At 39.3% G+C, this 70985-nt stretch overlaps 7 protein-coding genes across 9 annotated transcripts; 3 read left to right on the plus strand and 4 right to left on the minus strand.

Annotated features, from left to right (window-relative positions):
* Positions 1-1960: 1960 nt before the first annotated feature.
* On the plus strand, positions 1961-6048 carry LOC117626593 (non-specific phospholipase C2-like). Its single transcript, XM_034358341.1, is given in 5 exon segments — positions 1961-2685; positions 3252-3856; positions 5310-5486; positions 5605-5867; positions 5869-6048. Coding segments are annotated over 5 exon segments (1539 nt in total). The 5' UTR covers positions 1961-2221; the 3' UTR covers positions 5899-6048.
* Positions 6049-6468: 420 nt separating this feature from the next.
* On the minus strand, positions 6469-11908 carry LOC117626665 (hydroxyproline O-arabinosyltransferase RDN1-like). 2 transcript variants are annotated; one of them, XR_004585605.1, is made up of 9 exons: positions 11745-11908; positions 10757-11366; positions 8954-9021; positions 8659-8860; positions 7914-8011; positions 7752-7821; positions 7579-7663; positions 7266-7379; positions 6469-6852 (listed from the first exon to the last, which is right to left on the minus strand). XR_004585605.1 is itself a non-coding variant. In XM_034358457.1 (9 exons), the coding sequence occupies exons 2-9, from the start codon at positions 11150-11152 to the stop codon at positions 6781-6783; spliced, it is 1092 nt and encodes a 363-aa protein (XP_034214348.1). In that variant the 5' UTR covers positions 11153-11366; positions 11745-11908; the 3' UTR covers positions 6469-6780. The 2 variants fall into 2 exon arrangements, 1 of the variants encoding a protein (XP_034214348.1); XM_034358457.1 differs by having other exon boundaries at positions 7579-7650.
* A 6187-nt stretch (positions 11909-18095) lies between these two features.
* LOC117626650 (ABC transporter G family member 23) lies at positions 18096-20075 on the minus strand. The gene has a single exon (XM_034358437.1). The coding sequence runs from the start codon at positions 20073-20075 to the stop codon at positions 18096-18098; it is 1980 nt and encodes a 659-aa protein (XP_034214328.1).
* Positions 20076-22328: 2253 nt separating this feature from the next.
* Positions 22329-24287, plus strand: LOC117624867. Its single transcript, XM_034356360.1, has one exon. It carries the CDS (start codon positions 22365-22367, stop codon positions 24051-24053), a length of 1689 nt encoding a protein of 562 aa, XP_034212251.1. The 5' UTR covers positions 22329-22364; the 3' UTR covers positions 24054-24287.
* Positions 24288-24368: 81 nt separating this feature from the next.
* Positions 24369-30170, minus strand: LOC117624868 (nudix hydrolase 26, chloroplastic). Of its 2 annotated transcripts, XM_034356362.1 has the most exons (7): positions 29787-30170; positions 29632-29682; positions 28479-28571; positions 25774-25868; positions 25311-25425; positions 25113-25212; positions 24369-24585 (listed from the first exon to the last, which is right to left on the minus strand). In XM_034356362.1, the coding sequence occupies exons 1-6, from the start codon at positions 30069-30071 to the stop codon at positions 25147-25149; spliced, it is 705 nt and encodes a 234-aa protein (XP_034212253.1). In that variant the 5' UTR covers positions 30072-30170; the 3' UTR covers positions 24369-24585; positions 25113-25146. The 2 variants fall into 2 exon arrangements, with proteins under 2 accessions (XP_034212253.1, XP_034212252.1); XM_034356361.1 differs by lacking the exon at positions 24369-24585 and having other exon boundaries at positions 24915-25212.
* A 27368-nt stretch (positions 30171-57538) lies between these two features.
* Positions 57539-60344, plus strand: LOC117625585 (protein FAR1-RELATED SEQUENCE 5-like). The gene is made up of 2 exons (XM_034357123.1): positions 57539-57671; positions 57775-60344. Exons 1-2 carry the CDS (start codon positions 57539-57541, stop codon positions 60342-60344), a joined length of 2703 nt encoding a protein of 900 aa, XP_034213014.1.
* Positions 60345-62390: 2046 nt separating this feature from the next.
* Positions 62391-64140, minus strand: LOC117625586 (protein MAINTENANCE OF MERISTEMS-like). The gene is made up of 4 exons (XM_034357124.1): positions 63871-64140; positions 63103-63765; positions 62855-63019; positions 62391-62780 (listed from the first exon to the last, which is right to left on the minus strand). Exons 1-4 carry the CDS (start codon positions 64123-64125, stop codon positions 62391-62393), a joined length of 1473 nt encoding a protein of 490 aa, XP_034213015.1. The 5' UTR covers positions 64126-64140.
* Between the last annotated feature and the right edge of the window lie 6845 nt (positions 64141-70985).

Genomic DNA, 70985 nt, shown 5'->3' on the forward strand with positions numbered 1-70985 from the left:
TTAATCAATTTTTTATGTATCTATTTTTTTAACCAAAAGTGTCACTAACTAAAAGAGATTCTGATCATATTGAACAGTAAATTAGAGGCCGGCAGATATGCACTTTGTGACCGTGCACATTTGAACCTGCCAATCCTATTGAACTGCACATAAGAAATTTAGAGGGTCTGTACTTTTCATTGCTTTGAAAGAAAAAGGGTAAATCTTAGGCACATGAATGATTTTTTTGGGGTTTGGGGCCTGTAGCTTAAGTTGCTAAATATATTTGAATTCCTCCTCTTTCAATATAACCTGAATTCAAAGATGATTTCCTTTTCCTTGCAAGGGGCTTGTAATTGAGTGGTTAATAGCATTGACCTATACATCTGGGTCCTGTTTGGTTCACAGAATGAATTTGAGAGTAAATCATTTTGCATGTCATTTTCTAATGAATGGGAAATGGAAGTCATTTTCCATGTTTGGTAATGCTAGGAAAGTAATCGAGAGATATTACTTTATTTCATTTCTCATGTTTGTTTTGAATATGAATGGAAAACAAAGTTTGTATAATTTTCCAATTATACCCATATTAAATCAAATTAAAAAATGCATTTATGGTGTTTTTACCAATCAGGAATTGGAATTCTCATTAAAAATTGAATTCCACATTCCTACGTTTACTTCACATCAAGGAATTGAAAAGTAAGCACACAAAATTAAGAATTGAATTCCTGATTTTGGAGGAATTCAATTTTTAGGTAGGAGGAGGTATTCTAATTCCTAGAGAACTAACTCATTTATGAATTTATTTTTTTTACTTATTATATCCTCACACAATTTTAAAATTTTAAAATTTTCCATCTACTTTAACCCAACAACAAAGACATTTTAGTAATTAGCACCACTCTTATCCCAATTCCATATGGTTTAGTAAACAACTTCAATAGGAATCCAGAATCTAACTCCCCTCAATCCATATAGTTTAGTAAACAACTTCAATAGGAATCCGGAATCTAATTTTCGTTAATCCAACTCCTCCTCAATTCAATTTCTCCTACTCCAATTATGGATTAGTAAATATGCCATTAATGATATATTGTAATTATAAATTCTTAATGGGGACAAAATGGTAATGAAAAATAATATTTAATGTTGGTTCATTTTCCCAAACGTTACCATGAGGAGAGAAAATAAAACCAAAGGGGAGGAGGGTTTCACTTCCCCCCTACTTTCCCATGTGCAACGCAATCATTTTCTATGTCTGAACTTACCAAACATGAGAAAGCAATTAATTTCTCATTCCCAAGCCTCATTTTTCATGAACCAAACGAAGGTCTTCTCCTTTAATATCGTTTATATATAATAAATAAATAAAAGATTTCCTTTTCCATAATTGTATTAAATGGATATGTTTGACCAGAACAAAAATATTAAATGGCGTGGCCCAAAGTAGAAATGAAAGCAGACCACAAGTCATTGTTTTCCTAGATTTTTAAAGAAGGATTTATGACTCCTCTCAGCAATTCATGTGAACAAAATGTTTTTCCTATCAAAAGGAAAAGGATAAATTAAATTTATGTTAACAAAATGTTGTTCACTTTTATTTCTTGTGTCTTGCATCATAGCTAACAAATTATCTTTTACTAATTTTCTAAAAACAAATTACTAACAATACTTTTTCCCTCATCATGTGGTACTCAAATATGGTATAAACAAATACGCAATCATGTGATATTCAAATACTACAAACTCAAAAAAAAAAAAAAAAAAAAAAAATTTCTTTCTAACATTACTTTTTTTCTTTTCTTATATGCAAATACCAATCATAACCATAACCATATCCATTAATGAAGATTTATAAATTGGAAATCTCACACTGACCCTGGCACCAGGGAAAAAAGGAAGAAAAGGGAATAAAATCTGTATATCTAGACGGCAGAAATAAAGAAGTTCTTATCAAAGCCCCCTTGAAAATGCAAAAGCTTGTGGTCTCATCTCATATCCTGCTGGCTAATTACTTAAATGCACCGCCCCACGGCACTGACCACCTCACTAGGTGCTCACGGGCTAACTTCTACTTTGGAAACTGAAAATTTGCCTATAAATTAGAACCCACATAACCCAAAACCTCTCTCACTCTATCTCTATCTTTCTATCTCTTTCTGCGCCATGCAACAGTAAAATTGGTCACCAGAAATCTACAGAGTCCTTCAGTCCAATCTAATCCCATTCCGTTAATCCAATGGGTACTAGCACCACCATTTCAGTCCTGTTTGTGATGCTCATAGCCCTTCACAGTCCAATCCATGCCAATCCCATCAAAACCATTGTTGTAATTGTGATGGAGAACAGGTCATTTGACCACATGCTGGGTTGGATGAAGAGAATCAATCCAGAAATCAACGGTGTGGATGGCTCTGAGGCCAACCCTTTGTCCTCAACTGATCCAAACTCCAAGCGCTTCTTCTTCAAGAATGAGTCTCACTATGTGGACCCTGATCCTGGCCACTCATTTCAGGCCATCAGAGAGCAAATCTTCGGCTCAGATAACACCTCAGCTGACCCGCCTCCCATGAATGGCTTTGCCCAGCAGGCTTTCTCCATGGACAACACCACCAACATGTCTCAAGATGTTATGAATGGCTTCAACCCGGATATGGTTGCTGTCTATAAAACTCTTGTCTCTGAATTTGCAGTCTGTGACAGGTACTAATTCTTTTTGCTTTTTCATTAAACTTAATCTTAACTGATTAATTAAGAAATGCATAATTTTTATTATTAAAAATAAATTAAAAAAACGATAGATTGCATTCATAATTCAAGCCAACCAAATAGGGTTAATACAAATACGGAAGTTTTGTTGTTTATGAATGAATTTTTCTTAAAAATATATTAAAATTAAGGGAGAGAAAGGTTTTGGGAAATGAATGCGAGAGAGAAGGAATGCTTAGCTTCAAAGTATCATTTTGTTTGTACTCCCAAATTATTCATAGCTGTTAAAAAAACAGGAGATTCTTGCTTCCTCTTTTGTATTTTTATTCCATTTTCTTTCTAAAAGCTTTCAAGATTATTCTGAATTTTAATCTCTTACCTCTTCCTTTGCTGCTGCCAACCTGCCATGCAATAATTGCGCTTGACACTTGTATGGGTTGTTAGATTACGACTTCTGACACTGTTTTTTTACTCTTTTTTACTGTTTTACTTTTTTACCCCTACTTTTTTTTTTTTACTCTCCCAAACAAAAAACATTAAGAATTTTGTGTATGCGTTAGGTGGTTTGCCTCGGTGCCATCCTCAACACAGCCGAATCGCCTCTACGTGCATTCAGGGACATCAGCTGGGGCAACAAGCAACATCCCAGCCCTTCTAGCCAAGGGCTACCCGCAAAGAACCATCTTCGAAAATGTCCACGACGCAGGAATATCCTTCGGAATATACTACCAAAACATTCCGGCCACACTCTTCTATAGGAACTTGAGGAAGCTCAAGTACATAAGCAAGTTCCACATGTATGACACCTTCAAGAGCCATGCAAAGCAAGGGAAGCTGCCAGGCTACACTGTCGTAGAACAGAGGTACTTTGACGTCAAGATTGCCCCCGCAAATGATGATCATCCCTCGCACGACGTGTTCCAAGGGCAGATGTTTGTCAAGGAGGTGTACGAGACACTGAGGGCGAGCCCTCAGTGGAACGACACCTTGTTGATCATCACTTATGATGAACATGGAGGGTTCTATGATCATGTAGCTACGCCGGTACATGGAGTCCCTAGCCCCGATGGGATCGTGGGGCCGGAGCCTTTCTTGTTTCAGTTCGACCGGTTGGGAGTTAGGGTTCCGACCATCATGGTCTCACCCTGGATTGAGAAGGGTACTGGTGAGTACGAATGCTAGCTCCTTGATTTCAAACTTTCAGCTAATTACAATTATATGATTGAATCTGCTTAAATTTTCTAATGCTAATATGAAGCTTAGGGTTTAAAGTTTTGGATTAAGCATTTAGAATTTGTATTAGCACAATATCAACTCATAGAATAGTTCAAAATGCACTTTGATAACCCGTTTATCCCACCTTATAAACTAGATGGGTATGAAAAGTCAACAATGTCATTTTAATCTTAAGAGGGTAATTTGGTAATTACACACTTTGCGCATGATGTGATTTAAGAAATGTTATTTCACTCACAAAGTTACGTGATCATGTTAAAATCTTAAGTTGTCTCTTATGATGTTAGATTTTTGTCGTGTTATACAATTTCATACATAATGCATTATTTGTACTCAAAACTATTTAGGATTATGTTAGGTTGATAAACTTGGTTAAATAGAACGACATAAGCTGCTGATTTCACACTACCTAATATGCCACACCCTGAATTTGTCGGCATTGCTGTCCCATAACCATATGTCGAAGGGAATCTAGATAGAAATATCATTGATGGCTGGCTTGCTTCCACCTATACGCAAGCCACAAAGAATTTGCTTCCTATTTCACACTGCTTTTGGGAAAAGAGGACCTACTCGTATGGATTCTTTCGTTAATGCTTGTCAAGCATACCAACAAAACAATAAAGAGATTGGCTGTCTTCGTTTCTTATCTCAACCAACAAGTAGTTTGGTTGATGATTTAGCCATATGATGGGAGAAGAACTTACATGTATCGGGAATGCCATCGTGGCAGTATCCCAAGCCTATCATGCATGTATCATATCGGATAGTTAAAATACGTGGCAATGTGTAATTGGCTTAGGATAACGCCACAGTGATATCCCCGTTATAGGTAAGTTTTTCTCCATATGATGAAATTAAAATGTGGGGTGTGATCAATGTTTGAGATTTTCTATTTTTGTTTTTAACTAAAATTCTGCATAAAGTGATAGGAGTTTGTTGAAATTGTTAATTGGGGATAAGTTATAGGCAAGCACACCACACAAAAGCTAGCAGATAAAGTCCTACTAACTGACATAAAACTCTTGAGGAAAGTAAAGTATGCCAAGTTGTAGGAAAAAGTATACCTTTAAAATGAACCAACTAATAAAATCTCTTGAACTGTTTAATACCTCAAGTGTTTGAAGCATTGTTGCAGGAACCTAATAGATTGCCTTATTTTGCTGGTTAGTGCAGAGATAAAAATAGCTAAACTTCTCTCTGTTTACATTGTCGTTCAAATTCAGTCAATATTTTCTTAGCAACAAATGCTCATTAGCTTTGATTTCTAGCAAGAATAGAATAAGATGAAACCTGCATGGCTAACTGTATAGAACTTTCTAAAAACCTATGGTTAATAGCATATTTTCTCCATTGACAATGACAATGAATCGATTATGCAGTCCTTCATGGACCCAACGGATCACCATTTCCAACTTCGGAATTTGAACACTCATCCATTCCAGCAACAGTTAGGAAGATCTTCAACCTATCTGCACCCTTAACAAAGAGGGATGAATGGGCTGGTACCTTTGAAGGCATTGTTCAAACACGGACAGAACCCAGAACTGATTGCCCAGGTTAGTCACATTCCACTCTCTAATCAACTGGAAAAGATTATATGTAATATTAATGCATTAGGATGGCAAATGCATAGCGTGTCTTATGTTTGTCTCAATTGCTTGCAATTTTGAGCAGAGCAACTTCCAACGCCAGTCAAGATAAGAACAAGTGAGCCTAAAGAAGATGCTAAGCTTACTGAATTTCAGCAGGAGATGACGCAACTCGCGGCAGTTCTAAAAGGAGATAACATATTTACAAGCTACCCAAAACAGACAGGGAAGGAGATGACCGTCAAGGATGGTAAGGAATACGCAGATGATGCAGTTAAACGATTCTTCGAGGCGGGGCTTTATGCTAAGAGAATGGGAGTTAGTGAGGAACAGATTGTCCAGATGAGGCCCTCCCTTACTACAAGACCATCACCCATAGTTAACCAGACACCATAAATAGATGAAATGAAAACTGGTAGTAGATCCTCAGGTGCATATGTAAAAGAGCAGTCATCTTTTTCTATATCTATACAAATCCAAGGAAAGAAATTAAATTATCTAATGAAAGTTTAGCATTTCATGATGTTTATATTCTTCATTTTGCGGGCTTGTGTATCAATTTATTTTTCCCATCTCAACTTGGGAAAGTTTTTACATGCGTATTTGATTAAACAAAGGCTAAAAGACAAGTTCTTAAACCGTGTTTTCGTATCAGGGCAGGAAAAAATAAATAAAATTCCAGTCTTAAGTACAGTTTAATCCCCTTCTTAACCACTCAAGTTAGGAACAGAAGTCTGATCACATAGATTACGAGAATTTGAAGTAATCAATTTGAATACAAAACTCTGAAGTAATCAGGACTTTAAGCTTTTCGTTAAGGGAACAGTAGCTGATACTATCTTAAGCTTCCTGTTGTAGGGAAACTATCAGCACTTTATAGACTAAGAAAGGGGCATAAAGCTTTCACAATAAACACCTTAAACTGTTACTCACAATTACGAACATCTCGGAAAAGTAAACTGCCCTTCTTAATTACTAATTTCTGATTAGCAAGGGCTCCAAAATCTTATTGTTGAAAACTTTCAATTAAGTGTAAGTAATTCCAACATGTGAACGTATACAAAAGAATTTAGTAGCCTTCATGGCTGTATGTAAAAGTGCACCAACAACAAAAGATCCTTTTTGACTCATCAAGACATTCCTTTTCTACCTATAACATTCTTTTGCTATGTTAAATTCCGTATCGACAGAACTCCCTGACAGGCTTTAAAATACCAGTAAGCAAGAGAAGAATTGATGGGCTTATATCTTACTTTTCATCTCACCCACTAGTTAATGTGTTCCACCCAGGAATGTTTGCTGTAGCCTCATTAACCATTTTCACGAGCCTTATCTGCAAACAAGATCAGTGCAACATCTATCAATTGGAGAGAGAGGATCAGTGTAACATCAATTAACTGGAGAGAGAGTGTCTGTTTTACATAATTTGCCTTCACATCCAAGACAAACTAAGTATTGGATGATTGGATGATGAATGACTCGTACAGACACTATCTCATGGCATTATGGCTCTCTCTGTTTATTTTTTCTAATTCCATTGGCCTCAATTACTGAGACCAATTTATAATCACGACAAATAAGACGAAAGCAAAGCTGATTCAACCTTCTTGTTCTGATATCACTGTTCAAAACCATGCTTATGGGTAGGGAAAAAAAATTAAAGCAGCCTTAGACACAGATGAGCCAATTAAGGGAGCCAATGAAACAGAATCAACATGCCTCAAAACATATTAGTGATAGACTTACCACACTTTCAGGAACTCCTGGAGGGGGCAAGGAGAGGTTTCTTGGTGGAGGACCATTAAGATATGATCTCTTGTCAAAACGCCATTCTCCAATCTTGCCATAAGTCAGTTCTCCCTAAATGTTAGAAAAGAAAAGCCATTCAGAGTAATTAAAAGAATTCATGCAGAAGAGAAGAGATCACTATATTAATTCAACGAATTCATGCAGAAAGAGAGATCATGAAACAAGTGCAGTCAAACTGCCTTTCATAACAAATTTTAAAAATAAAAAAATAAAAAAATAAAAAAAAAGGCAGAGAGAGAGAGAGAGAGACCTTTAAATTATAGTCGCATCCATAAGTATAATGGATGATGAACGTCTTTCCCACTTCCAAATCCCATGGAGGCTGCACGCTTAAACTGAAGCATATTAGATCTTTTTATGTCTTGAGGCAAAAGTGGAAAACCACAAAAATAATAATGCCATGAATAAAACTCAAATTCAAACCTGCAGCATGAAGTCTTTACGAAGAATATGCCGCACTCCATGCAATGCAGATGCTACAGCATATGCGTACCTTATTTCAGCAGAGAAATGACACCAACATCAAATATAAAATAATCAACCTATTGGACGGAGATTAACTAGCAATTGAAGCTTATTACTCACATCTCAAGCACCCATCCAAAGGCCTTATCAGTCTCTGGGTCATCTTTCATTCTCAAAGAAACATTCACCCATGTGGGAGCAATTTCCTCCAGCAAGGACTGTCGTAGATAACTTAGTCAGTACACATTTTAAAAGTATGATTTTTTAGTGAAAGAATAACCGTCAGCCTCATGGACAACACAACTATAATTATGATGCAAGGATGATATGTATAAAGCATACATATAAATCATACATACATACATACATACATACATACATATATATATATATATATATATATATATATACACACACATGTATGGACATGACCCACAAGTACTGATGTATATATAGGCACTAATGCATACATATATAAGTATGGAGATGCAGCACACATAGTAATGTATAATTAAGAATCTGTGTTTCATCATTTATAATCACCTCAATTCATAAACTACATTAGCAATACAATATTTTACCTTCTTTATGATTCAAAGAAGAATTGCCAATTTGATTAATATCAGTCACAGGACTGTTTTCTCAGGATGAATTTTCCTAATTATTTTCTCATTTCAAATTATGGTTTGTGGCAATAAGTAAAATGGTCAGCCTGATGACAAGACAAATATAGCTACAATGAAGATATGAATAAAGCACACCTACATACACAACCTCGTGCATTCACAATCACACTATGAAAACATATGTTCCACCATTCATAATCACATTAATACAAAGTTACATTAGTAATAAATTATTTTACCTTCTTTATGATTACAGGAGAATTGCCAATGGGATCAATATCAGTCACAGGACCTTTTTCCTCAGGATAAAATTTCCTAATTATTTTCTCATTTTCAGCTGGTATAATGTAGAAAAATGGATACCCTGCTGGACTGTTTCCATGTGCCAAGTTTGGCAAGGGATTTACAAATATGTGGTCAGGTTCGGCCATTAGAATGTATCTGCATTGATCATGATAGAGACCAGCTTTCTGATTTCATCAATGAAGAGAGGAAAGTTTTGCAAGAAGTTAAAAAGGAACAACAAAAGCTTACTCTTCCTCGATTGTTGCTTTCTCTAGCCATTGCACAAAAGCCCATGGTCTATTTAGGACAATATAGCCCTGGATACACATTAAATTCAAGTCAGAATAATTTATATTAGCAAAAAGGGAAGCCTATATGCTGGGGTTTGATGTTCAAGTAATCTCCAGTAACATACATCTCCTATGCAATTAGATTTAGGACGCCAATTCATCTTTTTGCATGAGAAACTTTCATTTCAATTAGAATCCGGTTAAGCTAATTAATGTGATGTAGGACAGCAACAACAGATAGGAAGAATAAGGAACTCACTCCGGCCTTTGGCATCGCACCAAAGGTGTCCAGTAGAACAATAAAAAAAGTGCCGGCATCGCACCAGCCTTTGGCATCACACCATGAAGGTGCCTTCGAATCACTCCAAGTCAACCTGTGCTTCACAAAGTTCTGTGACTTCCAGATGGTGTGTGAAGCACAGGTTGACTTGGAGAGATCCCAAGGCACCTTCGTCGTGACATCGAAGCCCAGTGCGATGACGGAATTTTTCTAATTTCTCTACTGGACACCTTTGGTGCGATGCCACAGGCCAGAGTGAGTTCTTTATTTTCCCTATCTGTTCTTGCTGTCCTACATCATAATGTTAAAAACCTCAGAATTCTTTAGTAAATAAAAATGACTACGATATGAATAACAAGGAGTATTTGAACTAAACTATAAAAAAAAAGACAAAAATGAGTTCTTTATTTTTCCTATCTGTTCTTGCTGTCCTTACATCATAATGTTATCAACCTCAGAATTCTTTAGTAAATAAAAATGACTACAATATGAATAACAAAGAGCATTTGAACTAAACTATACAAAAAAATAAAAAAAAATAAAAAAGTTATTGTTATAACTTTTGTCCATTATTCGTCAAACAAATATGGATAACAAGCAGATTAATTTCATTCTCCATTCTAATAAATAGGAGCCCTATGTCATAAAATGGTATGTAGACAAGCTTCATATCACATATATGTATCTTCTATGACTGACAATATGTGGGGACATTTCAAGCATATGATTGCTTCAACATCAACTTCTGCCAAACTAAATTTGTTTATTGTGTTAAAAATAGTTGACATTTGATATTTTCCTTTGCATATAAATCTGTTCCTCTGATACTGTGTAGTAAAACTGTTTGATGATAAGCAATAGAAAAGAAAATTCTATGTTATTAGCAACCCATAAATCTATGACTACGCTTTAGTTAAATGGGGGAAACAAGTTAAGTACAAGTGTTGGCACAGCAACATAAGTACAGTTTTACAAAACAATGTCAATCCAACCTGATGTTACAACTTTCATCAGTTCCTTCCTCTTTTTTCTCTTCATATTGATGACACCTTCTGTAAGGATGAATCTGTCTAGTATATTTCTGGACTTTTATTCAAATGACAATTGACTTACCATTTATGTAATTGAAAAGCCTCATAATTGTGATTTTATTTTCAAATGGGGTGATAGAGGGAATTCATGTTTTATGAGATGTTACTTGCATTCTTTCTCTCCATGATGAACATTAGTTAAACCTTTTTTAATTTGATATCTGCAGATTCATTTCTTAAATACACTTTTGATGAAACAATCTATAACAACAATCCCTTAAAAATTACATCAATCATTGTCATAGAAAGAGAATTGAAGAAGAGAGAACTAGCTCATGAGATCAATTGAAAAAATACTGAAACAGCATAAGTGAAGAAGCAAATTCCAACCTACATAAATCTAAAAGGAAGCAGAGATAACTGAAACAACAGTGTCAAAAAAAACTCTCACCCGATCCAAGTCCCCTGGAAGAGGATCAACCACAACTGTTGGAATCTCCTCCATCAAATTGTCAGCAGTTCCAGAATGCAAAACTCGTGTGAACTTTCCCATATCTGATCCAGGCATGTCTTTTACCTTCTTGTACCAGTAATACATAATCCGACACTGCCATTGGCTATAGGGAGCATCAGTTGCTGTAAGAGCAACATGATATTTCGAATTCTTCGCGTTCTCATGCCTCTGAATCACGGGCTCTATCAACCGATCTGCCCCCCAAAGGCCCAAGTATGAAGCCTTGTTGTGTATTACCACAGTTAACAAATTATAAGATGCAAAGAAAAACCCAAGTGCCAAAAGCACCAAAAGTATTGGTGATGCACGCCCCATGCCTTTTCTCCCAATCATCTTTATGTGTCACTCAATTAGGAATACGGATTGTAAATCCTCAAAATTCAACAGAAGTCATTTCTGCTACCTACAAAAATCTTTTGAATACCAACCAATTTGGCCAAGCAAAATCCTCCACCACTTCACAGCTCAATTACAAGTATAGCAAAGCCACACTTACTCTAAACCCATTACAGCTCAATCAGAACCCAGAAAAGAGCAATGGACTATTCTGCATTACCATTACAAGAGAGAAACTAATAAGTCAAGGTATGGTTTGATGTTAGAAGAGCCAAAGCCACATTGCCAATAAGCAATAAAATGAATTAATTCCAAAACTACAAAAAATAAAATAAAAAATCAACAAACTAAATCAAACAATTCAGAACTACACAATCCCATTAGTTCAACCAAAAATAAAAGGAAAAAGTCATACTTGAGCCAGAATTCCGAAGATTATTAACTTGACAAACAGATCTAAAGTAAAAATAATAAAATGGACACACTTAAAACAGAGAGATAGAAGCACATAAAGGAAGATAACTGAAGAAAGTATATAACTGAAGAAACAACTTAAAAGAGAAATGAATGCAGAAGAAAAGAGATTAACCTGTACAAACTGGGCACTTTCTAACTGAAAACACCCTCCTCCTCCGAGTCTGTTGGAGTTGGAGCGAGAGAAGAAGATAGAGTTGGGAGGTTTTTTTCAACGCCTGCTATAGAAAGGTTTTTCTTCTTTTTGTTTTTCGGACAGAACACTTTGGGACGTTTGAAAACTCGGATACTCACCGACTGAATCTTGCATAAAAGAGTATTTGAAAAGTCGGATACTGTACGTGTGGTTGAGTTTAAAAAAACAAAAATTGTATGTATAAAACACCATGACGAGTCAATCAGACCAAAAAACAAAAAGAACGTTTTTACCGCAATACTCGGTGGTGAACAAAAATTAAATGAATAAAATGACGTAATTGTGAGTCAAGTCAATTGGTCAAGGTAATGTGTCGTTCCTTTACACTCTTTTTATGTATTAGAATAGTTAGAAGTGCTATGACAATCTTTCTAAAGAAAATGGACATTATTTATATTTTAAGCTTTACACATGACCCGTTTCAAAGAAGGAATTATAAAATACTATGATAATATAGTCACGTGATATATTTTGTACACGTATTATAATATAGGTGGACTATAGTCACTAGGAGTTAGTGCAAGTGCACTTAACCACAAGGGCAGGTTGAAGGCCAGTTATCATCACTCGTTTCAAAGAGCTAGAAAATCCTTTTTTTTTTCTTTTTCTTTTTTGTACTCGGCTTACATTTTATAAAGTAAAATGTACACATTAAGGCATAAATGGAGAGATCCTTACATTAAGCCTAATTTACATATCAATGAAATATGAATAGTGGATCCTAATGCAAATGATTGCGACAATTGTGGGAAATATTAAACAATGAGTACGTATGAGTAGTATTGTTGGAGTAGGATTTCTTTCAAGAAGAAATACCTCCACAAGTTCTTGACTGAAGTTCTCACGCTTCCTTGGTTGAAATAGAACTCCAGATTACGTTCCCGAGGTCGAACGGTGGAAATGGGGTGAGTACCTGCAAAAGTCACTCCAACGTCAAGTCAGTGTTTGTGCGGCGTATTCTTAGTGTTCAATTGAATTTCTCGTCCTTTTACTGGAGCTCCGCACTTTTCTAGTGGGAGAGAAGTTCGATTATCCCACGTCTTCTAGTTGTGGCATATGGGTTAAGCCATGATATGTAAGATTTAGTCCCCACAGTGCCCCCCTTTTTTTCTCTCTACACGCTTCGCGGGTGGAGAGGGAAAAAATGATCTAAGTGGGACTTTGGAGCAGGATTTCTTCGCATGTCGTCATGGTGGGCTCATGGCTGAGCCCAAACAAGCCATACGTTTCCCTTCTTGGGTTTGCTGGTCAAACCCAGAAATATGATTCCCATTGGCTTATCACCAACCTATGCACGTTGCTTTCACACCTTGCATGTGAAATGTCCAAACATGAATTCTCATGCACGTTGTGGACTATTATCCCCATGTGGAGTATCCAAGTGCGGACAGCCAATCCCGTGTGCAAGTGGACCATTTTTCTTATTTTGGGTTTTTGCGCCTCTGCTGATTCGGTGGGCCCCATGACCCTTGCTTTCTCTTTCCTAGCCGATCCCAAATGGGTTGGGATGCGCTTGGTTTTAAGCTTTTGCCGATTCGGTGGGTCTCATGCCTCTTGGTTTCTCTTTGATAGTCAATCCCAACCCCAGTCGGGGTGTGCTTGGGTTTGAGCTTTTATCAATCCGGTGGGTCCCATGCCTCTTGGCTTCTCTTTGATAGCCAATTCCAACCCCAGTTGGGTTGCGCTTGGGTTTGAGCTTTTGTCAATCCAGTGGGTCCCATGCCTCTTAGTTTCTCTTTTGATAGATGATCCCAACCCCAGTTAGGGTTTTAAGCTTTTGCCGATCCGATGGGCACCATGCCCTTTGGTTTCACTTTGATAGCCGATCCCAACCCTAGTTGGGTTGTGCTTGGGTTTGAGCTTTTGCCAAACCGGTGGGTCCCATGCCTCTTGGTTTTTCTTTGCTAGCCGATCTCAAGCTTTGACCTTTTACCAATCTGGTGGGTTCCATGCCTCTTGGCTTCTCTTTGATAGCCAATCCCAACCTCAGTTAGGGTACGCTTGGGTTTGAGCTTTTGCTAATTCAGTGGGTTTCATGCCTCTTGGTTTCTCTTTGCTCCAAGGTGTTTCACGACCTTTTTTTTTTTTTTCTTTGCGCTTGAGCTATCCATACGGGCCCCAATACCCCTTAGTTGTCCATCCGGAGTTGTGCGCCTTTGGCCTCTCACCCAATCCAAGGTGTTCATGACTTTTTTTTTCTTTTTCTTTTCTTGTGCTTGAGCTATCCATACGGGCCCCAATACCCCTTAGCTGTCCATTCGGAGTCGTGCACCTTTGGTCTTTTAACCGATCCGAGGTGTTCACGACTTTTTTTTTTCCTGTGCTTGAGCTATCCATACGGGCCCCAATACCACTTAGCTGTCTATCCAGAGCTGTGTGCCTTTGGTCTCTCAACCGATCCGAGGTGTTCACGATTTTTTTTTTCCTTTGCGCTTGAGCTATCCATACGGGCCCCAATACCCTTTAGCTGTCCATTCGGAGCCGTGTGCCTTTGGTCTCTCAACCGATCCAAGAAGAAGGCTATCTAGAAGAAATACCTTCATAGGTTATTGACTGAAGCCCGCATGCTTTCTTAGTTGAAAGAGAACTCCGGATTACGTTCCCGAGGTCAAATGGTGGAAATGGGGTGAGTACCTACAAAAGTCACTCCGACGCTCAAGTCAGTGTTTGTGCAGCGTATTCTTAGTGTTCAATTGAATTTCTCAAACTTTTGCTTGAGGTCTAGCCGAGTTTTTATAGCGCTTCGAGTTCTTGGGTTTAGTCCCACTTCCCTACCTCTACGCATCCCGTCCTCCACTTCATGGTAATGGGATCATATGAGCGTGTTTCCCTCACTCCGCACTTTTTTAGTGGGAGGGAAGTTCGATCATCCCACGTCTTCTAGTTGTGGCATATGGGTTAAGCCATGATACGTGAGATTTGGTCCCCACAAGTATCGGTGTAAACAATTGAGACAAAAAAAGAAAGACTGTTGCTAAATGAATCTTAAAATTAATTAAGTGCACTTTACTATCAAAGTATTTATTGAATTATTAATTTATTCTAATATAAAATGACCAAAAAAGATATATTAAATTATAAAAACAAACATAATTTTAATAAATACACTCTACTCACTATATTCAACCCTAATCCATGTTTAAATTGATCAGAGAGCTGTAACTTTTTTGGTGGATCTCATGGTCTTTTCAGACTAATCTAAGGTTTCCACTTCTCATGTTGAGTAGGATTTCAAAAGGTAATGCCAGTGTGAATGCATCTCAGCCTCCTCTGTCTTCTCTGGTACTTGGAATTTGGAAGCATTCAAATCCAGCAAAGAAGTCACCTTCTCATACTTGCCACCACGACAAACAATTTCCTTCAAATAAATTATATCTTCTTACATTAATCCAATCTCGGATAGGTACCGTACAATAATCTTATATATTTTTCTAGCCCAACTACTTTGCAAGTGTCAATTATATTTAGAGTCAAGACCTTTTTGTATTTTTCTTTACACTTTCACCCTCTCATATGGTCCTACTATCAACAACTTAACACGCATAAAAGCCTGTATGGAACAAATCATATACGTCTTGTATTCAATCACTTTTTTCTATTCATACCATAGAGAAGAGAAAAGTAGAAATATCAAAACGGTCTTCATTTGATAGCATTAAAACTTTTGTGTTGAAAAAGATTTAAGAAGAATCATCATCTAGGTCATATTTCTGACCTATCTTTCAGTTTCAGTGGGTTCATTTCATAAAATGGGGCTTTAATTTAGAGTGCTGCTAAATGAACTATAAAATTAAGTAAGTACACTTTATGATATAAGTATATTATAATATTTAAATCAAAATATAAAATTAACTAAGTACACCCTATTTAACTAGGGTGTATCATGGGTATTTTTGGTAGTTAAATATGGTGTACTTAGTTAATCTTATATTTTGATTAAAATATTTTAGTGTACTTAGATCATAGGGTGTACTCAGTTAATTTTATGGTTCGTTTAGCACCACTCAGAAGAAAAAAAAAACTAATGTAAACAATTAAAAAAAATTAACATGTGGACCTTATTACAAAATTCGTGCATTAAACACGTAGGTATATATTTTTGAAAATATTTTTGTTTTTATACACTTCACAAATAAGCATTTTTTTAAGGGAGCCCCACAAGGTTCATCATTGGGCAGGGCAGGGCCTGGCTGGCTTGAAATTTTGGATTCGGGTCGGGCTCTAGTTTTACATGCTTTTTTTTTTTTCTCCTGGCAGTCCGCCATGGTCCTAAACTAATCGGGTTTTTTTTTAATCAAAATTTTATTTATTTATTTTATTTCTAAGTATTTTAAATCTTTTTGTTACACAGTTTTTGTCAAAAGTGATGGATAAAGAGTCTTCTCTTAAACAATAGTATAGATTACTACATAGCTTAAGAAAACAAAAATATAATAGCCAAACTCTTATACTAAACCTAGACCAACAGCCAATATATTTAAAAAATATTATACCTAAAAATTAATCTTATGAAACTGTGTTACTTCTATCTCAAACTAGGATTGACATCATGAAAATTAAAGCAATTTGTGCCATTAGAATTAATAAAATCTAAATAAGCTTTCAAATTCTTTATTGAACCATTAAATTTAAACTTGACAAAAAAGGGGCACTAAGAGATAGTGTATATATTGCTTGTTTGTACAAAATTTTAGACAACATTGAAAAAATTAGCTTAATTTATAACATGTGTAAACAAAATTAGAAGTTTATTAGTTCATCATACATATTACATTATTTTGATTAAGTATAAAATGAGGTTAGGGAGTGTATCAATTAAATCTTTTAAAAATTTGGCATTGTCAGGCGGGCATAGATTGGGGCGGGCTGGGTTGTGGGTGAGCCTAGTCAGGATGGATCGTGGGTAGGCAGAGTGCTTTAAATCCTAAGTCTAAGCCCTACCTAACCTTAGAGCGGGTCTAACCATCTGCCGGACTGACATTGTCCCTTCAGCCCTCAGGCCAAATGATGATCCCTATATAGGCCCATCAATGAAGCCCAAACTATAGCCTTCCATTTGGATGGAGGAAAATAACTTGGGATTTAGCTAAAATTTGATAATTAAAGATGAGAAATTGATATTTCCCCTGTTTGGCAACAATTTTTATTTTTTTTGGGTCAACATTGTAACTTATTAAATAACACGTGGGAAAAATTGTGAAAATTATAGATTGAGATTCCCGAGTTTAATTTATACCACAATATGCATCATGTCACAATTTTTATTAAGCAGGAATTCATTTTTCACTATAATTTTTGTCATTTACAAAATTCAAAATATGTAAATCCATATACTAAAATTATTTTAAAAAAATTAAATAATAAAAATTTAAATTCCGTCTTTTAAAAATTATATGCAATCATTGAAACGGAGAGCAGAAAAAAACTAATTTGACTTTTCAACATTCCGAATTGTACCAAACATGGCTTCAAAACCCTGCCACCGGTTTTTATCATCGAGCCCAAACCCAATTTTTAACACACACCCAAAAAAAAAACCAAAAAAACCAAAAAAACCAAAACAAACACAAAAAGGCAAACTGACGCATCCTCGTTTTCATCCCCACCTGACAACAAACAAAAATGAAAATTATGACGTTGATTTATGATTTCCGAGTATATTGGCAACAACTGTGGTTGGTTTGGTTAGTAATCACCCTACCTACAAACTAGTGTCATAAATAGTTTCACCGTCTTCATTTCAACACTATTTATTCTGCAAATTTTTGGTTGCAATTGATTGGCTATTGTCATAATGATCGGGTGGGGTAGTCGTGTTATGTAGAAGAAAATGACATACATAGGCTTCGTAGAATCCTCTGCAGCAGCAGCTGAAGCTGAATATGATTTTAATTAGACGCAGTAGCTACTTCTCTATCAGTTTGGATGAGAATGATGTTTGAAATGGAGTTAAAAACTTTTGCAGAAGAAAAGTGGGTGGACATTTATTTTTCTACAGCGCCGAAAGAGGACTTGCAAGACACATTAAGGGGGATAATGTTATAAGTTTCTGAAAATTTAGTAATGGAATGAATGCAGGGATTTGAAGAGCCTGAATGAAGCCATGTAATCATCTTATTTTGTGCATGGAAGAAAGATTAAACACAACTACGGTACATGTTTTGTTTCTCCCTCTCTATTCTTCTGCATGCTCTTCCTCCAGCCTTAAATTTTAGAGCACAATGTGGAAGTTAAAAGATCCTTAACAATCTGATACTGTAAGTCAACTGTCTAGATTGTTGTTTTCGAAGCCCTTCGAGACAGAATTATCCAACAAAGCACACGATAGAGCACAAAGAAGCCGAACATGATCCCCACATTGATCCATCTGGTGTCCTTGTCAAGTCCCCTACTCTTCAACACATCATTGCCTGTTAACAAACATTTTGAGTGGGAGTAATCTTGAGGATGCCAAGAGAAACACTCGCTTTGAATGCTCCAGTACTCGTTTATCAGCAGTGTGTCCAGCGGATACCTATAAAGAGAAACATAGTACATGAAGAGCCAGTATTTTGGTATGCTCTCTTTCGGAATGAAGTAGCCAGAGAAGAGAAAGAAGGCTCCAAGAACTGTGCAGATAAGAGAATTTCCTGATATGAAGTCAGGAGAGACTGCACTCAAAAAGAGCACCAGAGAACTAGCCATCAAAATGATGAGCCAAACCACGAAAGTGAAAAAAGCAAAGGCAGCAATAGAGGGATTGAGTCCTACTAGCCAATACACAGGAACAGAAAAGAGAATTGCCACTGCAAACAAGAAGGGTAGGAAGACAAAGGTATTGGCAATCATGTAAGAGGAGATTCTATAGGCACCCCTTGAGGCTTCCTTCATTAAAACACGTCGCTCTTGAAGGTATATCGGTAGCGCCTCAACTGTAGAAGAGAGGAGAAAACTGAGACTGAAAGCAAAGAGGCCCAACCGCTCTGCTACTCCTTCTTCATCCTTCCTCACTTTCATGTATACGCTTGCCAAGCCAAATCCTCCTACAAGAGCTTGCATTGTTCTCGCCAAGAACAGCTGCTTTGTTCTATAAATGATCTTCCAAAATCTTGAGCACAAAAACATAATCTCATACAAACTAGAAAAATAATATGTACCAATCTTTCTGCTATCTTGTTGATCTCTGACAATTTCTTCTTCTGGCCATGATGAGTAGGAGTATGGTTCTTTGTTCTCTATCCCAGATATTTGATCAGTTCTCGAATACGAATCTTCCAGTGTCTGTATTATTTCCATGGAAAATTCTATTGCATTAAGTTGCACTGGAATTTGCAGTCCCAATTTGCTTATAGTTTCTTCGAGTAATTCAATGCTACCATTATGGACAACAGAGCCATGAGAGAGGATCAAAAAGCTAGAGATGTGATAGAGAATTCTATAGCTGGGTTGGTGTATTGATAAAACCACAGTTCTTTGCTTTGATTTGGCCATTGTAGAAAGCATCTCAATGACTTGAAGAGCCGAAGAGCTGTCTAGGCCTGAAGTTGGCTCATCAAGGAGCAAAATTGGTGGATCATGAATCATATCAACACCAATTGATACCCTTTTCCTCTCTCCACCAGATATCCCTCTGTTCTCTTCATCTCCAATGAAACTATCCGCCACATGTACAAGACGGAGCTCTTGCATTAACCTCTCTACCCTATCCTCCCTCTCTTTTGCACCAATACCTTTGAGCCTAAACTTGGCAGTAAACATCAAAGTTTCCTTCACAGTGAGCAGAGGAAGCAAATTATCTTCTTGTGCAACAAATCCACATATCTTTCGCAATTGAGCAGGACTAGTTATCTGATGATCGTTGATCGAGACGCATTTGGGATCAAAATCATTATCTTTCACCCTCCCTGATACTATTCTTAAAAGGGTAGATTTTCCAGTGCCACTTGGGCCAACAATGGCAAGAATTTCAGAACTTGTGGCGGAAAAAGAGACAGATTTGAGAATGCTAACTGGCTTAGGCTTCTTTTGCACCAGATGACAAAATGAAGTGGTTATAAAACCCTTACTTGGGAGAAAAGTGTGGGAAAGGTTTTGTACTGTGAGCTTGTAAGTTGGGTTACTGCTGGAATGGTGGGGTGGTGGAGATGAGTGGTAGAAAGAAGAGGCAGGGCTGGTGGATTCTTCAGGGGAGTTTGAGGTTGAAAAGAGTATCACTGAGTCATCTCCATTATTCATGCTTGGCTGCGGTTGCTGCTTAAAGCAAGTTGCCATAATTTTTTTGAGCTCAGCTAATATTCTGCTTGAAAATGGATGAGAAAAAGAAATTGAAATTAATGTACAAGATGAGCCAGAGAAATGGAGGTAGGAGGAAAGCAAGAGCCAAAAGAAGGTGGTGTCTGGTTGGTGGAGTTTGGTTACCTATGGAAAACTTTAGACTTACAGGGCCTATGGGAAACCTTCATCAGAGTCTAGATTTTTGGTGAAGTGGTTTAGAAACCTCACAACAAACAACCTAATAAAACTTTGCATACCGATCCAAAGACTGTTCTAGGCGATGCTTTGCAGGTTAATTAACTAGGGTTACGTCAAGCAAAAAAGAAAAAAGAAAACTAAAATGTATTTGCAAATTTAGTGTATGTAAATAACTTGCTTTAATATAAATGAACCCAGATTTTAAAAATAAAAAAATAAAGGGAAATTTGCATAAATATCACTTGAACTTTTAGGCATGTGCGTCATTACCACATGAACTTTTAATTTTTATTTTTAACCACTTGAACTTTGTAAAGTGTTGCAATCCACCACCTACGTCTAACTCCGTTAAAGTTTCAGTTAAATTTAAGGGTATTTTCGTCAATTAACTATAACTAAGAATAATTACATTAAAAAACAGATTTTTATTTATTTATTTAAAAAAGACCTAAAAAACCCACCGTACTCCTACTCCTACTTTTCACCATACTGCTACTTTTCCAACTTGTCCAACTTTTCCAACTTCAATTTGCTCCACCGCAAAAAAAAAACCCACCCTCCCAAAACCCACCATTGCAATCTGATATGATATTTGGTGGAATAAAGATGATGGAGTAGAAAAAAGAGAGAGAGGTATGGAGGTTAGCTTTATTTTTTTGTATTTTTAAATCTGTTTTTTAATGTAATTATTCTTAGTTATAGTTAAATGACGAAAATACCTTTAAATTTAACGGAAACTTTAACGGAGTTAGACGTAGATGGTGGATTGCAACACTATAAAGTTCAGGTGGTTAAAAATAAAAATTAAAAGTTCAGGTGGTAACGACGCACACGCCTGAAAGTTCAGGTGTTATTTATGCAAATTTCCCAAAAATAAAATACTTTGTGCATACAGAAAAGAATTAGGGATCCAACGGGTCTAGCCTAGTAGAAAAAGGCTTTGACTTACGACTAGTGATTTCATGTTCGAACTCCTATAATACCGTGGTTGTGTGTGTAAGAAACTCTATTTTCTGTAATTTAGACTTTCACTTGTCCTAAAAAAGAAATCAAGGAAGAGAAGAGACCTACCCATCTTAGTTGAGCTACATTACCGACTTTATAAAATAGTGTTTCATGATGAAATGCTTCAGAAGTTCAGAATCAATGTTATTGTGCAAAATCCAGGCAGTAGATTTACCCCAGCAAATGCCCCCCAATATCTCAAGCTTTAACAATTGGCCAACTCCCAGAGGAGCTGAAAAGGCCATATAGATTTAATTTCCATCATATAAGTTGAATTCAATCCGAAGAAAACGTCAATGTAAGAGGGGAGAAATAGAAATAATATTCTTGCTGATTGATAGGTATTTTATTATCAGGCGGCTCTACGGGGCTCAATAAAACTTGAAATTATAAACGGTGAATCTCTCTTTCAATCCAAATAATCATTGCCGTTATTCTTGACTAAATATATATATGAATCAATCAAGTGAATTATCGTTTTATATTTTCTTAATATCATATGTATTACTTCTTATTATCAATTTCATGTTATATCTTCTTATATTAATCTTTACCTGTGTAAAAAAAAGAATACATTTTTTTCTTCTTTATTTTTTATTACATTACATTGCAGGAAAGAAACTCGACTGAGGTTTGATTCTGGATGCCATGGAAGGCAGGGGGAATCCACTATCACTATGGTGGGAACCCATTGGCACATTTTTTTCTTTTACAATATTCTAAACTACTCTAAAAAGAGGGGATCAAACTCGGATGTAGGGCAACGAACATAATACCTTGATCAATTGGCCTAACTCACATATGCAAAGAATATATTTTCTAAACATGATAAGCAACAATTATGGCTCTAATTACAAAGAGAAATACAAGGATGGGTTGGATTGACCAGTTTTGTATGAATCCTATGGAAAATCGCCCAAATTGTTTTTTGTTTAAGTGAGAAATTGAAAATATAAGTTCAAGTGACAATTTTAAAATTTTCTCAATATCTTTTTGGGCAAAAAAAAAAAAATTTAATGCCTTACCTCTTTACACGTACGTACAATTTTTTCGTAGTTTACCGACTATATTTTTCTGCTCTGAATGAGATACGGAGTTGCTCTTTCTAAGTCAAATTACCACGAAGTCCACCGTCTGTGCCTCTGCACAGCATCGCTCTTTCAGTTTCTGTGCCTCTCTGCTCATGGTTTCACTACCACTAGCCTTCTGAGTGTTGTTTCTGGTTTTGCACAGTTACATTACTATTTCTCTCATCCCTCTCTCATGGATTCAAATGAAACCCAACAACCCATTGAAAACCAACAACAACCCAATCCAACTCTCCCCTTCACATCAAAATTGAAACCCTATGCATTCTACTTATCATCCATCCTAATTCTCATCCTTGCTATCTCATTCAGTTTGACCAAAACAAACTACCTCAAAACCCAGCAGCTGAAGTACACATTCTCATCACAGCCCGCCATTTTTCAAGCTCTGTTTGGCTTTCTTCAACCAAAACAAAAAACCAAGCAAGCCCAGGTACCAAATCCCATTTCCAAGCCCCCCTACTGTGTTCTGTGGATGGCTCCTTTCCTTTCAGGTGGTGGGTACAGTTCAGAAAGCTGGTCATATATTTTAGCCCTTCATGAACACAGTAAAAACCCAAACTTTAGAATGGCTATTGAGCAACATGGTGATCTGGAGTCCCTAGAATTCTGGGAGGGCTTGCCTAAATATATGAAGAACTTGGCAGTTGAGCTTTACCACACACAATGTAGTATGAAGGAGACCATAGTCATATGCCACAGTGAGCCTGGTGCTTGGAACCCTCCATTGTTTGAAACACTCCCTTGCCCACCAACAGCTTACCAAAATTTCAAGTCGGTGATTGGCCGGACCATGTTTGAGACCGATAGGGTGAATCCGGAACATGTGAAGCGCTGTAACCAAATGGATTATGTTTGGGTTCCTACTGAGTTTCATGTGTCAACATTTGTACAAAGTGGGGTTGATAAATCTAAGGTTGTGAAAATTGTGCAGCCTATTGATGTGAAGTTCTTTGATCCACTTGAGTATGAGCCTTTAAATCTTGCCTCTATAGGGAAGTTTGTTATGGGGAAGACAACCCAGAATTCGAAAGTGAAGAAGAAATTTGTATTTATGAGTATATTCAAGTGGGAGTATAGGAAAGGATGGGATGTGTTGTTGAAATCTTATTTGGAAGAATTCAGTGAGGCAGACGGGGTTGCCTTGTATCTTCTAACAAATCCTTATCACTCTGATAGAGATTTTGGGAATAAGATAGTGGAGTTTGTGGAAAAATCTGGAATGCAGAAACCAGTGACTGGTTGGGCTCCAGTTTATGTGATTGATACTCACATAGCACAGATTGATTTGCCACGGGTATACAAGGCAGCTGATGCATTTGTTCTTCCATCTAGAGGGGAAGGGTGGGGAAGGCCTCTTGTTGAAGCTATGGCAATGTCATTGCCAGTGATTGCTACGAATTGGTCAGGGCCAACGGAGTATCTGACTGGGGAGAATAGCTATCCACTGCCGGTGGATAGAATGAGCGACATAATGGAAGGGCCTTTCAGAGGGCATCGCTGGGCAGAACCTTCTGTCAGTAAGCTTCGTGTGCTCATGAGGCATGTGCTGAATAATGTCGAGGAAGCCAAGGTGAAAGGGGAAAAAGCAAGGGAAGACATGATCACAAGGTTCTCTCCTGAGATCGTTGCAGATATCGTTACTAAACATGTGCTTAATATACTTCAGAAGGTGGATCAGTAGTTGCACTGTTTTCTTAAGAAGCTCCAAGTTTGCTTGCGCTTGGCTAGGTGTTGATCATGAAGCTCAGGCTTACAAAAGGCTTTGTCAAGCCTGATTAAGGAAGCGAGGACAAATTTAAAACGTTCAAACGTAGCTCCTCTCTAAGTTGATTGGATGCTAAAATTTCAAAGCATTGTTGTGAGGAAGCGAGAAAATGAGTATGTCTCGTATTTTATTGCAAGATTTTGATTGTATTTGAAGGGTCAGTGCTGAATTCATTAAACACGAATATGAATTCTACATGTTTTCGAACACATGCAATGAATTACATTGTTGCTCTTATAAACATATTCCTAATATACAGAGAACATAACTTCGGACCTTTCAAAGTATCAGACCAGCTGCAGTTTGAAACTTGAAAGGTATCTTTACTGTTATATTCGGAGCTTTATTATCCCTTCCAACTATCTCAGCTAGCATCTGAGTCGACCTTGGCATTAAGGCATTGGCATATGGTTGACATAGGTTTCATTCGGGAATTTGACCACGTCATCTGCATTGAAAAGGTGACAATGGGTTAGGCCAAATGTTCAAGGCAGTGTGCTCGAGTTCGATCCCTCTCCTACTACAGTAGAGTAGTTAGAATATCAGTTTGGAGTCACTTGGATTGCATCTGTTTGAGAAAGGTTCCTTTCAGGGCTGTGCCCTGTTAGTTCGTTTGTTTGTTCTAGGCTTCAACTTCCTTTCAATCGAAAACATTTAATTAGAAAGGAGAAAAAAAAAAAAAAAAACTACACACACACAACTTTCATTATGCAAGATGAGAATTTGTAAGAATGGGGAAGCGCATGTGTGCACTTTCAATTCTTGCACTCTTCTGGGTGGGAACAAATAACAGTTATATCATATACATGGTCAGATATCTCATTTTCAAGATTTGGTGAATTTATTATATAAAAAAAGTACTTATTGACATGGTCAGATTGATCACGGATGCCTAGCAAAAACTCAGCTTTTTGCTTTTTTCATTATGGTCAGATAGATCACAGATGCCTAGCAAAAACTTGCAAAAAACATTACTCAAATCATTCAATCAGGGTCCCTCAACCCTAGGTTATTGAAGATAGGGTGCGAAAACTGCAAGAACTTCCTTGTAGACAGGCTTCTTGAAATCCACAGCCTGTACCAAAAAATAATAATAATAAATACATGTTCAAATAATAAAAATAATATATAACATTAGCTATTCAAACGATATGTATTCTAAGTTTAACCCACAAGATCAATAATTTGTTCTGCTGACATCCATGACCACTCGCCAAACTCAGGTTTTTCACTCCCATCACCTAAAAGATTGATTTCTTCATCCTTCCCAGTGAACTTAAGAAGAAACCTGTGAAATTGCACATACATGTAATTGTGTAAATAAGAACATGTGAATACGAGCATGTCATCTCTGAACTTCAGCAAGTTATTCTCTTACCTAAAAAAGAAGAAAGCAAAAGCAGAAGCAAAACTTTAGAATATGGTTTTCGCACTAATCTTGAGCACCAATTCATGCACAAATGAATGATTGCTACATTGATTGCATGCTTAAACGATTAAACTTGTATTGATAGTTAAATGAAGATGATGGGATGCCTTGTGGTTATAAACTGGCATATAATATTTGTCCCCAGACGAAGGATTAAACAGGTTGCAGCCTACGCAACAAGCAAGGCATTGTGATCCTGACACTAACCACTTCTGTGCTTGGCCTTTCCAGTCTGATCCCCATTGTTGCTGAAGTTTTGCCCGAACTTCTGGTGGGAAATCATAGGTTAACCAATAAGGTACCTGAACAGGACAAAAGCCAAAAATAATCATAACTGAACGTTTTCCCACAAGCGGATATGTACCAGAAAAGGTACGGATAATAGACAGCTAAAGGACATTATAACACACCAGATAATATACAATAACTTATTACCTATTAATCATGTAATGTAAGCATAAAAACATGATGTAACAAAAAGAAAAACATAACAAACATAAGCTGCATATAAGTGTCTAAAGTAAAGAGAAACAGATAAAAGTAATCAAACATGTTAATGACTCATGTTGAACACCCAAAAAAAAAAAAAAAAAAACTATCCATCATTTTCCAAAATAACTTGAAGGTTCACCAGATCTTCAGGTGGTAATCCCATTTCCTGCATTTCCAATTTCTTTCTATCTTAATACAAACATAAACAAATGGAGTGTGTTAGTTAGGAGAGAAAATGTTTTCATAAAGAATAGGATTGGTATTAAAAATGCCAAATAAGCATCTTGTTTAACTGCATAAGTAGTTGGAAAGGAATACTAGAATAGAATCATGAAATCTGCAACCTTGACTAATAGAATCATGAAATCTGCAACCTTGACTTTCTCTTAGAATGCTATTAATAGTATAAACCAGAATTACTACAATACCTCCAAGAAAAAGGTGGATTAAATAACCAGAAAATAAGGAACCAGATGCACCCCCGTAGAAATCACACTCATTCAAAGTATCATCCTTAGGTGTGTCCTTATTGCAGGAGGGGACAATAAGAAAGGATTCAGTCTCGAAGTCCCCCTCATTCTTTTCCTACCTCTATGACAAAGACTTCCTCTCTGACCTTCCTAATAGGGAATAGAATACATTCGAGATTGTGATAGAGATAAGGAGTTCAGTGATATTGGTAGAATCGGAGGAGGGAAAGGTGTAACAAGGATGCTTAGGGCACTTGATCGGACTAAGATGCATTTAGCTGTAGACATTTTTTTTAAAATAGAAACTTTATAAAATAAAAGGAGATAAATGAGGAAACAAGCAAGTGGATAAGGAATCCACAAGAGCAAAACAAAAGAAAACAGCAACCTCAAGAACAAAACAAACAGAGGAAAGAAGGACAAAAACGAACAAGAAGGCCACCCAGGAAAAAAGAAAAGAGCAACACATCACTTCACAACCGCTAACAAATCTCGCATAATAGAAGAGACAGCCAAATTCTTAAAAAACAGGAGTAACCGAAGCCCATAACGCCGCCCAAAACTTCACTCTATCCCACATCTCAGCCACCCCCACACCCTTGTAGTCCTAAAAGATTCTTCTGTTATGCTCCAACCATAAGTTCTATAACACCGCATTTAGCTGTAGACCTGACTAGGACGTTTTGGACTGTTGACAATGACAGAAGGTTGGGTGAGATGGATAACTACTGTAGTATACTCATTACTTACCCACACCAGAAGCATTCACAGTAGAGTATTGGCTCAACCCAAGCCCATGATAATAATTTATTTTATGCCAATAATGTAAAAAAAAAGAAAAAAGCAATCCATAATATCTATCAGAACCAAAAATTTAGTGTATCAAAATCTGAGAAAACAAATTAAAGATAAATATGAAAGTGACATACTTAGCACAAATAAGATTTTATTCCCAACATACTTAGCACAAATAAGATTTTATTCCCAAGATCTTAAGATTATATATGGATTTTAACTTCACATAAGATCCTAGTTCAATTAAAAAATGTAAAAGAAAAACTAAAACAATTCATGATCAGTGAAAGGCAACTACATCATTAGCTCCAATTGCTTAATATATAATGTGTTAATTGTTAATGAAACTAACACGAACTTATCGTGCTTTCACTATAAAACTGCAAATTTGTTTTATGAATAATGGAATAGAGTGTGAACCATAAAATTCTGGAATAGTAGGAACAAGAGAAGGGAGATTCAATGAATTCTGTGACTCTATCTAACAATCTCCAGTTTAATGATTTGAATTGTTGAAGAGATAATATACATATACTATCTAGTTTGGTAATTCTACCAAGGCTAAATTTAGAGTGCAAAATTGTGTAAGAATTGGAGAAAGAAAATGTGGAAAGCATTCTACAAGAAATACCTAGGCCTAGTATAACTAATCAGTTTCATGTGTGGGCTTTCGAGAGAAAATTGAAGAACTACCAGAGCAGAAGTTTGCGGGGTCATTGGTCAAACATCTCTTTCTTTCAGAGTTTTAACTTCAACAAATTTTTTTTTCTTCCACATCTGCTAACTATAGTTGGATTTCCACTTACCGCTCATATTTGCATTTATGAAAAATAAATGTTGTTGCTTTATCCAAACACCAACATGGTAAGCAGCATATCTAAGCTCATCCTTGTAGACCACTTAGTTCAGGTTTTCTAATGCTTTCCCTTTTAACTGCTAAGTTTAATGTTTCCTTCACCAGACTTTATTGGTGTCTGATAACCAAATGAAAACAACCAACAAAATTCCAACAAAGACATACAACTCGATTAGCATATCTTTTTGCATTCTCTCATACTTACTTAACAAAATGCAGACATAAAAATGTTTGGTGTAATGTTGCAAAAACATGAAAACAGGAATGGAAATACAAGTGTAGCAGCAGAAAAGTCCAACCTCTGCAAGAATTTCTGCTGAATTTACTCCTGTCTCTTCTCTTAATTCCCTCATGGCTGCAGTTCTTGGATCTTCAGCCTCATCAATACCACCCTTTCCAACAGAAATTTTATTAAATACTATTTGAATGAAAATAAAACAACGAAATCTCACACAAGAGGAAATCAAGTAATGACTGCAGCTAGTAGCTACACTCTTGGCATGTTCCTATTAAAAACTCTATACTTTTCCTCCCTTTACATATTCAATAACTGATTCAACCAAACTTCATTTAGTCATGCCGTAAACGAAAAACAGCAATCCGTGATTAGAGCAGAAGGTAGGCACATTATCATTAACAGGATCCTAACTAGTACCACATAAGCAATTATGGACGATATTTAATTCTGAGAAAAAGTTTTGTAATGGTTGTACATTGGATTCTTTCATGCCTTACACTGTTTCATTCAACAATATATTTACCATTTGGAAATCCAATACGTTTTCATAACTCGCCAATGTTCATTTAATCCTGTAAGTGGAAGCCAAACCCACATATTAATATCAGGAGTACTGCCCTTTTAGATACTTCATGTTCAATGAAATGAGATGGCAGATCTAAGCTGCAAGTCAAAACAGTATGGCTAAACAGTTGTCAATTTTGGTACTTCTGGACCTTCTTCCAAATTGAAGATCCTTCCTTTCCTACTTGTTATAAAGTGTTATATAGCAGGTAAGTTGCCTGACCATATTCAAAGGGGTTGTCACCGAAAGGTTCTTCCTTTGTACCAGATATTGAGACATAGGAATGCACAATTCAGCGCTTATTAAAAAATTTGTAATCTTATTTAATGTTTCAAGTGCTTGCATGGATGCTCCAAAGAAACTTAAAACTCGTGTATGTGCAGTGTGTGTGTGTGTGTGTAGGCGCAGGTTTGATGGAAACTCGAAAAAAATTATAGTTGTTATTTTAATAGAGAATTGTTATTTTTAGTGTTGAAAAGACTGTAATGTTATTCAATTATATTAAAAAAACAAACTCCAAATAGCATATTTGACTCAATCCAGCCAACTTAGGATTGTATTAGTATTATTTTTTCCAATACAATGTAAACCAATCCAATCCTACCTAAAAATCCAATCCCCAAGTCACCAAACATCCTTATGAATTTACCTGGGGCATTTGCCAAGCATTGGGTATATCTAACCTTGAAGCAGCAAAAATCTGCGTAGAAAAATACGTATACAAACAAATTCAGTTTATGGAGATACATACGCCTATACACACGAGTTGGCACAGACAGATATAAAAGGAGATGAAAACCCGACCTTCTTAGAATCGTTGATGAGACAAATGCCGACATTCCTGCGGTAACCTTGGGGAGGAGCTTCCATTGATGACGACGACGGCGATGGCGATGAAGTATGGGAGGAGGTACAGAGGAGTCGAGTATGATTGATGGGCTTTTGGGGGAGGAGTAGCAGGTTCGAAAAATTGGTGAGTTTTGGAGGGCAAGTTTGGAAGGATTGAAACAGAACAGGAGGCCTGATGAGAATCGATAAAGGAGGAAGATGAAGTGGGGAATTAAGCAAAGCGAATCGGCATATATCCATTCAATTCAATAATAACGTCCAAATAGGGGGGGACATCTTCCAACTCCCCTGCTTATGCATATCGCTATGGCTCCTGACTGGGCCTGTTGGTTTTAAGAAGGAGCTGATTTCCCCATTTACACCTTTTTGTTTTTTAATATTTTTTAATCAATTTTATTTTTTGTTTTTTTTACTATTCTATTCTTATTCTACATTAATTTCTTTTTTACTTCACTTTTATATTATTTTTTTTCTTTGTACTTAATTTTTCAACTTACACTCTATTTTCAGTATTAAAGGGGAAAAAAAACTTAATTTCTTACTCGATTAAAGGAAAAAAAATACTGAAAATAGAGTTCAAGTTGAAAAATTAAGTATAAAGAAAAAGAACTAATATAAAATTGAAGTACAAAGAAATTAATGTAGGGTAAGGGTAGAATAAGAAAGGAAAAGAACAAAATTGATTAAAAAGTATTAAAAAGCAAAATGGAGTGTAAGTGAAGAAAATGAGAGTGGAAAAATCATATCCCTTTAAGAAACCTTCACCAAAGCAATGCTATATCTTCAACAAACAACTATATAAAATATAGGGTAAATTAATTTTTTTTGTCCTCATGCATTTTCTATTTTTTGTGTATAGTTTGGGATTATGTTTTCTTGCTTGTATTTATTCAACTCTTTAGGCCCTATTTGGTTCACGAAAAGGATTTGATGGGAGATTTCCCATGTCATTTCTCAAGGGATGGAAAAATTGAAGATTCATTTCCCATGTTCGGTAATGTTGGGAGAGTAACTGTGAAATACCACTTTATTTCATTTCCCATGTTTGGTTTGTGTAGGAATGTGAAATAAAGTTTGTTTAATTTTCCAATTATGACCATACTAAATTAAATAATAAAATATATATATTTAATGCCATATTGTAATTCTAAAGTATTAATGAGGACAATATTGTCATGAAAAGTGTGCATTTAATGTTGGCTCATTTTCCCAAATTTTTCCATGGAAGGGAAAACAAAACCTAAGAGAGGAGGAGGGCTTCACTTTCCCACCTACTTTCTCATGTGCCAGGCAACCATTTCCCATGTATGGACTTATCAATCATGGGAAAGCAATTGATTTCCCATCCCCAAGCCTCATTTCCCATGAACCAAACGGGGCCTTACGGTCTACCCTCTTTCTCGATATCCCAATTCTAGCGGTTGTTAGCAGAAGTAGAGATAGAAGGAGGTAGCCGAAGGAAAGGCAATCTATATATGTCATTGGAAAGAGCATGATTGAGGGTTTTATACTATAGTATGTAACTCTACATGGAATCAGTCACTATACTAGGGGCTAGACATGACTGTGAAGATTCAAGCGGAATGCATCGAGGGGTCGTGGACCAACCCTCTTATCCATCTACCCATTGGTTAAGTCATTCACACTCTTTCTTCTTTAATCAATTCTAACTGTTTACTCTTCGTTGACTATTCCGATGGGGCTTCTCTTTGAGTGGAAGCCATGCACCGTTGAATACAAGCACAATTTATAAGTGAAAAGGGATTTCTCACACACACTACTAAAGTACCACGAGTGTTAGAATGTAAGACCACTAGTATGTAAGTCAAGACCGTAGATGCAAATTTCTCCATAAATAGTGCTACTACGAGTGATCTACAAAACAACAAATGTTAAGGAAGACCATCGGTGTGGTGTCTGCCAAGGAACCCTTGTTGCTTAAATAAGATGGTGTTTATGTTAATATAGAGTGAGAGAATGCAAAATGATTCAGACAGTGTGAACCAAGTTTACATTATTGTTTGGGTATTTATGGAGGCTGCTGGCAGTTGTAGTCTTGTAGATGACAGGTGGTAGGTGATGAGCCTTTGTGGGCATGCACTTCTCTGATGTGGAGAAGATAATGGGATTATGGAAGTTAGCCCACAACGACACTATCCATGTTTGTAGGATGGTGGTTGTGATCCATTTCGGATTTCGTGGCGACGCCTGCCGGTGTATGTGCTTTATTGAACAATGATTCATGGTTGAGCATTCCTTCTCACCTCAACCGACGTTCCCTGAGCCTTGCTCGACTAATTGAGGTTGTTGTCTGCTTACAAGCCTTGCGACATATGTCTTCTTGGGCCTGGAGGGGGTATGGGCAGCTTGCGTAGACCTTTTCCTTTCCCTCTCGTTTCATTAAGGGTATTTTCATCATTCATGACATGAAGAGTCCACGTGGCGTGCCCTGAGTTGAGGTGTGAATTTGTGATTCCACAAGGGTCCTATTCCATTTTTTGTTCTTGTTATTTTAATTTTAGTAATTTTAATCATATAATTTTGTGTATTGTTTTGGAACTGAATGCCACAACTATGCATAGATCAAAATGCCTTTAGATGTGGTATTTGCGCATGGCCAAGTTGAATTTCATCTTGTAACACCCCGATCCAATTTAATTGTGTTATTTAATTTTTTAATAATGAATTACAATTTTGCCCTTAGGGGTAGGGGCACTTTAGTCATCTTTTGTTCCAGATGGATTTTGGGGAATTGAAGTCTATTTCTTTTCTCTAATAATATATTTTTAAAATCAATAATTTCTGTATAAATAATCTAACCATTTTCTATTTAAATGTTCTTAAAAAAGAGGTCATTGGCTTTTTTTTTTCAACAAATAATAAATATTGTTAATATATACATAATTGTTAAAAAGATTGAAATAAAATTATTTTAAAAAAAATTACAAAAACAACAATACAGAAGTCGAGTTTGGCATGGGAATATGTGGGCCGATTATAAGAGCAAGCCCAATGATTGGGGCTCTAAAAAGGGTGGGTAGAGCTTCATTTAAAACTCCAATTTAACTAAAAAGGTATCCATAATAGTTGGAGCTCTAAAACCAAGAAGACAAAAAAATCATTTAAATACTCAATTGTTATAAAAATAAAATAATCAGAGTATTGGAAGTACTACTTAATATTTGGAGTAGAATTATATTTGCTCTTTGTGGTGTTTACATTGACATAATTTCTTCTTAGATAAAACTCACTGACACTCAGATTTCTCACTCTCTCTTCTTTTCTCTCACTCTTCCTTTCTTCTTTTCTCTTCTCCGTTGGTATATCTTTGCAAGTAGAAAGGATGCCTATTTATAGGCAAAGAAAATGGCACTCGTGATTGATAAGAGAGACATCATGATGCTTCTATCCAACATCATTGTTAACATTTTGACTAATATCTCCTTCTTTTCTTCATGTGGGCTTCACCATTTTCCTATACAACACTCCCTCTTGGAGACCACATGTCCCTAGATTGGTTGCCTCATTAAAACCTTGCTTGGCAAAATCCAGTGGGAAAAAACCTAAGCGAAGGAAAAAGAGTACAACTTTATTTGGGACATAAGGGTAATGTTAAATGCGCTCGTGTTGCCTTGTTAAAACCTTGCTAGGAAAAACCCAGTGGGAAAAAGCCTAGTCGAAGGAAAAAGAGTACACACACATATGTCTGTGTTTGAGGACTCTTGAGTGCTGCCCCTGATTTTGCATGCTCTAATTTGATTGCTTGCAGAGTTGTTGTAATCCGATGCCATGCACTAACTTTTGGAATGTACATTTGGCAAAGATTTGGTGAAGAGATCTGCCAGGTTATCACTTGAACGGATTTGTCTGACTTTAATTTCTTGACTCTTTTAAAGCTCACGTGTTTAGAAAAACTTTGGTGATATGTGCTTGGTCCTGTCACCCTTGATGTATCCTCCTATGATCTGAACAAGTTGCGTTGTCCTCATTCAGGATTGTTGGAGTGTCCGTTGCTGAGGATAGGGCACATGTGCTTCGAATGTGATGGATCACCGACCTTAACCAAACTCATTCACAATTGGCTTCATGAAGGGCAAGTATTCCTGAGTGATTTGAAGATGTGGCTACCAATGTTTGTTTCGTTGAGCGTCATGAGATTGCAATTCCTCCACATGTAAACACATACCCAGTTTGTGAGCGTCCTTGATGTTGATCAGAGAGATATCATGCATCAGCATATCCAACAATACTCGGGCATTGGTCGATTCACTGGAATAGAATAAGCCCATGTCTGTTGTCCCATGAAGATATCGTAGAATATGTTTGATGTCGGTCCAATGTCGGATTGTTAGAGCAGAGCTGTATCTTGCTAACAAATTTACTGAAAATGCTATGTCAGGTCTGGTACATTGTGCTAAGTACAATAAAGCACCTATTGCACTAAGATATGGTACTTCTGGACCAAGGACCATTTCATCATCTCCTTTTGGACAATATGGATCTTTCTTAGTGTCAAGCGACTGAACGACCATTGGAGTGTTAAGTGGATGGGCTTTATCCATGCCAAACCGCTTCAATACTTTTTCAGTATAAGTTGATTGATGCACAAAAATCTCATTAGCATTGTGTTCAATCTATAAGCCAAGACAATATTTTGTCTTTCCAAGGTCTTTCATCTCAAACTCACGTTTGAGATAATCAGCAGTCTTTTGGAGCTCTTCAGGAGTTCCAATTAGATTCATATCGTCGACATATACTGTTGTATGGGACCTTTTCTTCCGGCAGCTGTAAATGGGCTGGGCTGCCGTAAAGGGCAGACTGATGGAATTACCCCCTTGTCTGAATTCGAAAATTAAGCCCCGAAAATACTTCAAAAGGGCAGCGGAGCCTTAGGAAGTATTTTGGTTACCTTCACCAACCAAAATAATGACAGCTTACAGGTAATTTTTGCATGCTTATAGATAAACTTTTGAGCTTGGCATGAGAGGCATGTGGCATGGAAGCAAAATCAACATGAGTTTAGCACTGAGGGGAAATTTAGGCTTTCTGAAGGGGAAAAAGGAAAGTGTTAAGGTGAGAAAGGGGAGATTTGTAGGAGGTTTGGCTAGGAAGAGAGAAATGAAGAACAACGCTCTTCCGGCAGCTTGACAGATACTCTGTCTGCCAGAAGAGAGGAATGGAGATGAGGGTGAACAGTGCACGAAATTGCTGGGTTTTTGCAAGTTAGAGAGAAAACTTGCTCTCTAGGCCTGGGTTTTTTTTTTTTGCTCCCCTTTGTTGGGTGGAAGAGACCTCATTTTATAGCCACTGGAAACCATCACTTCCCAAGAAATCTTAATGGCTTCTACTCATTTTGGCCAAGCTTTTCCCTTCCTTTGTCATCTCCTTCCTTGACTTTTTCCTTCTTGAGGAAATCCATTCTGCCTATTTGCACCAGATCAGAGTTTGGAGCTCAAGGCCTCCTTTTCCCACAGCTGTCTCTATGGGAGACTTCCATTCCCAGCCTTCTCTTTTATCGCTTTCTTCCCTTTTTTTTTCATGGCTAAGTCTGATGAGGAAAGGAGCTGGGATGTATATGCTAGTTCGAAGGGTGCTTTTTTCTCTTTGCTAATACCCCCTGGTTCCTTGGATGTTTTGGCTTTGAAACTTGCTCTCTCCATGTGCTGGAACCTCCCAGCATCTTTGTTCAATGATCCTGCAGACCTTCTCTACGTGGCTTCTATTTTCCAGCAAAGGGCTGAGGTTTTTTGTGGCTTATTTTGGGTTTTGTATGGGCCCAGGTGGCTCCTTGAGCAAGTGGGTTATTTTTGTTAAACATTGGGCTTTTGGTTGTGTCAATGGGCCATTTTGCTTGGGCTATTGGGCTATTTTTTCTCTCTTGTGCTCACCCACATGTTTGGGCATAAGAAATGGGCTTGAGTCTCTAGGCTCCCAAGCAACCTGAGACCTTCCATTTCTCGGCCCATCAATGGGCCCCATGTTGATTCATTACCATCCATACCACAACCCGCTCAAGCAAGCCCCGGGCATTTGAGTGGCTTGGGCCCACTTAGGCTTGCAGCGTGGTTGTGTGTGAAATACGATTTCATGCTTGGCGGGGCATGTCGGTTGGCATGTTTTATTTTATTTTATCATCCTTGGGAAGGGTTGCGATGTTCAATTTTAGCTTGGGTTCGTAACTCGGGCATATTTTATCTCAACTCCTAGCATGACAATTTATTTATTTAGCGTGGAACGTGAACTATAACTCGCATGTGATGGATTTTTGTGCACTTCTCTTCACATCTTTTCTTAATAGAGCGTTGCTTTGGGCCAATAATTTATTCGAGCCCAACCGTGAATTTTTTGGGTTTCAATATTAGCCCCCTTAATTATACGGGCCATGAGCAGGTGCTAGAATGGGCCGAGTAATTAAACCCAACCCAAAAAAATCAGATTTGTATTTGTAGGAAACTTCTCTTCTTCCCGCGTGCAAAATGACGGCGTGTCATGATTAGTCCCAGCAGTTATTTGCAGTTTCCCAACGCCAACCGCCTTCTTCTTCCTTTTTTATTTTTTTTATTTTTTTTATTTTTTTTCTTCCTTTCTTTTTCTCTTTTCTCGAACTAGACACTAACTTCTTCCAATTTCTTTCTCTTTTCCCGTACCAGACCCAAAACTTCTCTCCAGTTCTCCTCCCTTCGTTCCCCTTTGCTCCTCCACGAATTCGAACCAAGTAAGAGTGCAATCAGACAGAAATTACCCGCCTCCAGCCAGACTCGACCCCATCTTCGTTCAAAAGGAGCCCGTTCACTACTGCTGGAAGGGTTTCCTTTTGTGCGGGTTTCTTCCTCGAATCCTCGATTTTTTTTTTTTTTTGGTTGCATTCAAGGCCATCCCTTGGGAGATTCAACTAGGTACGCCCTTTCTCTTGTTTTCCCTTAGGTTTATTGGGGAATTTTGGTTGGGTTCTTTACACTCATGGGTATTTCCTCTTGCTTTGATAGCCAAGTACCTAACCCCTTCCACCCATTTTGGCTTCCGCCGGAACAGTAGCGCTTACTCCGTGGGTGCTGGCAAGGAAGGGTTCGCACCAATCTTCTGGGGTCCCCTTTTCTTTGATTCGCTTGAGTTGCTAGAAAGGTACCAAATCTCGTGCGAGGGAAACGTTGGCTAGGGTTTTCTCCCTATTTTCTTCACTTTTATCTTGCACGGGCTCCCCCTTTGTATGCGAAAAGGCTAATCTTGGCATGATGTGCTTTCTCTTTTGTTTATTTTTTTGCAGGTATATATGTCTCAGGCATAGGTGGTGCAGGTGCTAGAAACCCTTGACGCCTCTGCTGTTGGAACCTACAAATCCTTTAGTCTTCTAACGTGGATTTTTGGTGCTTCTGTCTTAGCCTTTTGGGTAAATGTCTCTGCCAACTTTGGGTACTTTAGAATAGGTGTGGACTGGTGCTTGGCCTAGGCTTTCTTTCCTTGAGAATACATGCCTGATCAATCGTGGATTTTGCGTGTGTTGCTTGTGGAGAATAGAAACTGACAGAGTGCGTGTTTTGTACTGCCTGGTTGAAATTTTTTTTTTTTTGAGAAGGGACTTGCTTGTCATGCTCGTTGACCACATAGTGAGACTTTTACTTGCCATGAGCTTGAATTTTAAATTGCGTGTTCGCTTGGATGAGTTCAACTAGCCGTGCTTGACACGTATCTTACGTGTGCTAATTCTGTTTTGCTTCTTTCCACATTCCTATGTGCAGGTATTTATCATTTTGCCAAGAGTTACCATGACATTGATTAATCCGTCCTCCATCCTTAGGGATCATCTCTACTCCCTAGATGACAGATTGAGAAGAGGGAGGCCGCCGCCTTTGCTTAAGAGCATTGATGAAGATATAATCATTGATGGGGAGCCAGCGCCAGAAACAACTCCAGTGGTTGATCCCGCATCCATATCGAGGTGCTGCATAGAGAGGGGCCTATTTCTGGCAGTCCCTTTATTCTTTCAATATCCGTGTGGCACCAGTAAGGGTTGGTCAAAGTGGGTTGACCGCGAATTGAGGGACCCTTCCACTTGTGACATTCTAAGTCGGGCAGGGGTGCTGGATGCCATCTTTATTTCTAAAGCTTGCGACATTCATATTGAAGCCAAGATGCTCCGGAATGTGGTTAGGCGATGGAGGACCGAGACGCACACCTTTATCTGAGTTTGCTCCCACACTTGAGGATGCAGCCAACATCTTCCACCACCCACTTTGCGGCAGCCAAGACCCCTTCCACATTGCGCTGACTCCAGAAGATAAACTAAAGCTTGAGGCTTTACGAAAGGGCGCCCCTACTTCCCCTAGCACTTCTCTGCGGTTTAGCAACTGGATACAATTTTTCGGGGATGTTAGTAGGAATGAACCGTGTCGCCTTGCGGCGTTTATATCATTATGGCTTGGAAGATTCATTTTTTGTGATTTTTCTGAAGACTGTCTACATGAGCGGGTATTTCCTTTGGCATTGGCGATGGCACATGGCAGCATGCTTCCTCTAGCCCCCATGTTCTTGGGGCACCTATACCGCTTGCTTGACCAGGTTCAAAATCTTGAGAAAGGAGCGGCAGGAACCATGGCTGTGGAAACTCTCTTGAATTCCAGCTTCCTGCAAGTCTTTTTATGGGAGCGCTTCCGAGGGATAGAGGTATCCCCAGTTCCCTACTCGAAGGCTAAGACACTTGCCGGTTCTAATGCGGGTTCCTACGTACCAGAGAGTCTCCCTTTGATTTGCAGATGGTCACGACGGATGCAAAGGAAGGGCCAGAATTTCCTAGAGCTGCTGGACGATGTCGAGAGATTTATCTTTCGCCCTTACTGTGCTTTAGCAGAAGGATTTAAATGTATGCCCTTCTATGCTGATTCCGATGATCTAGTTGGGGCCCCAATAATGACAGCACATGGCCGTCAATTGTGAAGGGAAGCGTTGCTAAGCGCTGCAGGCCTTCCTTTGCCTACACTGGGTGATGACCACCTGGAAATTTCCGTGCATTATTCGCCTTACCGAATCAGACAACAGCTTGGGTTCAATCAAGGTGTGCCTTTCAGTCCTATCCACGGAGAACCCTCTTTACTGCATAGAGTCTTTTGGACTGAGGACCAAGTGCCGGGAGATGGCAGGCCTTTTGCCCTTGCTTTGGCCAACAAAGGGCGTGTTGGCGGTCTTTCGAAAGCCTACCAAAACTACTGGAATCGCTGCTTTGCTGCATTTAATCGATTCCATGCTGCCCATTGTGATCGATTGCTTCCCACCATAGTCCGTCATGCTTGCTTAGTGTCAAAAGAGAAGGCCATCTCCTTAAGTGAGAAGCGGAATCTGCCTTTCACTTCCAAAAAGGGAGAGATTGTTGGTGAATTTTTGAAGCTAAAGCGGAAATTAGAGAAATCAGGCTCTCATAGTGTCGGGAAAAATGCACATGGAAAACGAAAGCGGGAGGAGGGCCACAGCGTTGAGAAAAAGAGGCAAGTTGTAAGGGGACGTAAAAAGTTTATCCCCAAGGTGGCAGCAAGTGGTCCTCCCCCAGCCCCAAAAGGGATACTCTCTCAGAACCTTTACCACAGCAGCAACCCATGGGCTCTGGCAGTAGCAAGGGGATTGACAAGGTGCCGGAAGCTTCGTCTCCCCACAGTAAGTTTTATCTTTATCTTTTTTTTTCTTATTTATTTATTTTTTTCTTTTTTTTCAACTTCTTTCACCATCTCTCCTCCTTCTTTTGATTTACAGGTTCGTCCAAAACCAAGGGCAAAGGCAAAGTAACCCCTATGGTTCCCAAGCGTCGAAGTATGCGCATACTTCGAACTAGATTTGCTAGTACCTGTAAAGACAAGGGTGAAGGCTCTGGACTTGAGGTAATTGTAACAATCGATGATGATGATGATAGTAGTGACGAAAGTGGTGCTGCAGAGACTGAGATTAGCACCCATAGGCGAGAGAGCACTCACGACGCAAGTGGCATGGATGAGGACCCTGATGAAGGCCAATACTATAGCTGTGATGAAGACACATCTTCGAATTTTGACATTCCCTTGGAGGAGCTAGGTGCCTCAGACATGCCTCCTGAGTTTGCTAGTGACCGTGAGCAGCGTGTTGACATTGCATTGGTATCGAATGACCTTCTTGCTTGTTCTACTTGATACGTTTACGCTGTATGCTGTCCGTTGTGACTTGTAATTCATACCTCGTTCTTCTCCCACAGGTTGTGCCCACTGCAAGTTACTCATCGGAGACCGGTCTTGACTTTCCTGCTACTGTTGCTGGCGCCGTCCTGGGTCTCCCAGCAGCGCGGCCTCTTGTCCTAGGCACATCTGGCGAGGCTACCGACACCTCTCTACCATTTCCAGCAGTGCCACATCCGACTCCTCTTATCTTGGGCACATCTGATATGGCTGCCGACACCTCTCCACCACTTCCAGCAGTGCCACCTTCAACTTCTCTTATCTTGGGCACATCCGATATGGCTGCCGACGCCTCTCCACCTCTTCCGGCAGTGCTTCCTCCTACTGAGATCATTGACAACAGCCATACGGATAGTGATGCCTTTACCGTAGGTACCTCTAGCAGGCGTTCATCCGGGAAAAGCATGTCTTGGCAGGATTGGGAAAATTCCTTCATGGCATTCAAAGCCTTTTTCGATAGCGGTGTCACAATTCTTCTGTCCGTCCACTAGCTTCTTCCGCTTTGCCATAAATTCAACGGTTATGTGGCATTCCAAGGCGCACTTGTGTATCCAGAGACAGTCACAGTCTTGAGAAAATTCGTGGATAAATACGGCAACTTCATGGAAGCTACCGACATCACCCTTTCTTTCTTAAGGTGTGCTGCCTTTCGAGCCCTTGGCTTAGTGCTTCACGGGATAGACACCGTGCGGCTTCTTGATATCACTGATCACAAACTACTTTGTTGGCGGGACGCGATATGTGAGGCCATAACCCTAGGCTTTCACGTGGACTTCCTTCTCAACCTTGTAAAGGACCAAGCACGCGCCGTCTTCGGAGCACGGGCTATTCATAGTATGGCATTATCGCACGGTCCTGATGAGATAAGAGCTGCCGCCAACTCCTTGAATATTAAACAGCGAGAATTAGAGGACAAACACCGGGAATTACATGCCCTCCTTCTTGCTAAAGGCATTTCTGCTGACAATGCTGAATGCATGGCAGAAGCAGCAGCCAGATCATCTCCCAGGGCCTCCTTTGTCCTCTTCGGGCGTTCTCCGTAGCCTCAAGGTGTTTAGCTCATTCGTTATTTGTTTTTATCTTTATCATGCTACTCCTTCTGGCATTAGCTAGTCTTGATACATACTTCTTTTTTTTTGCAGGTCGTCCCTCCTTGGCTTGGTAACCAATTAGCTTGGCGCATGGTTCTGTTTTTTATTTATTTTTAGACTACTGGACACATGAACTTGTAGCTTTATCTTGCTTTGCCTGTAGTTTTTTTTTTGTTTTTTTTGTTTTTGTTTTTGTTTTTTAACATTCTAATGGCTATCGATATGACTTTGTAATTTGGTATTAAACCAGTGAAGCTTGTATTAATTTCTGAATGCTTGGGGCATATTGTAATTCACATGTCTTATATATATGTATATGTACTGCTTAGTTGGCAAATCTTTTCCTTGTGGACTGCTTGAGATTTCCTGACAGGTTGGATACCCTTAAAAACAAGGTATATGCTGCCAAAATTTTGACATGACCAGAATTTTTCTAAAGTTTCTTTTGCATGGTTTATTTAGACTTTAGGCTTGAAAAATAGCTTCTCGCCTAGCCTAAAAGGCCAAGCTAGTATGTGCATGATTTTTACCCAGGCTTTATGAAACTCCTAGGTGTTGTGCGCATCATGTTGTCCCAGCACCTCGAAACTGTGTGCTTTTTTTATAATAGATTGGCTTTTTATGTCTTATACTATTTTTTTCTTAAGCGTGATGCTTGTTGATGGTTTGGGATCCCATCCAAGTGACCTTGCTTGGCATGCCTTACTGCTAAGCGGCGTGTTTTTGCTTTTTTTTTTTTTTTTTGCAAAGGATATTTGAAATATGCAAACAGTAAAACTTTAGAGACACAATATGTATATTTTTCAAAATATTCCTTCATTCTCATTGTAAAGCCCTTGCTACCATGATGGTGCATCATACAAAAGTTTCCTTTTCAAAATATGAAAATAAGAGAGAAGGAGTTCATTTTAAAACAGAGGGAAAATATGATGATAAAAGTACAAGGCATAAAATTAACTTAGCAGTAGTAGGGCTTGAGCCACTTCCCATTGATGGGATCCGTCAACGTGCCTTCTTTGACAGAGACCAAGCAATAATAGCCGCTGCTGTAAACCTCTTTGACTGTGAATGGGCCTTCCCATTGTGGGGCAAACTTGGAAGGTCCTGACACTTGTCTTCGTACATGCTCCACGACTTTTAGTACGAGGTCTCCTTGCTTGAAGGATCGAGGCTTGACTGTCCTGTTATAGGCTTGGGCTACATTTTTGTGGTACAACGCTGTCCTCCTTTCGGCTTCCGCTCTTTTTTCATCCAAAGCTTCGAGGTCCAGCAAGCGCCAATCCGAGCATGACTTTGTCTCCCATTCGAGGTCGTTAACGGCTGATACTCTGACAGTGGGGATGGTAATCTCTACTGGTGAAATGGCATCAGACCCATACACAAGCAAATGAGGTGAGAAACCTGTGGCACTTCTTGGAGAGGTGCGGGAAGCCCATAAAGCATCCAGCAGGTGAACACTCCAACCTCCTTCATACTCATAGACCCTTTTGCTTAGGATCCTCAATAAAGTTTTGTTTGTGGCCTTTGCTTGACCATTTCCTTGTGGGTAATAGGGCGTGGAGCGACGATGCTTGATACCATAGCCACTAAACGTCGAGCCTACTTGCCTATTGACAAACGGGGTGCCATTGTCGGTGACAATCTTGTACGAGATTCTGAATCTGCATACGATGTATTCACTGATGAAGTTTGCGATAGCAGCCCCCGTAGCCTTTCGAAGAGGAACCGTCTTAACCCATTTTTTGAAATATTCATGGCTGTGAGGATCCATATGTAGCCATCAGATGGTGGATGGATAGTCCCGATCAAGTCAAGCCCCCAAGTGTGAAAGGGCCAAGGAGTGCACATATCCTGCAGCAGCGTGGGAGGCTTGTGACTTAAATTGACGTGGATTTGGCATGTGTGGCACTTCCTCACAAAGTTGTACGCATCGTTCTTCATAGTAGGCCAATAATACCCAACACCCAGCAACTGCCGGTAAAGCCTCTTCATCCCTTGGTGCTCACCGCATTCTCCAGCATGAACTTCTTGCATGACTCGCTGTGCTTCTGACTCTCCCAAGCATTTTAATGGCTCACCATTGAATCCTTTGCGGTAAAGGGTCGACCCATCTACGAAATACCTTTTCATTGTCTTTTTGAGTCTGCGAGCATGTTTGGTATTGGTTGGCAGAACTTCATTGATGAAGGATGCCAAGTACGGAGCCCTCCAATCCTCCACAAACAAGATGGTAAACGATTCCTCAGTGGAGGGTATTGTTGTACACTTGGAACAATTGGCTTGCATTTCGGTTGCGTGTTTCTTCATCTCTGGCCAGTAATAAGCCTTGCGTTGCAAACGTCGATACAAGCTGATTATTGGCTCCAAACTGCACGTGACCTCATGTACTTCTTGGAGCTTCACTCGTGCTTCTGTTGTCCCTATGCAGCGGGTCAACATACCTCCTGGAAGGCGTCTGTATAGCTCCCCGAAGATGATCGCATAATCCTTCAATTCTTTGATGTCGCTTCCCTTGTTTATTTTTTCTTTCACAGGTTTCCTCCAGTCGTCCTCTTCCAGCTGCTCCTCTTGGGCCATTGCTTCGATCACTGGTACGTCCTTCTTGATTACGGTAATGTTGGGTTGTTCTTCAACAAATGAAAGCTTCGATCCCAAAATGGCCAACACATCAGCATATCTATTAGTAACCCCATGAATATGTTCCAAGACAACTTGTTTGAAAGACTGAACAACCCTTTAAGCGGCTGTGCGATATGGCACCAATGTTGACTCCTTCACAGCAAAATTCCCTTGTAATTGACTCAGCACCAAGTTTGAGTCCCCTATAATTTTAATTTTTTCTACACCCATCTCCCTTGCCGTAGACATCCCCATGATGAAGGCCTCATATTCCGCCGCATTATTCATGCATGGAAAATTTAGCTTGAATGAAAGGGCCGCGGCCTGCCCCTCGGGATTAACAAGCACCACACATGCTCCTCCACCTTTCGATGTAGAAGACCCATCAAAGTAGAGGGTCTATGGTTCTTCTTCTATAACAACAACAACTATTTCAGGCAGCTCCCTCAGAACTTCCTTAGAAAGCATTTGATTCTTCTACTTCAGGAAATAGAGCCAGCATGTCGATCACGGCTTGTCCTTTGATGGCTTTCGGCGTGCTGCATGTGATATCAAATTCGGACAGCTGTAGCAACCAATGAGCAAGACATCCAGATAACACCGGCCTTGTGAGTAAGTATCTTACGGGGTCAGACCTCACTATGAGCTGCAACTTGTGAGCAATGAAGTAATGTCGCAAGCGCTGTGCAGCATAAACAAGGGCAAGACACAAGAGTTCGGTTTTTGGGTATCTCGTTTCAGGTCCCCTTAGTTGCCTACTCACATAATAAATGGGACTCTCTTCTCCACCGTGGTCATCTTGAGCGAGTAAAGCTCCAACCGCTGTATTTGTTGTAGCCAGATAAAGCTTGAGAGAGAGCCCTGGAATGGGTGCTCTCATAGTGGGCAACTTGGTGATTATTTGTTGCACTTGCTGATAGGCTTCTTGACATTCCTTACTTCATTCGTACAGCTTGGCCTTTTTGAGTAAAGGAGTCAAAACACTCATAGTGGCAGCGAGACTTGGGATGAATGTCGAATATACGATAATCTTCCGATGAAACTTTTCAATTCCTTTAGGTTTCTAGGTGGCGCAAGAGAATTTAAAGCTCTAGTCTTTTCAGGATCCACATCTATGCCACGCTGGTGTACTTGAAACCCCAAGAATTTACCAGATGAAACTCCAAATGCGCACTTCTTTGGGTTCATCTTCAGCCCGTACAGCCGACACCTTTCCAGCACCCTTCTCAAAACTTCTTGATGGCTTTCTCTGGTTTTGGACTTCACTACGAGATCATCCACATAGTCCTCCACTTCTTTTCCCATCATGTCATGAAATACTGCCGTCATGGCCCTTTGGTAGGTGGCGCCAGCATTCTTGAGACCAAACGGCATGAACGTGTAATACAAATTCCCATATGGCATTCAAAAAGTTGTCTTTTCGGCATCTTTGGGGGACATCTTGATCTGATTGTAACCACTAAACCCATCCATGAATGACAGCAAGCCTTGGCCCGAGGTTGAATCGATAAGATATCCATGTTGGGTAGCGGGAATTCATTCTTTGGGCAAGCTCGGTTGAGGTCTCGATAGTCTATGCATATTCTAATTACACCGGTCTTCTTTTTCACGGGAACAATATTTGCCAGCCATGTTGGATGCTTGATCGGCTTGATGAATCCGCCAGCTAGCAACTTTTCAATTTCCACCTTGATTTGCTTTTCAATTTCAGGATGAAAATTCCTCCTTAGCTGCACAATAGGTTTTGTACCAAGCTCGATATTCAAAGTATGACTTACTAAGCTTGGATTTAAGCCGGGCATTTCCTCATAGCTCCAAGCGAACACATCTCAGAATTCCTTTAGCAAAGATACCAAGGCCTCCTTTTCTTTGCTTGTTAAATGAGTGCTGATGGAGATAGGCCTTAAAGCAAAGGGATCTTCACTCAACTCAATCGTCTCTAGTTGCTCAGCTATCGCTGTTGATCCATCTTGCATATGTCTAGGTGCTGTCATTGGTTCTTGGAAAGCATAAGGCGTGGGTGCCTTGTCATCTGGATCCTCATGGTTGCTCATTTGCATTGCTTTTCCTCCATACTCGGGGCTTTCCCGTAGAACACGGTTAAGCCCCCAATCCCGTCATAAGCGATACACTGTGAGTCCATCTGACAGTGTCACTTTCGAGCATTGGGGATGATCGTAAGCATGATTGTTCACCTTCGAGTGCTTCTTTCTTTCCTGATCGACAATGGTAATGAGTTCCTCGTTGCTCAGATCACGAATTTCAGTCCATGAAGGAAGATAGGTCCCGAAATCCTTGGATGGGTTGCTTCTAGCACCTATGCATTCGGTTAAAAACTATGCCTCGGAGTAGTGAGCTTCATTTTTATTGAATGGTGCTTGATTTCCAGGTATGTGTAATGGTCTCAGCCCAATCCTTCCCTTCACGCATTGATGATAAGTAGAGACCACAAGCTTATGCTTGTTGAGCCATGGCCTTCCAAGCAAAGCACGGTATGCCACATCCACGTCTACGAAGTAGAACTTGGTAAGCGACCGAATTGGCCCAACCTTCAAATTTACTTGCATATGCCCGACTGCGACTTCACTCTTATTCCCAACATCGCTGATGCTTGTTTGAGATTGCACGATTTTGGATAATGGAATACCAACTCCTGTAAGCACAGACATAGGTAGTATATTGACAGAGGAACCCGTATCCACCAAAGCCCTTCTTATAAACACATCGTTGATTTGTCCTTCCAAGTAAAGTGGCCTCATATGATCCGGATGTGGCACCTCCATGTCTTCGTCTGTGAAGACGATAGCATTGTCATTTCCCAAAAATGACCTTTGTGGTTGAGCGGTGAAGCAATGGGATCCGACTCCGCAAAGATGTTCATGAGAGCTACATCAGCTGCCTCTCTCGCTTGAGGCCCGAAGCCGAGTTGGTCAAAGAGTGACTTGAACTTCGGGTTTCTCTGGAGGACCTGCGAAGCTGTGGGCCCCTGCTTCAGACTTAAATATCGTTCCATCACACCTGTTTCAACCTCTGTAAGGTTATGAAACGTCACAGCAGTTGTTTCATGCTGCCTCGATGAAGCCCCCGAGTAGTGTTCTTCCGGCATGTCTAACACGAACACTTTGTTGCCCGAGTCTCATCCCAACCCTCAGCGAGTGGCCATGGAGCGTCATAACTTGAAGGCTTCGAATATTTACATCAATATGCCTTCTCTATGTTTCCGTAAGGTTCCCACATAGCTTCTAGCGACTTTGGGTCATTCCTCCATGGGTGGCACAATTCATCATCCTCGAGCACATCATCAGAACATGTAACGACAACAGCTACCTCTTTTCCCCTTCGTTTTGACAAGGGGTCCTCATCAATTGTTTGCCTTCTTGAGGGAAGCTCAAGGACTCCCTCATGTATTTTGGCATGTAAAATCCTTCTTAGACTCTAACACGCAGTAGTTGGGTGCCCTACAAATTGATGATAACGGCAGTACCTAGGATCATTCTTTCTTCTTGGGTAGGAATTTTGTAAGGTCTGACGGGCCTGATTGCACCATCAGCAATCATCATGTCAAGGATAGCATGAAATTCCTCATCTTTGCATGGTAGTGGTGGATATGTCTCTCTATCCTTCCGTTTGTGCGAGTTGTAGTTGTTGGATGGCTTGTCGTTTATAGCCAATGTTTGCTGCGTCTCCTTCTTCTCGTTCTTCCAAGTCCTTTGTCCCGTTGGCTTGACAGACATGCTCGTCCTCCTCATTGCTTCCAGCAGCCTTGAAAATTGACTGATGCCAATATTCTCCAAATAAACCCTATAATATGCTACAATATTGCTAATGCAAATTTCGACAAGCGCCTCCTCATCTTTCTCATCGTAGCAGTCCAATGCTAGGTCCCGGAACCTGCTCACAAAGTCCACAGGATCCTCGCCATATTTTTGACGAGTGTTGTTGAGTTGAGTGGTGGTGACTCGTTCTTCATGCTGGAAATACTTCTTACAAAACCTGCTTGCCAAGTTTTCCCAAGAGTGAATAGAGCCCGGTGCCAACGTCGTATACCATGTGTAAGCCCGATCAGTAAGGCTTTTTGAAAATTCTCTAAGTCGGAGATTATAATCACCGACATGTGGTCCCAAGGCATCAATGAAGCGATTGACCTGCTCCTTTAGGCCACCCTTCCTTCCATCAAAGAGGACAAAGGTTGGTGCCTCGTAGCCCTTAGGATACAGCTGTTGAAGCAAGCTTGATGGGTAGGGTGGCTGAGGAAGGTACTTCCAATCCTCCTGACTCTGACTCAGTTCTTTTTCCAGCATGGCAACGACGTCTTCTTGAGTGACAAAAGATGGTCCTTTTTGTTCAGACCCCTTTCCAGCAGCAGTAGATTCCTCTTGTGGGTGTCTTTCATTTTCTTCGCTCGGCTTAGTAGCAGAGTTTTTCAGCTCCTTGATTGTTTATGCCATCTCCCTCTGAGTTTCTTCCATTGCACGGACAGCTGCAACAAGGTCTGTGAGGGTGAAAATTCCCTCACTTGCATGTTCTTCTTCTCTAGATGAGGCATGTTGCCTTGATTCTGAGTCAGCATGGCTTGGCCTATTGTTGCTTCTGGTCTTCTTCTTTGGAGGCATTGATGAAGATAATGGCTTAATCCCCAGCAGAGTCGCCAATTTATGTAAGGGACCTTTTCTTCCAGCAGCTGTAAATTGGCTGGGCTACCTTAAATGGCAGACTGATGGAATTACCCCTTGTCTGAATAAGAAAATTAAGCCCCGAAAATACTTCGAAAGGGTAGTGGAGCCTTAGGAAGTATTTTGGTTACCTTCACCAACCAAAATAATGACAGCTTATAGGTAATTTTTGCATGCTTACAGATAAACTTTTGAGCTTGGCATGAGAGGCAAGTGGCATGGAAACAAAATCAACATGAGTTTAGCATTGAGGGGAAATTTAGGCTTTTTGAGGGGGAAAAAGGAAATTGTTAAGGTGAGAAAGGGGAGATTTGTAGGAGGTTTGGCTAGGAAGAGAGAAATGAAGAACAACGCCCTTCCGGCAGCTTGACAAATACTCTGTCTGCCAGAAGAGAGGAATGGAGAAGTGGGTGAACAGTGCACGAAATTGCTGGGTTTTTGCAAGTTAGAGAGAAAGCTTGCTCTCTAGGCGTGGGTTTTAGTTGAGTTTTGTTGGGTGGAAGAGACCTCATTTTATAGCCGCTGGAAACCATCACTTCCCAAGAAATCCTAATGGCTTCTACCCATTTTGGCCAAGCTTTTCCCTTCCTTTCTCATCTCCTTCCTTGACTTTTCCCTTCTTGATGAAATCCATTCTGCCTATTTGCACTAGATCAGTGTTTAGAGCTCAAGGCCTCCTTTTCCCGTAGCTGTCTCTATGGGAGACTTCCATTCCCAGCCATCTCTTTTATCGTTTTCTTCCCTTTTTTTTCCATGGCTAAGTCTGATGAGGAAAGGAGCTGGGATATATATGCTGGTTTGAAGGGTTCTTTTTTCTCTTTGCTAATACCCTATGGTTCCTTGGATGTTTTGGCTTTGAAACTTGCTCCCTCCATGTGCTGGAACCTCCCAGCAGCTTTGTTCAATGATCCTGCAGACTTTCTCTACGTGGCTTCTATTTTCCAGCAAAGGGCTGAGGTTTTTTGTGGCTTATTTTGGGGTTTTGTATGGGCCCAGGTGGCTCCTTGAGTAAGTGGGTTATTTTTGTTAAACATTGGGCTTTTGGTTGTGTCAATGGGCCATTTTGCTTGGGCTATTGGGCTATTTTTTCTCTCTTGTGCTCACCCACATGTTTGGACCTAAGAATTGAGCTTGAGTTTCGAGGCTCCCAAGCAACCCGAGACCTTCCATTTCTCGGCCCATCAATAGGCCCCATGTTGATTCATTACCATCCATACCACAACCCGCTCAAGCAAGCCCCAGGCGTTTGAGTGGCTTGGGCCCACTTAGGCTTGTAGTGTGGTTGTGTGTGAAATACGATTTCATGCTTGGCGTGGCATGTCGCTTGGCATGTTTTTTTTTTATTTTATCATCCTTGGGAAGGGTTGCGATGTTCAATTTTAGCATGGGTTCGTAACTCAGGCATATTTTATCTCAACTCCTAGCATGACAATTTATTTATTTAGCGTGACACGTGAACTGTAACTCGCATGTGATGGATTTTTGTGCACTTCTCTTCACATATTTTCTTAATAGAGCGTCGCTTTGGGCCAATAATTTATTCGGGCCCAACCGTGAATTTTTTGGGTCTCAACAACTGCCACTATCACAAATCCAAACTATGATTTCTTAATAAACACACATGGGCAAATAGGATCATTTGTGTATCCTTCCTTCAATAAATACTTACTGAGACGATTGTACCACATTCGCCCAGATTGTTTTAGCCCATACAGTGATCTTCTCAATTTAATTGAGAACATGCCTAGTGGTTTATTCCTGGCTGCTTCAGGCAGCTTAAGTCATTCTAGGACTTTCATATATATATCTGTATCCAATTCTCCATATAGATATGCGGTAATGACATCCATAAGTCTCATTTCAAGTTTTTCTGAAACTGCCAAGCTTATCAAGTAACGGAATGTAATTACATCCATTACTAGAGAGTATGTTTCCACATAATCAATTCTAGGTCTTTGTGAAAAACCTTGGGCAACAAGTCGCGCTTTATACCTTGCGATCTCATTTTTCTCATTGCGCTTTCTTGTAAATACCTACTTGTAACCTACAAGGTTCACATTGGGTGGAGTTGGAACAATAGGTCCAAAAACACTCTTTCTTTTTTTTTTTTTTCCAAATAATTCAATTATGCCTGGGTTGCATCTTTCCACTTAGACCAATCCTATCTCTGTGTGCATTTATCAAAGGAGCAAGGCTCAATATCATCATCTTTTATGATCTCAATAGCCACTGAGAATGCAAATATATCATTGATGATTATCTCGTTTCTATTCCACAATTCATCAGTGAACGTATAATTTATGGAGATTTCTTGACTTTTACGTACAGCTGCCACTTCAGGGGGGCTTGTCTCACCGATGACATTTTCCCTTTTAAGAAGTACCTGTGCCTCTTTGTGGGCATTTGAATAATGAATTGTGGGCTCTCCATTCATTTTATTTGGATTCATTTTGGTCACTGACTTCCTCTTTCGAAGGACTAAGTTCGTTGAGCCTAATGGTCTACCACGCTTCAGGCGTGCAATAGATGAATCATTTGTTGGCACATTATTTTGTCCATTATGGACATCAATCCTTGTAGGTGCATTTGCAGTTGCGATATGTGATTTCATCACCTTTGTTGCATCATTAAATGCATATGGCATCTGATTTGCAATACTTTGGAGGTGAACGATCATTCTCACTTCATTTTCGCATTCAACTGTATGAGGATCGAGATGAGACAAAGTGGGTACATCTCACGATAATTCACTTCGTTCTTCAGGAACGAGTTTGCCTTGTTGTTCTTTAGGAACATATTTTTCTCCTCCTTAAGTGGGAAAATTGTCTCATCAAAATGACAATCCGCAAACCGTGTGGTAAAGATATCACCCGTTATGGGCTCCAAATATCTGATGATAGATGGTGAATCAAAACCAACATAAATTCCCAATTTGCGTTGAGGGCCCATCTTAGTACGTTGCGGTGGTGCAATGGGCACATATACTGCACAACCAAAAACTCTTAAATGTGAAATGTTTGGTTGATTACCCAACACGAGTTGTGTTAGAGAATATTGATTGTTGGCAACATGCCTCAACCACACAAGTGATGCTGCATGTAAAATGGCATATCCCCAAGCAGAAATTGGCAACTTTGTTTTCATTAACAAAGTGCATGCTATCAATTGAAGACGCTTAATTAAAGCTTCTACCAAGCCATTTTGAGTATGAACATGAGGAGCAGGATGTTCAATGTCAATGCCTAGTGACATGCAGTAGTCATCAAAAGTCCGAGATGTAACTTCACCAGCATTATCGAGTCTGATTGACTTAATGGGATAATTTGGGAATTGGGCTCGTTATTTTATTATCTGAGCCAAGAGCCTAGCAAATGCCATATTCCGAGTGGACAAAAGGCAAACATATGACCATCGGGTAGATGCATCCACTAAGACCATAAAGTACTGAAATGGTCAACAGGGAGGATGAATAGGCCCACAAATGTCCCCTTGTATTCTCTATAAAAATGATGGGGATTCAACATCAACCTTTGGTTGTGATGGTCTGATCACCAAATTCCTTTGTGAACAAGCTTAGCAAGAGCTGTCACTTGATACCATAATTTGTTTTCTCAACAAGGGATGTCCATAAGAGTTGGTGATGATCCTACGCATCATGGTGGATCCAAGATGACCTAACCGATCATGCCAAAGCTTAAAAGTATTTGAGTCAATGGACTTCTGGTCCACGACACTATGTGCCTCAATTGTCCGTATGGTTGTATAGTACAACCTTGATGAGAGCACACAAAGCTTCTCCAGTATACGCTTCTGGGTATCACTGGAGGTAATGCAAAGATATTCCATGTTTTGCTCATTCTTTGTTTCAACATAGTAGCCATTCAAACGGATATCTTTGAAACTCAATAGATTTCTTCGTGAGTTAGATGAATACAAGGCATCTTGAATAGACAGTATTGTTCCATTTGGTAACATGACTTGGGCTGTTCTTGAGCCTTCAATCAGATCTGCAGGACCTGATATGGTTGTTACCTTTGCTTTTGTAAGCATCAAGTTTGAGAAATACTTTTGATCTCGAAGGATCGTGTGAGTAGTTGCATTGTCTGCGAGACAAATATCTTTGCTATAGCTCTTGTTTTGGGGGCATCCATAATGTATATCCATGCCTTCAAATAAATAAAATAAGTTGAATCAATAAACAATTATGCAATGTAAAGAAAACATTACCATTTTTATTGGATTGAAATGAAAATTAAAAACAATACTTCAAATAATACAAATGGTACATTAAGAAATTTAGTCTAATTCGGACCCATAAACTTCATTCCCTCTTTTAGTAACAAAATCAGAAACATCCAGATGCTTCTTGTCTAACTGACGCGATATTCCTGATGGGCCATCTGTGGCTGGCGGATTTGGTATAGCATGATCAATGTAATTTATCTCCACTTTTCTGTTCTTAAGTGAAGCTTGATAGAGATCCGCCAAATGCTTCGTCGTACGGCATGTACACGCCCAATGTCCCTTTGCACCACATCTGTGACAAGTGCTTTCAACATTTCTAGGCACATGGCTTGTCTGTGCTTACCCCTTATTCCGGGATTCATTTTTGCCATTCGTGAATGGATTACTCCTTGGACCCAAACCATATGAATGAGCACCACGATCTTTTGTACTCCCTTGCCAGTGGGCACGCTTGCCTCCTCACCCACGTCTGTGGATACTGCCACGAGATGAGTTGGCATTCACTTCCTGAGATGTAGCATTTACTTCAGGAAGTGGTGCTGAGCCAGTTGGGCGAGATTGGTGATTCTTCAATAAAAGCTCATTATTCTGCTCAGCTAACAAAAGTCAAGATACAAGTTCTGAGTACTTCGTGAAACCACTATGCCTATATTGCTGCTGCAGGAGGACATTTGAGGCGTGAAAGGTACTCAGAGTTTTCTCGAGCATATCCTCCTCAGATCCCGAGCGTCTACCATTATACCTACAATGATCGGGCATACTATTGCGTGCCTACCATTATACCTACAATGATCGGGCATACTATTGCTATCCATAATGGAAATGAGCATTTGCCTATTTATATAACGGATCGTATGGTAGGACATAAATTGGGAGAATTTGCACCTACTCTAAATTTTCGAGGGCATGCGAAAAATGATAATAGATCTCGTCGTTAATAATTAATTAAGAAAAAATAAAATATAAATGCTTGTCGTTCATTAATGAGAGGTGAACCTTATGATTATGATAAAGACGAGAAAGGCGAACCAATATACATGAGTATATGCCTTAGGCCAACATATATGTTTTCACCACACAACTTCATCAATGAGATGATTTTGTGCATAGCTGAGTTGTACTCAGACACTGTCTTGAAATCTTGAAATCTCAAGTGTGTCCTTTCGTATCTAGCTCTTGGGAGGGTCATCGTCTTCTGGTGATTGTATCTTGCACATAGAGCTTTCCACAGAACCAACGATTCATCAACCACCACATATTCGCTTTTCAGTGCTTCATGAATGCGGCGGCGAAGAAAAACCATGGCCTTTGCGTTTTCTTCAGGCAAAGCATCACTCCCATCTACAATTGTTTTTCCAAGGCTGGCACGTAGATGGATCTTAGCATCTAGGACCCATGATAGATAGTTGTCCCCAGAGATGTCCAAGGTAGCAAATTCCAGCTTTGCCAAGTTTGCCATCTTAAAAAAAAAAAAAAGAGATGCATTAGAATTTGCAATAATCTTCAGGCCTAACATATTTTTGAACTTCAGGCCAAAAATATCTTGCACATTTTACTTGAAACTTTAGGCTTGGAATCTGGGATATTAAGCCATTTATTAATAGGAACTTCAGGCCCTATAATTGTTTGAGGAACTTCAGACCCTCATTATTCATGTATATTAATTGATGATAAAAATAAAGTGCTATAAATTTGCTGGTATGGACAATAAACCCGCACCGTACTTCAAATGAAAGTAAATGTGCGATAAAGTAAATTGCTTGTTGTATGGACGTTAATCCCGCACCATATCTTAAATGAAAGTAAATGTGCGGTAAAGTAAATTCATAAAGTAAATTGCTTACTGAACGTTAATTCCGCACCATACCTTAAATAAAAGTAAATGTGCGGTAAAGTAAATTCACAAAGTAAATTGCTTGTTGTATAGACGTTAATTCCGCACCATACCTTAAATAAAAGTAAATGTGGTTGTATGGACGATAAACCCGCGCCACACTTATAAATACTGTTGTATGGGTAATAAACCTACACCATACATAAATAAAGTAAATGCGGGGATAAAACCACCACGTAATATATATGAAGTATATAACATGTTATATATTGTGGGCAATATAACTGCACTACTATTCAATATATAATAAGATGGGTTTTAAGATCACACCATCATTTTATTACGATCATTTGTGTTACAACGTGATGGGTAATGAAAATTACACCACCATAAAATAACAGGATGGGATATAAAACCACACCATTCCAAATTACATTACAAAAAAATAAATTAAACAAACATGGATGAAACAACATAAAAATTATGAGAACACAAAAAAGAAAGTTTGCATGTCATCGTAGTAGTAAAGTGAGAGGAGACATATGACAGAGAGGAGACAGAGAAATAACCACATAGTGTTGAGCTGAGAAAATTTAGAAGTAAATGAGAGAGACTATCGTGCTGATAACGTGTTATAAAAATAAAATAATCAGAGTATGGGAAATACCACTGAATATTGGGAGTAGAATTATATTTGCTCTTTGTGGTGTTTACACTGATAGAATTTCTTCTCAGATAGAACTCACTAACACTCAGATTTCTCACTCTCTCTTCTTTCCTCTCACTCTTCCTTTCTTCTCTTCTCTTCTCTTCTCCATTAGTATATCTTTGCAAGTAGAAAGGAAAGTAAATGGCACCTGTGAGTGATAAGAGAGACATCATGATGCTTCTATCCAACATCATTATTAACTTTTTGACTAATATCTCCTTATTTTCTTCAGGTGGGCTTCACCATTTTCCTTTACAACATAATTGACATTCAAATATGCAAGTGGGGACAATTAAAACTAGAGCGATTAGATGAGCAAGGATGTATAGTCAAGCCTGTGACGCACACAAAGAAGAAACGGCCATAGCCGCCACCTCCAGCGATGATAACGGCCACAATCCCGTTGCCACCATCTGGTCTATCATGTCACTCCAACTTTCAGTTACGACAACAACTGGCTAATTGTGACTAGCCGGTCCTTGCCACAAAGAAAAACCGAGGAAAAAAAAAATTGAATTTGACCTACCTTGGTATGCACGACGACTCCTATCCTCGATAAACAGTACACTCCTTCAAGATCTTTCTTACAAGTTAGAAAGTAGAGGATGATAAGTTTGCCATTTGAAGAAGAGTGAAGAGAAGCAAGGTTGGGCATCCTAGATCAAGGAGAAATCACAAGCTTATTCCCATTGGGAGTCCAACTATAAGAAGAAGTCAAAAGCCTACTCTAATTAGGAGTCCAACTCGCAAAAGGAGCCCAACTCAAAGAAGAAAGTCCAGATGCAATTGGAAAGCCTGATAAATATTTCTCTCCTCCATACCTCACAAGCGCCATGCAGAAGCTGGGTGGCATTGTGAAAACATATATTTCACCAACCAATAAGAAGATAACACGTTAAAAATGAATATTCCTGAGATGAACTAATTACTCTAATTGAACTATCTTTGATTTAAGATAGGAATATCTCCCTAAATCAAGGATCCAATTTCCACCATATCTCTTAGAGTAATTCCTATAATCTTTTTAGGGAAAGAATAATTCTAACCAAATAAGGATTATTCTCCCAAAACCCTAGCACACAAGGAGACTATAAATACATAGCTACACAAGACATTCAAGGCAATTCTAAATTCCTCTTTAAATTCTAAAACCCTACATAAATTCCTCACTCACTCTCTCTCTCTCTCTCCGCCCCCTCACTCTCTCTCACACGGCTAAGGTCACCCGACTCTTCATGTGAGAGAAAACTTCATCCACTTTAGCTATTATCGTATCTTTATCAAGATTCAATTGAGTTAACTTAGACATCGGAAGACCTTTGGCCAACACCCCCGGGTGTGATCTATGTACTCATATTTATTTCACAGGAATAGAGGAAGAGAAAGAAAGAAGATTAAAAATCGAGAGATCAACCCGCAAATATTCTACCGTGCGAAATTTTTCTCAAACAACTAAAGCTAAGAATTGATATATAACTAACTACCTCAATCTTTTTTGCATTCAAATTCATAAATTTGAGTTCCAGTTAAATGAAATTTTTTTTTTTTATCAAGTGAAACCCTAAATAAATAAAATAAACTTCTGATAAGACGAAAATTCTGTGGTGCCCTGGCTGTATCTGTACAGCCACTTATCCAAGGGTTCAGTTTGCATTTCAAAAATGGATGGCTGAGATTGAATGACTGGATAACCTATTCAGCCCTTTGTTATTTAGCAGCTAACTCACACGTGCGGTAGGAAGCAGTGAGATTGAATACTTAGCTCTCCTCTCTGGTTGCCCAAATTGAAATTCGTAACAGCCCATCCAATTCTGAGCACCTCCAGGAACTCTTCCTTTTGCTTGCCCAAATCCAAATCCCTAGCGCCTCCACGAACTCCTCTCTTCTTGCCCACTGTCTCTGCTTGGCTGCGATGTCTTGTCTCTGCTTCAGAAGGAAGTCTTCCTCTCACTTGCCCAAATTCATCGTAAGTGCGTCCAACTCTTGTCTGTGCTTGGGCAAAACGCAGCTGCAAGAAGGTAATGCTCACTGAATTGAGGTCCTCAAGTCTTCTCTCTGCTTGCCCAAAACTCATATGCAGATACCAAATTGATGGCTTGCCCAAAACTCATATGCAGATACCAAATTGATGGTGGGTCCAACCTCCATGATGAAATGGTCACCAAATTGGAGGTATTTAATTAATTTAATTTGTTTTGTTGGCATTGTCTGATATAGAATTTCAATGTCACAGGGGAATGAATTTGTAATAACAACGTGGTTGTAAAAATTTCGAAGATCCTTGGCTGTTAACGACGACATTTGAGTTGGTGCCAAAAGGAAGTGTAAGGAGAGGCCTTTGAAAGTATGGAAACATCAAGTAAGATTTCAAAGAACCCTCTTTCTGGTTTAGGACTTGAATGTGATTTGGGTAATGAGTTGATGCAATTGCATGTTTTTGGTTGCAAAAAAGTTATACGTGGTGCAATTATTGACCTGAGTATGTGCAATTGCATGAGATTATTCATTTGTGTTTTTTTTAAGAGAAAGTATGTTAGCACATAGAGTATAAGGTCATTTCAGTTTGAAATTATGTTTCTCAGGCATGAAGGGGTCTGGTAAGATGGACAGGGGTCTAGAGACATCAAATGGTGGTTGTAGTGATTCAGGGTATCTGGGTGGTTGTGAAAGGTCGAGTCATAGGGCACCGACAACAGAGACTGGGCATATGTCGGTCCAACATATGGTTAGTCAAAGCAGTGATGATAATGATGTTGACATGATTGCACCGAGGAAAGAAGATGTTATGGGAAAAGAGTTTAAAACGATAGAATTAGCAGAAGAATATTATATGAGTTATGCAAAGGGCATTGGATTTAGCGTGAGAAAAGACAAATTGGTGCGAAATGCGGAAGGGAAAATATGTAGGAGACGGTGGTGTTGTTCTAAAGAAGGTTTGAGAAATGAGAAGTTTAATGATCGATCAGATAGGATTCGACCACCAAAGCCAATTACAAGAGAGAATTGTTCTGCCCATTTTTGGGTGGGTTATGAGAAGAAACGTGACGTTTACGTCGTTACAAATTTTGAACCACATCACAATCATCAACTAGTTACTCCACTTGAATCACCATATCTCCGATGTAACCGTGTTGTTCGAAATTCTGATTTAGCACAAGCAGTGGGAATGCGAAGAGCATTGGTTAGAACATGTCAAACATATGAGTATATGGTCGACCAATGTGGCGGGTATTTAAATGTTGGTTTTCAAATAAAGGATTTGTACAATAAGTTGGATGCATCACGGAGGGAAATTTTGCTCGACGGTGACACAGAAGCTGCACTATCTTACTTGAAAGCGAAAGGAGCAATGGATCCAGAATTCTTTTGTAAGTTCAGTGTTGACGAGGAAAATAGGCTTGGTAATTTGTTTTGGAGGGACTCCACTTCACTTTTGGATTACATTGCCTACGGGGACGTCCTCATATTTGACAGCACGTACAAAACAAATGTTTATGACAAGCCCCTAGTGTTGTTTGTTGGTTCGAACAACTACCGTTCTACTGTAATGTTTGGTTGTGCATTATTGCAGGACGAGACATTTGAAACTTACAAGTGGTTATTGGAAACATTCATGGCATCCATGAAAGATAAGAAGCCAATATCAATATTGACGGATGGCGATGAGGCAATGCGTAAAGCCATTGATGATGTGTTTCCCATGTCTAACCATCGGTTGTGCTCATGGCATGTGTCAAGGAATGCACAAAATAACTTGAAGGATGATGAATTGGTAAGAAATTTTCAGGCATGTATTTGGGAACCATTTGCATTGGACGAGTTTGAGAAGAAATGGGAGGTTCTAAGGGAAAGAGCGAGGACTCCGAAACAAAAAGAATGGTTGGAAATGATGTATGCAAAAAGTGACTCATGGGCTGAATCATGTTTGAGAGGAAAGTTTTTCAGTGGTATGTGCACCACTCAACGCGTGGAGTCTATGAACAAGTATGTGAAAGATTACTTGAGGAAAGGTGTGAAGTTGTTTGAATGTATTCCAGCAATTGATAGGGCTATGTTACGTCTTAGGAATACCACGGCAAAGGATGGTTTCAACGCAAAGTACTCAACACCAGTCCTTAAAACCGCATTGACAAAACTCGAGCAACAAGCTTCTTTGATTTACACGCATAGATGCTTTGTATTGGTTCGTCATGAGATCGAATCTTGTTCAGCACTCATCCATGATAATGTGATGCATAATTTTGGAGGTCGTGTATACGTATTGTCAAAATATGGTGAACCGCATAATAAATGGACTTGTGTTTACCACGGTGGGGAAAAGATACGGATACAGTGTGGATGCCGGAAATATGAAAGTGAAGGGATCCCGTGTTGCCACCTGTTTTATGTAATGAAGTGCGAGCACCTTACGGAAATTCCTCCAGCACTCATAATGAAGAGATGGACAAAGAGTGCCCAAACTGATACATGTAGGGAATTTATCAGCAAAGGCGAAGACAGTAGCAAGGAAGTTGTAGAAATGGCGAGGTATGGAAGTTTAAGTGCTATGTCAAACAAAGTTTGTTTTTATGCATCAAAGAGTGCAAATGGTTATGCCATGTTGACGAATGAGTTTAGTAGATTGGAGGGAATTTGTGAAGGCTTACGGCAAAAGGAAGAAGAGACGAGTCTGAAATTGGGTAGCGCTGAGCAATGTCCTTCAAATATTGTGAAAGATCCAAATATCGTTAAGACAAAAGGCAGTCAAGCAAGGCAGGGTGGAACGCGCAAGCGTCGACAATGTCAATTGTGTCGCGGATATGGACATACAAAGCGTAATTGCTCTCAAAGAAACTTGCATCCAAGTAGAAATGCAGGTGTGAATATCCCATCAGGTATTGAAAGCTATCAGTATAGTTCTGATAAAGGGCCGTCCCCGGACATTAGCTACAGTTATCCTAGTCAAACGATTTCTCAATGCAGAAGCAACAATGTGGTTGATTTCTCTGGTTCTGATAGTTTTTCTACTGCAGACCCAACCGGTTCTACCCCTAACAGTGACGATGGTTTCTCATTCGACAATGGTGAACCTAATTCCCTATGTACTGGTTCAACCCAAAACAATTGTAGTTTTGGAACTTGGTTTACATGTAAAAATTCACATGAAATGTAGATTCAGTAATAGACAATATGCTTTCATATGATTGATATGTTATTGTTTTATGTATGTAATGTTAAGAAACGATGTTATGACTTGTAGGGGGTGCTTGAACGGAAGTTTTATGTAGGAGGCGGTGATCCAATATTGTCATGTAGCACCCAATTGATTTTCCAAAATATCCACCTTAACTCTAATATTGAATAATAAACATACGGTCATAATAAAGTATTTGCTTTGTTTCTTTGTCTTTGCGCTATACATAATTAGGGTTTGCGTTTTTCAGGTATGTTTATGTTTGCACACAGCCGGTTTGTATTTGCATTTCACAGATGCAATTGCATGACGGTGATGCAATGCAAGGGCGGCTGTGCGCAAACCCCGAATCAGGAAAAATGATTCATATTTTTTTGACATGCATAACTACACGTAATTTTTTTAACTATCAATTGAAGTTGAGAGAATAAAAAACGGAAAGGGGCAATAAGCCGAACATTGTTTCAGTACAACAATGATTAATACTCGAAAATACACGTTGTAATGGTCATTCTAATGTACCACAAATGATTTTCCAAAACAGCCCGATTTTCGTATAACACAATGTGCTTAACCATAATATTGAATGGTACACATATGGTCTTAATAAAGTATTTGCTTTGTTGTCTTTGTCTTTGTGCTATACATTTAGGGTTGGGCATGCGTTTTTCAGGTATGTTTTGTTTGCACACAGCAGGTTTGTATTTGCATTTCACACATGCAATTGCATGACGGTTATGCAATGCAAGGGCGGCTGTGCGCAAACCCCGACAAATGAAAAATGGAACTCCATATTGTTGTGTACATCCACAATTACACCTTCTTTTTATAACTATAAATCGAAGTACATAGCATCAGAAATGGTCAGGGGAAATATGCCGAACATATTGTATTACAAAACGGACCAATGATCCGGAAAATTGAATCGTTTCCATAATTTACATGGTTTTCTTTCTCTTTGGGGTACGTGGACGAAGACATTTCTGAACTTTGCCTTTTTGGAGTGGGGAGTCTTGTTCTGCAGTCAGATTACCCTTTGCTGCCGCCCCGCCGTCATCGGCTTCCTCATCCTCATCCCCAACCTCGTCCTCATCGGCTTGCTCATCCTCATCCCCAACGTCTGTCTCGTCGATCCAACCATCGTCTTCATCTTCCTCTTCATCTTCCTCTTCCTTCTTCCTCTTCTTCTTCCTCTTCCTCATCTTCTTCATGCTCTTCTGGTATCACAATTTTTGTCTTCCCTTTTGTACCTAGGTGGTCAGCTTTAAATTTTGTGCGAATCTCCTACATACAGGGAAACATTGACATATATTTTGATCAATTTTGTGATGATGGTTTGCAATGCAGAATCTGTCAGCAATGTATTTCAAAGTGAAAAATGTAACATCCTATAGAGCGAACTTTACGATGGAGGTAACAAACTTACATGTTCCGCATCATCATCTATGACGTCTTCACCAATACCTGAACTTCCAATGGTTGTTCCCGAGGTGTTCTTCAATTTGTCCTAATACAATATAACAGCGTTCATGTTCAATACCATGGTCTGTTTGTTCATATTAACATCCGTGAAGGTTGTTCATTTTATGAAATCAGTCTGAAATGAAAGTCGACCGACTCACAATCTCTTGCCGTAGGAGACTGATCTCTATGCTTGCTTCCAATGAAGTTGAAAAAAGTACGGCATTCAACCCAGCATTCAGCTCTAAAATCTCGGTCGCAGCTTCAGCAGTTACCTACATTGAGGCACATGCAATTACACCAATGACCACATCAAATTTCACAATGTATGAATATATCACGCAATGGAAGCTACTTACATGTGTCACACCAGCAGGTAATGGTAGATCAAGGCTATCTTGGCCACGCGGTATCCGCACAAGTTTACTTCCATTTTCGGCTGCCCGGCATGGTATTCGTACTGACCATAGCTGAGGAGAGATGTTTCCTACCCTGATATTGGCCCCTACGAGATTTCGATCTTCTCCTTCCTGTGGAATTTAGGTATCATTTTAGATATGAATTTCATGCAGCAAGTATAAGTACAGAACACGTGATCAGTGTATAACGTACCGCTTCACGCAAGTCCTCATAGTGGCGGTACCTTATGTACTCATCTCTGTACTGGCCATAGTTGGATGAATTTGCAAGCCATTCTGAAGCGGGGTACCCATTCAGTGCTTCCCTGACTTCTGCCTCATTATTTAGCTTATAATCAGAAAGCATTGTCGTCGGTGGAATTTTGGGTACTTGAGGTTCTGTGGTGCCTAAACTTTGCATTGCGACTCGCTCTCCCAAAAACCAGGCTGAACCAGCTGGTCCCTCAAGTAGGATTCGTTTACGGGTTGCCGACACACTATTTATGACGGCTTCCGGCATGTCGGATTCATTGGTCCCCCATGGGTTCCAATTAACCTCCAACTTGGTTACCTCAGGGAATCATACATTTGAAGCTAAATAAAATTTCACACAAACGTCGAGGTTTATACCTGATCATTTGTTAGATGTCGCATCATCACTCTAAAATGTTCCAAGTGATGTTGCAAGTCCCGCTTTGATTTTGCACCAACCCGCCTCAATGTTCTGGGCCACGTGTTCAAGGTCCCACTGGGCCTTGATAAAGCAAACGGCTTTAGGTACTCGCAAGCCCATACCTACACAACACAAGTTTAGAAATTAGTCATTTAAGCAAAAAAGTATGTTCCACTTTACGGATATTCAATTCGATGACACTAACCTCCCATGCCCTCCAATACCCGCCCATGCTTGATGACCTGCCCCTGGAACAAGAATCCAATGATCTATACAAGCAAGCCAACGCCGCACCGCCCCAGTCATATTTACCAATGTCTGAGACTATTTCCAGACAGGGGGCGTAGTGCATACTCACGTATTGGCTCTTGTCATTGAGGAATGAGGAGCCAATCAAGCACAGTATAAATGCCCTTGCAATTTGGTCAGCTTCTTTATCATTTTTCGGATTCTTCCTCCAGTACGGAGTGCAAAGGCTTTCATACGGCACTCTCCTTTCCCCTGCCAGTAGGTCTGCAATTGGTTTCCCAAACAATTTCACCACCTTGTTCTTATTTCTGTAAATGTCCAAGTCGTACGTTAATCGCTTCCCACCAACACGCAATCCTGTGATTGCTGCGAAGTCCGTCGGGGTCATTGTCATCTCTCCAACTTCATCGAAGTGGAATGTGTGGGTAGTGTCCCACCATCTCTCAGCTAAGGCCACAAGTAATGGCCTATCCCCTTTCTTTCCATGTCCCAGTATTGACAAAAAAGGCAAAAATCCTGATTCTTTCACCTTTGCTTTCACCGTGTCGTGCATTGCTTTGTTATACCATGTAGCACATATGTCGTTGTTTCCACACCCTCTGATTTTTTTTAAAGTGAGCTGCAGAAATAAAGTTGGGTTTAGTAATCTTCATTTGATTGTTACCCTGTAAACAAAATTTATTCCAATGTGTGAAATGCGAAATGTTGACTTAAATAATAATACCTTGAAGGAGATATGTTCCTCCAAATCGAAGTGAAGCACGGGTGAACAAGGATTGCGGTGTCTTGGTATGAACACACGTACCCCGAAAACCCCATTACCCATAGGACCCGATATTCGTTTGGCTGGCGTGCGTTTTTTCGAGCTTGAGGAAGCCGCTGAAGAGTTACCTTTCGTACCCTGTGCAACTGTGGCCTTCAGGCGACGGGCACCTTGAACAGATGGTCTAACCTCGGTGGCCTTGTGTTTCGTCCTCATTGTTGATTCGAATATCCTGCATTATTGATTTCAAATGGCAAACAATGAAACAGATTATCTCTATCTCAACATCAAACAATACAGTAACAAGTTTTACCAAAAATAAATGAACGCATTAACGAGACATAATCTCAACCTGTTCATTGTTAAAAAACACCCACAACGAAATATAGACAACGACATCTCCAAAATGACAGCAATGACAGCCAAAGGATAAAAATTACAGCCAAACCAGAAATCTATCTTCACTGCCGCAGCTCATACTTTCTATAGTAAGCTTGACCTAGCTTTTTCCAAACCAGCAAATACATCTCAAAATTGAAAGCAAATACATCTCGAAAATGAAAGCAAATACATCTCGATGCGTAATGAAAAGCCAGCCAAACCAGCAATTACATCTGGAAAAAAATTTGCAGCCCATTCTAGGAACGAACCCTTCTCTAAGGTAAAACAATGTTTTTAGAACGACTACAATGAAAAATAACTTTGTTCCTTTAACAAAAATAACAAGGAGAAAAAGCTAATAATAAGGTCTCCTGCATCCTTCCCCCCACCGTTCTCCAATCAGAAGAAATGCAAAAATTGACAAAAGGTGAAGTTTTTTGTTTTAATGAACAGAAAAGTGGGAATGTTTTTTCAATAAAACCAAAACTCAATAAACTGAGATTCTGAGTTTCAGGAATGAGGACCCATAAAGTGTTTGCACCGAATGTACCTTTATCTCTCTGTATCTAGCTAAAGCCACAAGATATGAAAAATGCATGAAACATAAATGGGTCTGAAAAAATAAGGACATCCCATCTCAGAGAACAAAATAAAAGAAAGACAGAGAGTACATGTTTGTCCATTGCAAGTATGATATTAAGAGTTGGAATTGAATGCATCTATTAGCACAAAGTTCACTGAAAATTTGAGATGATACAATTGGGGTAGACAGCGGACATGTTTGTCCATGACCAACTAAACATGCTCTGGCCTAGTGTAGGGTCATGCAACAACAAAGTCTTTCTCAGAACTGTAACAACAGTAACAGGAGAGCTGGTCATCATCACACACAAAAGTCCCAATGGCCCATTATATGTTTATAAGAATACTGGACTTCCATTATAATGAATGGTATTGACAAAGAACAAATGTCTTGAACTTGTACTAACCAATAGCACTCCTACAGCAAAAGTCTCGTAAGAGGCTCAGAACCAAATCTCAAGGTTTGTTAGACAACTTTTTTTATTTTTTATTTTATATTTTTTTAGCTTTCACTTATACATGCTTTGAAAATTTCCCCAATTCAGCAACTTCTGCTCTAATGGAAATTAAGGCCATTTCTCAAGCACAGCAACAGTGTTAACAGCTACCACATCTGCCCTCAATTTTTAGCACCAACTTGCATGTATTTTGAAAAAAATTACATTGACTCATCAACTAACAGTTCACTAATAATCAAACCAACATGAAAATTAAGAAGCGTTGCAACATTTTTGACCATGGGTGGCAATTTGGTATGTCAAAACAGGTTAGGGCATGCCCACTTATGCGTTACCCACTACCCTAAATATATGGACAGGACACGGACACAATGTGGCGTTTCTGTCTGACTAGTGATTGTTCAACCCAATTCACACCTGAATGTATATTCCTATTCACACCACATGGATGCTAGGACTCGAACCGGGGACCTTTCCTGAGGGAGGAATTGCTCCAAACCACTACACTAGTGGGTCCTTCAAAGCAAAAAATGTGAAGTTTTGAAAGTTCAGTTAAGGCAGAAATTGCATTCCTTCTCTACTCTGTTCTCCAGTTTATCAGTCGTCAAGCAAACCAACATATGTAATTACAAAATTTCACAAAATCCCTTCATGTTAGGTTTAAATAACTAACTTCATCTTCTTAAGTCCTAAAGATGTGAGCTAGCTCCCAGCGACCTTTGGTTAGGGGACAGCCCAGATCTGGGTTCAACTTTAGTAACTAACAAAAATGGAAGGAAATTACACCACGAGGGGAAAAATAACACAGAAAACCAAAGATAAATAGCCACTTCCCTTCTCCACTGACACTATATCATTCAGGGTGTCTCTTGCCCAAATAAGACACTTAATCAAAACGTGCACCAACATTGAGATAGGCGGACTCACAAAACGCACACAAACCATCACAAAACGCACACAAACCACAAACCACAAAACGTGCACCAGCATTGCATTTTGTATAATAGTAGGATTTCCTAATTAACAGAACTCTGCTTAGAGAAGAACCGAATCGGACAAACTACAAATTAAATTGTAATTTACGTCATTGAGGAAGAAATGCAGCATACCCAGATGGAATTTCACCTCTTCAGGTAAGGTCAAAATCGGAGTCTGCAGAGCCCAATTGTGCAACGATGACGCTGGTGTGTGAAGATGACGCTGGCTGTGCAGGGAAGACTGGCTGTGCGACGACGACTCTGGCCGTGCAATGCTGACCAAGGCTGTGCGACGCTGATGCTGGAGGTGCGACGATGATGCTGGAGGTGCGACGCCAAACACAATTTTGCTATGGGCTATAGATTGAAGCATTGAAAAGAGGAATTAGGGTTGGCCTGTAGGAGCAAGAGCGCAAAAATGAAGTCGCTGAGAGGGTTTCAAATTTGAGTTTGAATTGGATTGGCCTTGACGGGTCAAATTGAAATGGGTTTGGGCTTTCCGGTTAACATCAAATTGGGTTAGGGTTTAGGGTAAAAAAGATATTGGGTTGGGCTTTATGGTTAAAATTGAACTGGGCTGGGCTTTACAGTTAATATGATATTAAGTTGGGCTTTATGGTTCAAAATTCAAATGAGTTCGGGCGATAGTATTCAGATTGAAGTGTTTAGGGTTTAGAGTTTGTGGTTTATGCATACAAGTTAAAATTGGAATGGGTTCGACGTTACGGTAAAAATTTAATTGGGTTTATGCAATTCAGTGTTAGAAGTCAAGGGTTTAGGATTTACGGTAACAATTTAGGGTTGGGCTTTATGATTAACACTGAAATGGATTTGGCCTTTACGGTTTAAAGTATGGTTTATGTTTATAATTATATTGGATTCGGGTTATAGACTATTCGTAAGCCTAGGATTTAATAATTTTGAATGTTTCAAGTCGTATCTAATTGTTATATACACTTTTGAAAAGTAGCGATACTTTTACGAGTGGTTATATGCAATTGCATTAAATAATATGCAATTGCAGTATTCAGATGCAGGTCAGAGGTACCTGTGCGCAATTAAAAATTTCGTACAACGGGTAGTTATAATGTTCACTTCGAACGTACAAACATAAAATTGAACAACCCAAACACAAATACGGATACATAGCACAATAGAGAAAACGTTAATATAACATGTTAATTTTGGATCACACTTCCAAATTGCAATGTAACTAAAACATTACACTCTAATCCCTGAACTTGTAGTTTTCATCATCCGAGTCATCCGTGGACTCCCATTTTTCAACTTCCTCCCAATGCGTAATGAGCTTGTCACCGTAGCAATCACTGCACCATTCCGTCTTTTGAGGGGTGCACTTGCAAACAAGAGGAGATGGTGGCTTTGGAGGCGAGGGAGTTGGAGACCGGTAAACTTGAACATTATCGGAATTTACAGAAAAAAGATCCTTGCAAAGTTGACATGGACGCAAATCAGATGGAACATGTTTACAAAAGTTAGGAGTAACATGAACTTTGGGATCATTTGGATCCCAACCTTGCTGTTTTGGGTTGTTGACAACGTGAGGTTGGTTTGAAGAGGAAGCCATGCATTTGTGAGTGGGAGGCAGGCACTGAAATGCCCTTTATACTATAATGGAGTCAAGGGTTACTCATCCGGGAAAATTAACCCACCCAACTGACTTTTTTAAAGTAACAGAGTATTTGTTCACAGGAACGCAATACGTGCGTTCGTGGAGAAAAGTTACCCGTTCGCCGAATACATGGGCCAACCACCTTACTTTTTCAAGAAAACATTCGACTTTTTCACACGCAAAAGGTACATTCGGTGAGGAAAGTTTCAAATTCGCTGGAAAAAGTAATCCAACCAACTTACTTTTTCAAACAAACGGAAAGATTGTTCAGACGAACGCCATACATACGTTCGTTGAGAAACGTTACCCGATCGCCGAAAACATGGGCCAACCACCTTACTTTTTCAAGAAAACATTCGACTTTTTCACACGAACGCAAAAGGTACATTCGGTGAGGAAAGTTTTAAATTCGCTGGAAAAAGTAATCCAACCAACTTACTTTTTCAAACAAACGGAAGGATTGTTCAGACGAACATCATACATACGTTCGTTGAGAAAAGTTACCCGATCGCCGAAAACATGGGCCAACCACCTTACTTTTTCAAGAAAACATTCGACTTTTTCACACGAACACAAAAGGTACATTCGGTGAGGAAAGTTTTAAATTCGCTGGAAAAAGGAATCCAACCAACTTACTTTTTCAAACAAACGGAAAGATTGTTCAGACGAACGCCATTCATACGTTCGTTGAGAAAAGTTACCGGTTCGCCGAAAACATAGGCCAACCACCTTACTTTTTCAAGATAACATACTACTTTTTCACACGAACGCAAAAGGTACATTCGGTGAGGAAAGTTTTAAATTCGCTGAAAAAAGGAATCCAACCAACTTTCTTTTTCAAACAAACGGAAAGATTGTTCAGACGAACGCCATACATACGTTCCTTCAAAAAAGGTACCCGTTCGCCGAAAACATGGGCCAACCACCTTAATTTTTCAAGAGAACATACTACTTTTTCACACGAACGCAAAAGGTACATTCGGTGAGGAAAGTTTTAAATTCGCTGAAAAAAGGACTCCAACCAACTTACTTTTTCAAACAAACGGAAAGATGGTTCAGACGAACGCCATACATACGTTCCTTCAAAAAAGGTACCCGTTCGCCGAAAACATGGGCCAACCACCTTACTTTTTCAAGAGAACATACTACTTTTTCACACGAACGCAAAAGGTACATTCGGTGAGGAAAGTTTTAAATTCCCTGAAAAAAGGATTCCAACGAACTTACTTTTTCAAACAAACGGAAAGATTGTTCAGACGAACGCCATACATGCGTTCCTTGAGAAAAGTTGCCCGTTCGCAGAAAACATTAGAACCAAAACCTAACTTTTTCAAGTAAACTGAAAACTTTTTCACACAAACGAAACAGATGCGTTCACCGAGGAAAGTTTTATGTTCGCCGAAAAAAGATATCCAACCAACTTACTTTTTCAAACAAACAAAATGTTTGTTCTTGTTTATGCAAAGGTTGTGTTCGTTCAGTAAAGTTACCCGTTCCCAAAAAAAAGGTAAAAACAAACGTACTTTTGTAAACAAACGAGGCGTTTGTTCACAGGAACGCAATACGTGCGTTCCTTCAGAAAAGTTACCCGTTCGTCGAAAACATGCCTCAACCACCTTACTTTTTCAAACAAACGGATTACTTTTTCACACAAATGCAACATGTGCGTTCGTGGAGGAAAGTTTGATGTTCGCTGAAAAAATAAATCCAACAAACTTTCTTTTTCAAAGAAACGGAGTACTTGTTTAACTGAACGTAAGCGTTGCGTTGGTTCAGTAAAGTAACCCGTTCCTCTAAAAATGAGTCAAACCAAAAGACATTTTGTAATGAACATGGTGTTGGTTGAAGTGAACGTTTGTTTACAAAACTTTGACCTTCTAACGACAAAGGAACCCAATCCAAATGACAAAGTACCAAATACCAGCTACGAACTACAGACGAAGGATTATTTAAGGAGTTACTTCCTATACATTTTCAACTCAAACATTGGAACCTCTTTTAGTAATACACAACCTGAAAGAGAAAAACAAAAACCCAAATAATGTCGCATTCAATTGTTGGTAGCTCAAGAGGCTCCTCCACGCCTAACAAGAAGGGGGTGGGTGATGATGATAGTGGAGATTGTTCGTATTATATCCGCCAGCAAGTGCAACGAGCCCATGATGTCACAAAGCCTCCGACTGAGGCTAGTAACCACATCTTTCATGAAGGAGATTCAATCACCAAGTACGAAATTTACAATGGGGGGATTCAGATCGGCTTTGAGATGTTTAGGAAATACGCTCAGCTTGTTGATGCTGGTTCAAAAAAGTGGGACAAAATCGAGGTATATGAAGCAATTGCTGTATTGGAGAAGCGAGCTCTGTGAAGCATCGGTATTTTATGATTTGCGTACTGTTGTTTGTCATAATTTCGGATGTAATTGCAGATGTTCTAATTTCAACCGTAGTATCGGATGTTAAATGTTATAATCAGTATGGTACAATAGTTTGAGGGTTTAGTTTTGTGAAAAAAAAAAAAAAACCCATAAATATGGTTAGGAGACCTTTATTATTATGTATTATGTATTATGAATGAATGAACTAGGAACTCCTATTACGTAAAAGACATCTGGGCCCCAGATATGCTATAATGTTCCCTTGATGGCAACAAAAAAACTCGTGCCCAATGTTTTACACGAAGTACATTGGCCGTCATGTAATGCAATTGAACATGATATAATGCAAAAGCAAAGTTCCTGTATGCAAAACGGGATGAGTACATGCAATTGCACTACCTGAACCATTAACCCTACGTGCATGCAGTTGCAGTAAAAGTAATTACATTTCAGTGTTGGATGTTGTGAAGAAAACCAAAAAAAACATTTGTAAGCAAACAATGGAATTCAATTACATGATGTGCAACAGTCGTGCATGCAATTGCACTCGCTATATTACAAAAGAACCGCGACTGTGCGCAAATAGGGATATATACATGCAATTACGCCTAATTTATAAAGTGTAATCCCTTACGACCTACTGTCAAACTGTCTACTTTGCCTGGGAG

Source organism: Prunus dulcis, chromosome 4 (genome assembly GCF_902201215.1).
Source record: "Prunus dulcis chromosome 4, ALMONDv2, whole genome shotgun sequence".
NCBI classification, from domain to species: Eukaryota; Viridiplantae; Streptophyta; class Magnoliopsida; order Rosales; family Rosaceae; genus Prunus; species Prunus dulcis.

Excerpts from the sequence above, each read along its gene's own strand:
- LOC117626665 (XM_034358457.1), bottom strand. The coding sequence starts at position 11,152 with ATGATTGGGAGAAAAGGCATGGGGCGTGCATCACCAATACTTTTGGTG. Across the intron at positions 9,022-10,756 it reads TTCCAGGGGACTTGGATCGG|GGCTATATTGTCCTAAATAG; the intron begins GTGAGAGTTTTT and ends ATGTGTATCCAG. Across the intron at positions 8,012-8,658 it reads CTCCTGTAATCATAAAGAAG|TCCTTGCTGGAGGAAATTGC; the intron begins GTAAAATAATTT and ends TATCTACGACAG.
- LOC117626650 (XM_034358437.1), bottom strand. The coding sequence starts at position 20,075 with ATGGCAACTTGCTTTAAGCAGCAACCGCAGCCAAGCATGAATAATGGA.
- LOC117624867 (XM_034356360.1), top strand. The coding sequence starts at position 22,365 with ATGAGATACGGAGTTGCTCTTTCTAAGTCAAATTACCACGAAGTCCAC.
- LOC117624868 (XM_034356362.1), bottom strand. The coding sequence starts at position 30,071 with ATGGATATATGCCGATTCGCTTTGCTTAATTCCCCACTTCATCTTCCT. Across the intron at positions 29,683-29,786 it reads TCATCAACGATTCTAAGAAG|ATTTTTGCTGCTTCAAGGTT; the intron begins GTCGGGTTTTCA and ends TTTTCTACGCAG. Across the intron at positions 25,869-28,478 it reads CAGCAGAAATTCTTGCAGAG|GTACCTTATTGGTTAACCTA; the intron begins GTTGGACTTTTC and ends TGTCCTGTTCAG.
- LOC117625585 (XM_034357123.1), top strand. The coding sequence starts at position 57,539 with ATGGAAACATCAAGTAAGATTTCAAAGAACCCTCTTTCTGGTTTAGGA. Across the intron at positions 57,672-57,774 it reads TGGTGCAATTATTGACCTGA|GCATGAAGGGGTCTGGTAAG; the intron begins GTATGTGCAATT and ends TATGTTTCTCAG.
- LOC117625586 (XM_034357124.1), bottom strand. The coding sequence starts at position 64,125 with ATGAGGACGAAACACAAGGCCACCGAGGTTAGACCATCTGTTCAAGGT. Across the intron at positions 63,766-63,870 it reads AGGAACATATCTCCTTCAAG|CTCACTTTAAAAAAAATCAG; the intron begins GTATTATTATTT and ends TTATTTCTGCAG. Across the intron at positions 62,781-62,854 it reads GACATCTAACAAATGATCAG|GTTAATTGGAACCCATGGGG; the intron begins GTATAAACCTCG and ends ACCAAGTTGGAG.